At 43.1% G+C, this 60,706-nt stretch overlaps 5 protein-coding genes and 1 non-coding gene across 8 annotated transcripts; 3 read left to right on the forward strand and 3 right to left on the reverse strand.

Moving 5' to 3' along the window:
* Positions 1 to 6,769: 6,769 nt before the first annotated feature.
* On the reverse strand, positions 6,770 to 9,574 carry LOC123730432 (fatty acid binding protein 1-B.1-like). Of its 2 annotated transcripts, none has more exons than XM_045707128.2 (4): positions 9,418 to 9,574; positions 8,073 to 8,239; positions 7,593 to 7,685; positions 6,770 to 6,866 (listed from the first exon to the last, which is right to left on the reverse strand). In XM_045707128.2, exons 1-4 carry the CDS (start codon positions 9,482 to 9,484, stop codon positions 6,816 to 6,818), a joined length of 378 nt encoding a protein of 125 aa, XP_045563084.1. In that variant the 5' UTR covers positions 9,485 to 9,574; the 3' UTR covers positions 6,770 to 6,815. The 2 variants fall into 2 exon arrangements, with proteins under 2 accessions (XP_045563084.1, XP_045563083.1); XM_045707127.1 differs by having other exon boundaries at positions 8,067 to 8,239; positions 9,418 to 9,573.
* An 8,521-nt stretch (positions 9,575 to 18,095) lies between these two features.
* On the reverse strand, positions 18,096 to 20,890 carry LOC123730433 (fatty acid binding protein 1-B.1-like). 2 transcript variants are annotated; one of them, XM_045707134.2, is made up of 4 exons: positions 20,734 to 20,890; positions 19,389 to 19,555; positions 18,909 to 19,001; positions 18,096 to 18,192 (listed from the first exon to the last, which is right to left on the reverse strand). In XM_045707134.2, the coding sequence occupies exons 1-4, from the start codon at positions 20,798 to 20,800 to the stop codon at positions 18,142 to 18,144; spliced, it is 378 nt and encodes a 125-aa protein (XP_045563090.1). In that variant the 5' UTR covers positions 20,801 to 20,890; the 3' UTR covers positions 18,096 to 18,141. The 2 variants fall into 2 exon arrangements, with proteins under 2 accessions (XP_045563090.1, XP_045563089.1); XM_045707133.1 differs by having other exon boundaries at positions 19,383 to 19,555; positions 20,734 to 20,889.
* A 4,262-nt stretch (positions 20,891 to 25,152) lies between these two features.
* On the reverse strand, positions 25,153 to 26,717 carry LOC106584961 (isotocin-neurophysin IT 2). Its single transcript, XM_014170645.3, has 4 exons — positions 26,604 to 26,717; positions 26,254 to 26,378; positions 25,795 to 25,999; positions 25,153 to 25,656 (listed from the first exon to the last, which is right to left on the reverse strand). The coding sequence occupies exons 2-4, from the start codon at positions 26,371 to 26,373 to the stop codon at positions 25,511 to 25,513; spliced, it is 471 nt and encodes a 156-aa protein (XP_014026120.1). The 5' UTR covers positions 26,374 to 26,378; positions 26,604 to 26,717; the 3' UTR covers positions 25,153 to 25,510.
* A 3,290-nt stretch (positions 26,718 to 30,007) lies between these two features.
* On the forward strand, positions 30,008 to 43,465 carry LOC106585180 (uncharacterized). Its single transcript, XM_014171102.3, has 7 exons — positions 30,008 to 30,210; positions 34,119 to 35,162; positions 35,595 to 35,762; positions 36,737 to 36,887; positions 37,384 to 37,575; positions 40,951 to 41,125; positions 41,261 to 43,465. The coding sequence occupies exons 2-7, from the start codon at positions 34,123 to 34,125 to the stop codon at positions 42,130 to 42,132; spliced, it is 2,598 nt and encodes an 865-aa protein (XP_014026577.1). The 5' UTR covers positions 30,008 to 30,210; positions 34,119 to 34,122; the 3' UTR covers positions 42,133 to 43,465.
* Positions 43,466 to 45,609: 2,144 nt separating this feature from the next.
* On the forward strand, positions 45,610 to 45,691 carry trnas-acu (transfer RNA serine (anticodon ACU)). Its single transcript has one exon. It is a non-coding gene; the product is annotated as a tRNA-Ser (tRNA).
* Positions 45,692 to 51,684: 5,993 nt separating this feature from the next.
* LOC106585179 (small ribosomal subunit protein mS27) lies at positions 51,685 to 58,388 on the forward strand. The gene is made up of 11 exons (XM_014171101.3): positions 51,685 to 51,806; positions 52,145 to 52,222; positions 52,645 to 52,715; positions 52,931 to 52,989; positions 53,340 to 53,454; positions 54,216 to 54,294; positions 54,464 to 54,579; positions 55,055 to 55,157; positions 55,565 to 55,707; positions 57,053 to 57,220; positions 57,816 to 58,388. The coding sequence occupies exons 1-11, from the start codon at positions 51,731 to 51,733 to the stop codon at positions 58,062 to 58,064; spliced, it is 1,257 nt and encodes a 418-aa protein (XP_014026576.1). The 5' UTR covers positions 51,685 to 51,730; the 3' UTR covers positions 58,065 to 58,388.
* The last annotated feature ends 2,318 nt before the right edge of the window (positions 58,389 to 60,706 follow it).

The following is a 60,706-nucleotide window of genomic DNA, read 5'->3' on the forward strand; positions in this document are numbered from 1 at the left end:
TTGCACATTTAACATGCTTCTGGGAATGAGGTAAAACAGACTTAAGTTTCCATGCATTAAAGTCCCCGGCCACTAGGAGTGCCGCCTCTGGATGAGCGTTTTCCTGTTTGCTTATGGCAGTATACAGCTCATTGAGTGCTGTCTTAGTGCCAGCATTGGTTTGTGGTGGTAAATAGACAGCTATGAAGAATATAGACTAAAACTCTCTTGGTAAATAGTGTGGTCTCCAGTTTACCATGAGATTACCTCAGGCAAGCAAAAACTTGTGACTTCCTTAGATTTCGTGCACCAGCTGTTGTTTACAAACATACATAGACCGCCACCCCTTGTCTTACCAGAGGCGCCTGTTCTATCCTGCCGAAAAAGCGTAAAACCTGCCAGCTGTATGTTATTCATGTCATCATTCAGCCACGACTCAGTGAAACATAAGATATTATCGTTTTTAATGTCCCGTTTGCAGGATATACTGTACGTGCTCGTTGCTCGTCTATTTTATCATCCAATGATTGTACTTTGGCTAATAGGACCGATGGTAAAGGCAGATTACTAAACATGGCGGTGTTCGCCTTAGCAATCTCACTGGAGTAAAGACTTCCTCCATCCTTGTCATTATTGAAAGAGATTGTGATATCTCACATCGCAAAATAGGGCTACTTAATATTAAATCCCTCACTTGCAAGGCAGTCATAGTCAATGAACTAAACACTGATCGTAATGTTGATGTGATTGGCCTGACTGAAACATGGTTCAAGCTTGATGGATTTACTGTCTTAAATGAGGCCACTCCTCCTGGTTACACTAGTGACCATATCCCCCACATAGGTGGAAGTGTTTCTAATATTTACGACAGCAAAATTTTTATTGACATTAAAGAAGACTACATTTTCGTCTTTGAGCTTTTAGTCATGAAATCTATGCAGCCTACTCAATCACTTTTTAGTGGGTTTTGTCCAACATGTCTCCGGACCTACTCATTGCCACAGTCATACCCTGGATCTAGTTTTGTCCCGTGGAATAAATATTGTGGGTCTAAATGTTGTTCCTCATAATCCTGGACTATCGGACCACCATCTTATTACGTTTGCAATTGCAACAAATAATCTGCTCTGACCCAAACCAAGGATCATCAAAAGCCATGCTATAAATTCTCGGACAACCCAACAATTCCTAGATGCCCTTCCAGACTTCCTCCACCTACCCAAGGACTTCGGAGTACAAAAATCGGTTAACCACCTAACTGAGGATCTACATTTAACCAAGCATAATACCCTAGATGCAGTCGCACCCCAAAAAACAAAAGACATTTGTCACAAGAAATTAGCTCCCTGCTATACAGAAAATATCAGAGCCCTGAAGCAAGCTTACAGAAAATTGGAACGGAAATGGCGCTCCACCAAACTGGAAGTCTTGGAAAAGACAGTACTGTGCAATATCGAAGAGCCCTCACTGCTGCTCGATCATCCTATTTTTCCAACCTAATTGAGGAGAATAAGAACAATCCTAAATGTATTTTTGATACTGTCGCAAAGCTAACTAAAAAGCAACATTCCCCAAGAGAGGATGTATTTCACTTCAGCAGTGATGAATTCCTGAACTTCTACGACGAAAAGATCATGATCATTAGGAAGCAAAATACGCACTCCTCTTTGAATCCAAAGCTCCAAAGCTCAGTTGTCCTGAGTCTGCACAGAACTGCCAGGACTTAGGATCAATGGAGACACTCAAGTTTTCTAATCCTGTATCTCTTGACATATGAAAATAGTCATGGCCTCTAAACCTTCAAGCTGCATACTGGCCCCTATTCCAACTCAGTAGTATAAAGAGCTACTTCCTGTGCTTGGCCCTCCTATGTTGAACATAATGGATGGCTCCCTATCCTCCGGATATGTACCAAACTCCCTAAAAGTGGCAGTAATAAAGCCTCTCTTGAAAAATCAAAACATTGACCCGGCCGATATCGAATATCCTATTCCTCTGAAAAAATAATAACAATAATATTTCCCAGCATCTCTCTGCCTTCCTGAAGACAAATAATGTATATGAAACGCTTCAGTCTGGTTTAAGACCCCATCATAGCACTGAGACTGCACTCATGAAGGTGGTAAATTACCTTTTAATGGCGTCAGACCAAGGCTCTGCATCTGTCCTTGTGCTCCCTGACCTTAGTGCTGACATTGACACTACCGATCAACACCATTTTTTGGAGAGATAGGAAACCCTAATTGGTCTATACGGACAAGTTCTTGCCTGGTTTAGATCTTATCTGTCGGAAAGATATCAGTTCATCTCTGTGAAAGGTTTGTCCTCTGACAAATCAATTGTAAGTTTTGGTGTGCCTCAAGGTTCCGTTTTAGGGCCACTATTGTTTTCACTATATATTCTACCTCTTTCACTGCTATGCGGACGACACACATTACGATGAAACATGGTGAAACATGGTGAAGCCCCAAAAATGTCCTACCCTGGAAGCCTGTGTTTCAGACATAAGGAAGTGGATGGCGGCAAATGTTTTACTTTTGAACTCGGACAAAACAGAGATGCTAGTTCTAGGTCCCAAGAAACAAAGAGATCTTCTGTTGGATCTGACAATTCATCTTGATGGTTGTACAGTCGTCTCAAATAAAACTGTGTAGGACCTTGGCGTTACTCTGGACCCGGATCTCTCTTTTGACAAACATATCAAGAATATTTCAAGGACAGCTTTTTTCCATCTTTGTAACATTGCAAACATCAGTAACCTTTTGTCCAAAAATGATGTAGAAAAGCTAATCCGAGCTTTTGTTAGATTAGACTACTGCAATGCTCTACTCTCCAGCTACCTGGATAAAGCACTAATTCAACTTCAGTTAGTGCCAAACACGGCTGCTAGAATCTTGACTAGAACCCCAAATTTGTATCAAATTACTCCAGTGCTAGCCTCTCTATACTGGCTAGGGCTGATATCAAGGTTTTACTGCTAACCTACAAAGCATTACCTAGGCTTGCTCCTACCCATCTCTCCGATTTGGTCCTGCCGTACACACCTACACGTACGCTACGGTCACAAGACGCAGGTCTCCTTATTGTCCCTAGAATTTCTAAGCAAACAGCTGGAGGCAGGGCGTTCTCCAATAGAGCTCCACTTTTATGGAAAGGTCTGCCTATCGATGTGAGAGACGCAGACTCGGCCTTGACCGTTAAGTCTTTACTTTAGACTCATCTCTTCAGTAGGTCCTATGATTGAGTGTAGTCTGGCCCAGGGGTGCGAAGGTGAACGGCAAGGCACTGGAGCGTCAAACCGCCCTTGCTCTCTCTGCCTGGCCGGCTCCCCTCTCTCCACTGGGATTCTCTGCTTCTGACCCTATTACGGGGGCTGAGTCACTGGCTTACTAGTGCTCTTCATGCCTTTCCTAGGAGGGGTGCGTCACTTGAGTGGGTTGAGTCACTAACATGATCTTCCTGTTCGGTTTTGCGCCCCTTCTGGCTCGTGCAGTGGAGGAGATCTTTGTGGGCTATACTCAGCCTTGTTGCCTCCCGCCCCCACAACACTAGGTGTTCGATTCTCTCATTTGATTTTATTTGAGTGCTCAGAGTCCCATCTAGCTAAGAATTTAACTCCAATATTTGACATACATGAAATGTCAAAGAGTGAAATTCTGAGCTAGTTCCCTTCCAGTGATGTTGCCTATATACTGAAGAAGGAGGTCAGTAAATGGGTGGGTGAAATAGGTGGGCTGTACAAGGAACTACAAATAGGTAACTTTGAACTACAAATCCTATCAACCAATCTCTCAAGTGACCCCCATGGAACCCTAGCATCACTTGCAGCTCATTGGTGGACTCGATAAGGAAGGCTGTGGTCAGCTAAGTCCAGGAGCCTGAGGATAATGTCACCAGAGTTGCTGCCCTCTGATTGGCTGATTTGATTGTCAGCTTCCACCTCGGCCTTCCAAGATTGGTCCACACTGCAGCCCTCTGAGATACAAAATAAAGGATGGAGCAGGACACACAAGTCAACTCCCTCCCTGAATTGCGCCTTCACTTTTCTAACCACCGAGTGCATGATACTCCACCTGTCCCTTACATACCACGTTTGCATTCCCGAAGCCCCCTAGCATAAAACCTAAAAAGCCCTGACATGGGGAAAGAGTCTAGTCATTATAGACTAGATAGCCGATTTTAGTTCATAGGAGTGGTCAATAGCGATAAAGAGGCAAATAACTATATTTAACAAAAGTATAAAATTAACATGCAACAATTTAACTGAGTTACAGTTCATATAAGGAATTCAGTCAATTGAAATCAATTAATTAGGCCCTAATCTATGGATTTAACATGACTGGGCATACGCGCAGCCAAGGGTGGGCCTGGTAGGGCATAGGCCCACCCACTTGGGAGCCAGTCCTACCCACTCGGGAGCCAGGCCCAGCCAATCAGAATGAGTCATTCCCCACAAAGAGCTTTGTTACAGACATAAACACTCCTGTTTAATCAGCTGTCCAGGTGGCTGGTCTCAGACGATCCTGCAGGTGAAGAAGCCGGATGTCGAGGTCCTAGGCTGGTGTGGTTACACGTGGTCTGCGGTTGTGAGGCTTGTTGGACGTACTGCCAAATTCTCTAAAATGACATTGGAGGGGGCTTATGGTAGAGAAATGAGCATTTTTATCTCTGGCAACAGCTCTGGTGGACAGTCCTGCAGTCAGCATGCCAATTGCACTCCCTCAACTTGAGATGTGGCATTGTGACAAAACTGCACATTTTAGTGGCCTTTTGTCATGATAAGCCACACCTGTCAGGTGGATTGATTAGCTTATTAAAATTAGAAATTTTAACAAGGATGTATACAAATTTGTGCACTTTGAGAACCTTTCTGGGGTCTTTTATTTCAGCACATGAAAAGACTTGACATAATACGTTTATATTTGTGCAGTATAAATGGCTCAATATTACTTTGACAGTCAACTATACCATCCTAACACCGCTCTGGGGATGGTAACAATGAAGGCAGGGGTGCCCCACTGGCAGGCAGGGAAGATAGGTGGGACACTGCATGATGTGTAAGGCCTATGCCATCTTGCAGAGAACCCACACAAAGACCTTGAGGTAAGACATGAAACTCACAGGATGATCTACAAGATTCAAATGCATTTTTATGACATGATCCCGCCTAGGTTATGAAGACAGTGGAGTAAAGGAAGTTTAAGTAGAATGAGTGTCATTTTCCACACAGGAGGAGGCGCTGAAGAACTAGCCAATAAGCATGAACGAACCTATGGCGCCAGGTGTAAAGAAACATGTCAGACAAATCAACCCTTCAATTCCTAAGTCCATGACACATCAAATCAAACTTTGTCACATGCGCCAAATACAACAAGTGTACACCTTACCGTGAAATGCTAACTTTCAAGCCCTTAAATCAACAGCGCAGTTCAAGATTAAATATTCACCAAATATAGTTACAAAAAATTAAAGTAGGAATAACGAGGCTATCGGTACCTAGTCAATGTGCGGGGGTACAGGTTAGTTGAGGTAATTTGTACATATGTGAAGTGACTGCATAGATAAACAGCAAGTAGCAGCAGTGTACAACAGAGGGGGTGGGGGTGAAGGTGTTGCGCCCTCTTCACAACTGTCTTTGTGTGTTAGAACCATGATAGTTGGTTGGTAATGTGGACGCCAAGGAACTTGAAACTCGAACCGCTCTGTCAATGGGGGCTTGTTTAGCTCGCCTTTTCCTGTAGTCCACGATCAGCTCCTTTGTCTTGCTCACATTGAGGGAGAGGTTGTCCTGGCACCACACTGCCAGGTCGTCTACAAAGAGGTCAGGTCTCATTGTCGGTGATCAGGCCTACCACTGGTGTTGTGGTGCACCTAAAACTTGGTTTTGGAGTCATGTTATACCACGCAGTCGTGGGTGAACGGGGAGTACAGACCCGAGGGGCCCCAGTGTTGAAGATCAGTGTGTCAGACCTGTTTGCCTACCCTTACTACCTGGGGGCAGCCCGTCAGGAGGTGCAGGATCCAGTTGCAGACGGAGGTGTCTAGTCCCAGGGTCCTTAGCTTTTCCAACCAGCTGGGAAACAAGTCACCCTTAAATGGTGCACCTTTAGCCCCTTGTCAGTGACACTGGGGTGGAACTAATGAAAGCAATGTCCAAAAAACAGACACTAGATTGCCTGAAACTTGATTTGCAAAAATACCTGGAAATTGAGCAATCTGCTTTTAAACTGATGCACCAACTGTGGTAGGATTCTTACCCATATTGTGACAGACTAGACGGAACTACTGTCTAGTCCTGACCATAGTAAGATGTTATTTTCTATGGTAGAGTAGGTCAGGGCGTGTTTTTCTATGTTCAAGTTTTGTTTGGGATGATCTCCAATTAGAGGCAGCTGGTCCTTGTTGTCTCTAATTGGAGATCATATTTAAGTAGGGTTTTTTCCAGCTGGTGTGGTGGGATCTTGTTTTTGTATTGCTCTGTGAAGCCTGCAGAACGTGACCTTTAGGTTTCTTTATATAGTGTTCTGAATATAATAAATATTTATCTTTAGCCCTCAACACACTACCAAAGCCTTATTTTCTACACTGCTGGGTTCACATTTTAATGTGACTGATTTGCAGCAAATGTAGAAAACCCACTTTGGACATTGTGTACTGTTTACCGAACTAAGCTATTCTAATGAATCCCACTGAGGTCTTCACATTCAGCCAACTCAAACCTTGCCTCATTACAAACCTCAATTTTCCCCTGAAGTTCTACCCATTGATATGAAATGCTGAGACCAGACCATTCCATGCCCTTCACATTTTATTAATCCAAAGACTGCAATAGATCTTCACATTCGTTTGCTGGTCTTCTTGTATGAGATGCCAGGCAGAGTCAAGGTCTGAAAAGAGAAAGCATCTGTAATCATTATTCAATAAATCCATGCCAGTACACTATGCTTACCAAACCGGACGCACTCGTTCGCACATTGATTTTGTTCACCCACACTAGAAGCGATCAGGACATGCAGGTTGAAATATCAAAACAAGCTCAGAAACATTTATATTAATTTGGGGCAGAAATAATTCAACATTTATGGCAATTTAGCTAGCCAATTTGTCCTGGTATATAAACATTGGGTTGTTATTTTACATGAAATGCACAAGGTCCTCTACCCTGACAATTCACAGAAAACGGAGTTTGTTTCTCTTCATCTCGCCTCCTTCCTTATATGGAGGTTGACAACATTACAACTGACCAGAGTGTGCCCCTCAAAGTTCATCTTCCAATCACCCACATGGGTATATGCACCTAAGAACCAATGAGATGGGAGAGGCCAGACTTGCAGCATGTTGAGCATCACAAATAGATCTAACTTCCATTTTAGCACCTGGCCACGCAGACGCTTGCTGAGGCGCGCGAGCAGTGTGGTTGCCATGATTGAATAAACGGTAGATTTATTTTGCGACGCGAGCGGTGGGGTCAGCATGTAATTAGGACATTGGTGGCAGCAAACTGTTGAATTGCATTCACGGCACTGTCAAAGACTACCCATTTTGTTAATGGTATAAATTAACCCTGAAATAGTGTCGCTTCGTGAACCCCCAGCCATATGCCCCGGACTCACGTTGACGAGGGTGTTTGCGTCTGTAAGTTCTGTGACATATTCGATCCCATTCAAGAAGGCCATCAGCTTGTTACCTTCCCTCGTCACCACAGACTGAAACAGGAGAGGTCAATGGTTAGCTCTGAAAGCAGTGGTCACCAACTACAGTCAACTAGCACCAATTTAACAGGCCCAAGTTGGATGGCCATATATGAAGAAAAAAAAGTGTGACAGTGTGCATCAGGTGTGTGAGTTGCTTTTGAGACGTAAACTGCTATAATAGTGCAACTGTGAGCCTAGTGCCCGGAGAGCAGAGGAGATTCTGCCAAAGAAAGTCAGTCCTCCCACAACATCACTGGGACCTGAACTAACTAACCATAGTGACCCCACATCAGCTGAACGTTTAGTTAGATACTGGCTGTATATGTAGGGAGATGGATAAATCCAGGCTACATGTATGAAACTCATGGTTGGGTTGTGACATGCGCCACCCACATTGACCTTCTCCCCGGTCGGCGACTCGAGCTCCGTCTCCTGGCCAATGGTGAAGGAGTTGGTGAGGATCTTTGTTCCCGTGGTGACAGTCACCTTGAAGTGGTCTCCAGTCTCCTCAATCTCAGAGATGCTCTTGATGTCTTTGCCCTCCTGGATAAGCTCATCAGGGAGACCTACATGTTTGCAGCAACGAGTGAGTCATATACTGTGCTTTTTAGTACTACAAAAGTTAATGAAGTGGGACATGAAAACTGAATTATTACTACTGAAGTAAAGTTCTGATGCACTATAATATGGCAACAATGAACTGAATGCAAACATTGAATGCATTCCCAGCTAACACAACATTCTGAGGATCATACGTTTTAGGGCGTGGTTATTTTGCATACCAAATTCTGGCAATGGTGCAGGACAGTCGCTTGGCTTTGGAACATTCCCATTAAGGAATTTGACAAAATGTTATTTTCTTGGCATTTCATGGGATCAGAATATTTCCTGAAAGTTCAAACATTTAATTTAACGTGAAGTACTAGGAACATTAGTCATTTTACATTGGGAATGTTCTCAAGTTGTTCAGCTGACTTTAAATATACTCGTGTGGGAATTTCAGTACTTCAACATAATGTTCTGTAGGTTCTCAAAGTCATGTTCTCAAAACACTAAGAACTTCTCATACAAAAACAACGAACATTAAACAAAATTACTAAACACACATTCCTTTCTCAGCTTCAACAAAAGCCAAGTGTACACCACAGTAGTTGGCCACACCTGATCTTACTGAGTGCTTGTTCCTGTTGAAATAGTATGTGAACAGACTACATTTATCCACTTTCAATGAGTTACAAAACTAATGCATGACAACTCCATCCTGGAAGCACAGTGGATTAATTCCATGGATAGAGGACAGAAGAGCATAGGTTTGAATCTCACTGACACAATGAATGATTAATGCCTAAGCAAATCATTTTCAAACAAACCCATCTGTGCTGGAAGTTCAAAATAGTTAACCCAAACTAAACTAGCGGTGTTAAGTCTTAAACATTCAGTGAAAGTTAATAAAATAAAAAACAGGAAATAACCTATAATTTGTTGTTAAAACTAACACCTCCCAGGAGAACATAGTAAGATGTTCTCAGAACCTCCCTGGAACCTATAAAAACATTTTTTTTAAAGCCTACGTCTCACTTCCATTCTCAGAACATCCAAGGAAACTAGTGTGCTACCTGGGTTTGCTACTCAGAAGTAACCATTGCATTCGCAATCACCATCGAACATCATTACTGAAAGGACTACAACTTCTGAAATTAACACCAAGTCTAATCAAATGTACAAACCCAACAGCAAGACTTACCAATAGCCTCCATGAAAGACTCAAAGTTCTCATGTGTCTCCATCTGGTATTTCCCTGAGAAAGACATGGTGACTATAAGACAGTGACCGTAGAGATAGCCACAGCTCCCTGCTTGTCTTTATACCCTCATCTATCCAGCCCTGCAATCATTAACTAACTAAAGGTGTCTACAATTGAGAACGCCTCCCCCTCATATCTTCCCTCCTACTTGCCTGTAGGCACAGATCTAGGATCAGCTTCCCAGCCAAGGGCAACTAATCTACATAGCAATGGTCAACTTTATTGTACTCTCCCTTCTCATCCTCTCTTCTTCTACTTTGGCGGTGTGAGTGATCATTGATCTGTTTTGATAAACAAGGCCTCCTCGACTCCTTAGAAAAATGATAAGCAGTCTCATCATTGTAATACAAATGTATGGATCAATCAACACATTTCATATTCAACTTGACTTTATATACACCTGTGTTGAAAATAAACTAGGCTACATTGCACTTTGAGTTGATTGATTTGAGAGGTGTATTTTGTCTCCCTGCACTATAAAAAAACTTAGAATCAATATACAATTGTAAGGCAGCAGACTGCAATAGGATTGTGAGTTTGCAAAAATGTTTGGCATATAGCTGAACCAGCATACATTCTCAAGTTGAATTTTAATGTTCACTCAACTTTTCATTTTACGTAGAGTGAACATACAATTCAACTTGAAAAATTGGAATCCAGCCAGAGAACGTTAATCACTGACAATGACTGCCAGGAAATACTTCTATTTGATTTAGGTAGTCTCAATAATAACTGGAACAGCCATCTCAGTAACAGATGCAAAAAGTCCAACTATTAACAGATTGGATTACTTTAGAAAAATGTACGTTACTTATGTTGGTGTAGCATAAGATAATCAACCAATGAATGTACATGCAAAAACACAGGTCTTAAAAAAAAACAATTCAACGTTCAATTGTAAGGCAACCAGCAACCAACAAACGTTCACCCATTAGCTACATTTACTTTCCTTTTGAAGTCCAACAAACTCAGAGAATAACACTGATTAATCAATTGGTTAAGTGAAGACACTTGCCAGTTGGTCAGAGCATGCTCGGAGTACACGTCCTGGTAATCCCTCTAGCCCTGCGGCCTTGTGAATGTTGACCTGTTTAAAGGTCTTACTCACATCTGCTACGGAGAGCGTGATCACACACTCGTCCGGAACAGCTGATGCTCTCATGCATGTTTCAGTGTTACTTGCCTCGAAGCGAGCATAGAAATAATTTAGCTCGACTGGTACGCTTGTGTCACTGGGCAGTGCTTCAGTGCTCTCTGGGCAGTGCTCTCGGCTGTGCTTCCCTTTGTTGTCTGTAATAGTTTGTAAGCCCTGCCACATCTGACGAGCTTTAGAGCCGGTGTAGTACAATTCGATCTTAGTCCTGTATTGACGTTTTGCCTGTTTGATGGTTCGTCGGAGGGCATAGCGAGATTTCTTGTAAGCTTCCGGGTTAGAGTCCCGCTCCTTGAAAGCGGCAGCTCTACCCTTTAGCTCAGTGCGGATGTTGCCTGTAATCCATTGCTTCAGGTTGGGGTATGTACGTACAGTCACTGTGGAAATGAGGTCGTTGATACATTTATTGATGAAGCCAGGGACTGATGTGGTGTACTCCTCAATGCCATCGGAAGAATCCCAGAATATATTCCAGTCTGTGTTAGCAAAACAGTGCTGTAGCTTAGCATCTGCTTCATCTGACCACTTTTTGATTGACCGAGTCACTGGTGCTTCCTGCTTTAGTTTTCACTTGTAAGCGGAATCAGGAGGATAGAATTATGGCCAGATTTGCCAAATGGAGTGCGAGGGAGAGCTTTGTACTTGTCTCTGTGTGTGAAGTAAAGGTGGTCTAGAGTTTTTGTCCCCTCTGGTTGCACATTTAACATGCTTCTGGGAATGAGGTAAAACAGACTTAAGTTTCCATGCATTAAAGTCCCCGGCCACTAGGAGTGCCGCCTCTGGATGAGCGTTTTCCTGTTTGCTTATGGCAGTATACAGCTCATTGAGTGCTGTCTTAGTGCCAGCATTGGTTTGTGGTGGTAAATAGACAGCTATGAAGAATATAGACTAAAACTCTCTTGGTAAATAGTGTGGTCTCCAGTTTACCATGAGATTACCTCAGGCAAGCAAAAACTTGTGACTTCCTTAGATTTCGTGCACCAGCTGTTGTTTACAAACATACATAGACCGCCACCCCTTGTCTTACCAGAGGCGCCTGTTCTATCCTGCCGAAAAAGCGTAAAACCTGCCAGCTGTATGTTATTCATGTCATCATTCAGCCACGACTCAGTGAAACATAAGATATTATCGTTTTTAATGTCCCGTTTGCAGGATATACTGTACGTGCTCGTTGCTCGTCTATTTTATCATCCAATGATTGTACTTTGGCTAATAGGACCGATGGTAAAGGCAGATTACTAAACATGGCGGTGTTCGCCTTAGCAATCTCACTGGAGTAAAGACTTCCTCCATCCTTGTCATTATTGAAAGAGATTGTGATATCTCACATCGCAAAATAGGGCTACTTAATATTAAATCCCTCACTTGCAAGGCAGTCATAGTCAATGAACTAAACACTGATCGTAATGTTGATGTGATTGGCCTGACTGAAACATGGTTCAAGCTTGATGGATTTACTGTCTTAAATGAGGCCACTCCTCCTGGTTACACTAGTGACCATATCCCCCACATAGGTGGAAGTGTTTCTAATATTTACGACAGCAAAATTTTTATTGACATTAAAGAAGACTACATTTTCGTCTTTGAGCTTTTAGTCATGAAATCTATGCAGCCTACTCAATCACTTTTTAGTGGGTTTTGTCCAACATGTCTCCGGACCTACTCATTGCCACAGTCATACCCTGGATCTAGTTTTGTCCCGTGGAATAAATATTGTGGGTCTAAATGTTGTTCCTCATAATCCTGGACTATCGGACCACCATCTTATTACGTTTGCAATTGCAACAAATAATCTGCTCTGACCCAAACCAAGGATCATCAAAAGCCATGCTATAAATTCTCGGACAACCCAACAATTCCTAGATGCCCTTCCAGACTTCCTCCACCTACCCAAGGACTTCGGAGTACAAAAATCGGTTAACCACCTAACTGAGGATCTACATTTAACCAAGCATAATACCCTAGATGCAGTCGCACCCCAAAAAACAAAAGACATTTGTCACAAGAAATTAGCTCCCTGCTATACAGAAAATATCAGAGCCCTGAAGCAAGCTTACAGAAAATTGGAACGGAAATGGCGCTCCACCAAACTGGAAGTCTTGGAAAAGACAGTACTGTGCAATATCGAAGAGCCCTCACTGCTGCTCGATCATCCTATTTTTCCAACCTAATTGAGGAGAATAAGAACAATCCTAAATGTATTTTTGATACTGTCGCAAAGCTAACTAAAAAGCAACATTCCCCAAGAGAGGATGTATTTCACTTCAGCAGTGATGAATTCCTGAACTTCTACGACGAAAAGATCATGATCATTAGGAAGCAAAATACGCACTCCTCTTTGAATCCAAAGCTCCAAAGCTCAGTTGTCCTGAGTCTGCACAGAACTGCCAGGACTTAGGATCAATGGAGACACTCAAGTTTTCTAATCCTGTATCTCTTGACATATGAAAATAGTCATGGCCTCTAAACCTTCAAGCTGCATACTGGCCCCTATTCCAACTCAGTAGTATAAAGAGCTACTTCCTGTGCTTGGCCCTCCTATGTTGAACATAATGGATGGCTCCCTATCCTCCGGATATGTACCAAACTCCCTAAAAGTGGCAGTAATAAAGCCTCTCTTGAAAAATCAAAACATTGACCCGGCCGATATCGAATATCCTATTCCTCTGAAAAAATAATAACAATAATATTTCCCAGCATCTCTCTGCCTTCCTGAAGACAAATAATGTATATGAAACGCTTCAGTCTGGTTTAAGACCCCATCATAGCACTGAGACTGCACTCATGAAGGTGGTAAATTACCTTTTAATGGCGTCAGACCAAGGCTCTGCATCTGTCCTTGTGCTCCCTGACCTTAGTGCTGACATTGACACTACCGATCAACACCATTTTTTGGAGAGATAGGAAACCCTAATTGGTCTATACGGACAAGTTCTTGCCTGGTTTAGATCTTATCTGTCGGAAAGATATCAGTTCATCTCTGTGAAAGGTTTGTCCTCTGACAAATCAATTGTAAGTTTTGGTGTGCCTCAAGGTTCCGTTTTAGGGCCACTATTGTTTTCACTATATATTCTACCTCTTTCACTGCTATGCGGACGACACACATTACGATGAAACATGGTGAAACATGGTGAAGCCCCAAAAATGTCCTACCCTGGAAGCCTGTGTTTCAGACATAAGGAAGTGGATGGCGGCAAATGTTTTACTTTTGAACTCGGACAAAACAGAGATGCTAGTTCTAGGTCCCAAGAAACAAAGAGATCTTCTGTTGGATCTGACAATTCATCTTGATGGTTGTACAGTCGTCTCAAATAAAACTGTGAAGGACCTCGGCATTACTCTGGACCCTGATCTCTCTTTTGACAAACATATCAAGAATATTTCAAGGACAGCTTTTTTCCATCTTTGTAACATTGCAAACATCAGTAACCTTTTGTCCAAAAATGATGTAGAAAAGCTAATCCGAGCTTTTGTTAGATTAGACTACTGCAATGCTCTACTCTCCAGCTACCTGGATAAAGCACTAATTCAACTTCAGTTAGTGCCAAACACGGCTGCTAGAATCTTGACTAGAACCCCAAATTTGTATCAAATTACTCCAGTGCTAGCCTCTCTATACTGGCTAGGGCTGATATCAAGGTTTTACTGCTAACCTACAAAGCATTACCTAGGCTTGCTCCTACCCATCTCTCCGATTTGGTCCTGCCGTACACACCTACACGTACGCTACGGTCACAAGACGCAGGTCTCCTTATTGTCCCTAGAATTTCTAAGCAAACAGCTGGAGGCAGGGCGTTCTCCAATAGAGCTCCACTTTTATGGAAAGGTCTGCCTATCGATGTGAGAGACGCAGACTCGGCCTTGACCGTTAAGTCTTTACTTTAGACTCATCTCTTCAGTAGGTCCTATGATTGAGTGTAGTCTGGCCCAGGGGTGCGAAGGTGAACGGCAAGGCACTGGAGCGTCAAACCGCCCTTGCTCTCTCTGCCTGGCCGGCTCCCCTCTCTCCACTGGGATTCTCTGCTTCTGACCCTATTACGGGGGCTGAGTCACTGGCTTACTAGTGCTCTTCATGCCTTTCCTAGGAGGGGTGCGTCACTTGAGTGGGTTGAGTCACTAACATGATCTTCCTGTTCGGTTTTGCGCCCCTTCTGGCTCGTGCAGTGGAGGAGATCTTTGTGGGCTATACTCAGCCTTGTTGCCCCCCGCCCCCACAACACTAGGTGTTCGATTCTCTCATTTGATTTTATTTGAGTGCTCAGAGTCCCATCTAGCTAAGAATTTAACTCCAATATTTGACATACATGAAATGTCAAAGAGTGAAATTCTGAGCTAGTTCCCTTCCAGTGATGTTGCCTATATACTGAAGAAGGAGGTCAGTAAATGGGTGGGTGAAATAGGTGGGCTGTACAAGGAACTACAAATAGGTAACTTTGAACTACAAATCCTATCAACCAATCTCTCAAGTGACCCCCATGGAACCCTAGCATCACTTGCAGCTCATTGGTGGACTCGATAAGGAAGGCTGTGGTCAGCTAAGTCCAGGAGCCTGAGGATAATGTCACCAGAGTTGCTGCCCTCTGATTGGCTGATTTGATTGTCAGCTTCCACCTCGGCCTTCCAAGATTGGTCCACACTGCAGCCCTCTGAGATACAAAATAAAGGATGGAGCAGGACACACAAGTCAACTCCCTCCCTGAATTGCGCCTTCACTTTTCTAACCACCGAGTGCATGATACTCCACCTGTCCCTTACATACCACGTTTGCATTCCCGAAGCCCCCTAGCATAAAACCTAAAAAGCCCTGACATGGGGAAAGAGTCTAGTCATTATAGACTAGATAGCCGATTTTAGTTCATAGGAGTGGTCAATAGCGATAAAGAGGCAAATAACTATATTTAACAAAAGTATAAAATTAACATGCAACAATTTAACTGAGTTACAGTTCATATAAGGAATTCAGTCAATTGAAATCAATTAATTAGGCCCTAATCTATGGATTTAACATGACTGGGCATGCGCGCAGCCAAGGGTGGGCCTGGTAGGGCATAGGCCCACCCACTTGGGAGCCAGTCCTACCCACTCGGGAGCCAGGCCCAGCCAATCAGAATGAGTCATTCCCCACAAAGAGCTTTGTTACAGACATAAACACTCCTGTTTAATCAGCTGTCCAGGTGGCTGGTCTCAGACGATCCTGCAGGTGAAGAAGCCGGATGTCGAGGTCCTAGGCTGGTGTGGTTACACGTGGTCTGCGGTTGTGAGGCTTGTTGGACGTACTGCCAAATTCTCTAAAATGACATTGGAGGGGGCTTATGGTAGAGAAATGAGCATTTTTATCTCTGGCAACAGCTCTGGTGGACAGTCCTGCAGTCAGCATGCCAATTGCACTCCCTCAACTTGAGATGTGGCATTGTGACAAAACTGCACATTTTAGTGGCCTTTTGTCATGATAAGCCACACCTGTCAGGTGGATTGATTAGCTTATTAAAATTAGAAATGCTCACTAACAAGGATGTATACAAATTTGTGCACTTTGAGAACCTTTCTGGGGTCTTTTATTTCAGCACATGAAAAGACTTGACATAATACGTTTATATTTGTGCAGTATAAATGGCTCAATATTACTTTGACAGTCAACTATACCATCCTAACACCGCTCTGGGGATGGTAACAATGAAGGCAGGGGTGCCCCACTGGCAGGCAGGGAAGATAGGTGGGACACTGCATGATGTGTAAGGCCTATGCCATCTTGCAGAGAACCCACACAAAGACCTTGAGGTAAGACATGAAACTCACAGGATGATCTACAAGATTCAAATGCATTTTTATGACATGATCCCGCCTAGGTTATGAAGACAGTGGAGTAAAGGAAGTTTAAGTAGAATGAGTGTCATTTTCCACACAGGAGGAGGCGCTGAAGAACTAGCCAATAAGCATGAACGAACCTATGGCGCCAGGTGTAAAGAAACATGTCAGACAAATCAACCCTTCAATTCCTAAGTCCATGACACATCAAATCAAACTTTGTCACATGCGCCAAATACAACAAGTGTACACCTTACCGTGAAATGCTAACTTTCAAGCCCTTAAATCAACAGCGCAGTTCAAGATTAAATATTCACCAAATATAGTTACAAAAAATTAAAGTAGGAATAACGAGGCTATCGGTACCTAGTCAATGTGCGGGGGTACAGGTTAGTTGAGGTAATTTGTACATATGTGAAGTGACTGCATAGATAAACAGCAAGTAGCAGCAGTGTACAACAGAGGGGGTGGGGGTGAAGGTGTTGCGCCCTCTTCACAACTGTCTTTGTGTGTTAGAACCATGATAGTTGGTTGGTAATGTGGACGCCAAGGAACTTGAAACTCGAACCGCTCTGTCAATGGGGGCTTGTTTAGCTCGCCTTTTCCTGTAGTCCACGATCAGCTCCTTTGTCTTGCTCACATTGAGGGAGAGGTTGTCCTGGCACCACACTGCCAGGTCGTCTACAAAGAGGTCAGGTCTCATTGTCGGTGATCAGGCCTACCACTGGTGTTGTGGTGCACCTAAAACTTGGTTTTGGAGTCATGTTATACCACGCAGTCGTGGGTGAACGGGGAGTACAGACCCGAGGGGCCCCAGTGTTGAAGATCAGTGTGTCAGACCTGTTTGCCTACCCTTACTACCTGGGGGCAGCCCGTCAGGAGGTGCAGGATCCAGTTGCAGACGGAGGTGTCTAGTCCCAGGGTCCTTAGCTTTTCCAACCAGCTGGGAAACAAGTCACCCTTAAATGGTGCACCTTTAGCCCCTTGTCAGTGACACTGGGGTGGAACTAATGAAAGCAATGTCCAAAAAACAGACACTAGATTGCCTGAAACTTGATTTGCAAAAATACCTGGAAATTGAGCAATCTGCTTTTAAACTGATGCACCAACTGTGGTAGGATTCTTACCCATATTGTGACAGACTAGACGGAACTACTGTCTAGTCCTGACCATAGTAAGATGTTATTTTCTATGGTAGAGTAGGTCAGGGCGTGTTTTTCTATGTTCAAGTTTTGTTTGGGATGATCTCCAATTAGAGGCAGCTGGTCCTTGTTGTCTCTAATTGGAGATCATATTTAAGTAGGGTTTTTTCCAGCTGGTGTGGTGGGATCTTGTTTTTGTATTGCTCTGTGAAGCCTGCAGAACGTGACCTTTAGGTTTCTTTATATAGTGTTCTGAATATAATAAATATTTATCTTTAGCCCTCAACACACTACCAAAGCCTTATTTTCTACACTGCTGGGTTCACATTTTAATGTGACTGATTTGCAGCAAATGTAGAAAACCCACTTTGGACATTGTGTACTGTTTACCGAACTAAGCTATTCTAATGAATCCCACTGAGGTCTTCACATTCAGCCAACTCAAACCTTGCCTCATTACAAACCTCAATTTTCCCCTGAAGTTCTACCCATTGATATGAAATGCTGAGACCAGACCATTCCATGCCCTTCACATTTTATTAATCCAAAGACTGCAATAGATCTTCACATTCGTTTGCTGGTCTTCTTGTATGAGATGCCAGGCAGAGTCAAGGTCTGAAAAGAGAAAGCATCTGTAATCATTATTCAATAAATCCATGCCAGTACACTATGCTTACCAAACCGGACGCACATTGATTTTGTTCACCCACACTAGAAGCGATCAGGACATGCAGGTTGAAATATCAAAACAAGCTCAGAAACATTTATATTAATTTGGGGCAGAAATAATTCAACATTTATGGCAATTTAGCTAGCCAATTTGTCCTGGTATATAAACATTGGGTTGTTATTTTACATGAAATGCACAAGGTCCTCTACCCTGACAATTCACAGAAAACGGAGTTTGTTTCTCTTCATCTCGCCTCCTTCCTTATATGGAGGTTGACAACATTACAACTGACCAGAGTGTGCCCCTCAAAGTTCATCTTCCAATCACCCACATGGGTATATGCACCTAAGAACCAATGAGATGGGAGAGGCCAGACTTGCAGCATGTTGAGCATCACAAATAGATCTAACTTCCATTTTAGCACCTGGCCACGCAGACGCTTGCTGAGGCGCGCGAGCAGTGTGGTTGCCATGATTGAATAAACGGTAGATTTATTTTGCGACGCGAGCGGTGGGGTCAGCATGTAATTAGGACATTGGTGGCAGCAAACTGTTGAATTGCATTCACGGCACTGTCAAAGACTACCCATTTTGTTAATGGTATAAATTAACCCTGAAATAGTGTCGCTTCGTGAACCCCCAGCCATATGCCCCGGACTCACGTTGACGAGGGTGTTTGCGTCTGTAAGTTCTGTGACATATTCGATCCCATTCAAGAAGGCCATCAGCTTGTTACCTTCCCTCGTCACCACAGACTGAAACAGGAGAGGTCAATGGTTAGCTCTGAAAGCAGTGGTCACCAACTACAGTCAACTAGCACCAATTTAACAGGCCCAAGTTGGATGGCCATATATGAAGAAAAAAAAGTGTGACAGTGTGCATCAGGTGTGTGAGTTGCTTTTGAGACGTAAACTGCTATAATAGTGCAACTGTGAGCCTAGTGCCCGGAGAGCAGAGGAGATTCTGCCAAAGAAAGTCAGTCCTCCCACAACATCACTGGGACCTGAACTAACTAACCATAGTGACCCCACATCAGCTGAACGTTTAGTTAGATACTGGCTGTATATGTAGGGAGATGGATAAATCCAGGCTACATGTATGAAACTCATGGTTGGGTTGTGACATGCGCCACCCACATTGACCTTCTCCCCGGTCGGCGACTCGAGCTCCGTCTCCTGGCCAATGGTGAAGGAGTTGGTGAGGATCTTTGTTCCCGTGGTGACAGTCACCTTGAAGTGGTCTCCAGTCTCCTCAATCTCAGAGATGCTCTTGATGTCTTTGCCCTCCTGGATAAGCTCATCAGGGAGACCTACATGTTTGCAGCAACGAGTGAGTCATATACTGTGCTTTTTAGTACTACAAAAGTTAATGAAGTGGGACATGAAAACTGAATTATTACTACTGAAGTAAAGTTCTGATGCACTATAATATGGCAACAATGAACTGAATGCAAACATTGAATGCATTCCCAGCTAACACAACATTCTGAGGATCATACGTTTTAGGGCGTGGTTATTTTGCATACCAAATTCTGGCAATGGTGCAGGACAGTCGCTTGGCTTTGGAACATTCCCATTAAGGAATTTGACAAAATGTTATTTTCTTGGCATTTCATGGGATCAGAATATTTCCTGAAAGTTCAAACATTTAATTTAACGTGAAGTACTAGGAACATTAGTCATTTTACATTGGGAATGTTCTCAAGTTGTTCAGCTGACTTTAAATATACTCGTGTGGGAATTTCAGTACTTCAACATAATGTTCTGTAGGTTCTCAAAGTCATGTTCTCAAAACACTAAGAACTTCTCATACAAAAACAACGAACATTAAACAAAATTACTAAACACACATTCCTTTCTCAGCTTCAACAAAAGCCAAGTGTACACCACAGTAGTTGGCCACACCTGATCTTACTGAGTGCTTGTTCCTGTTGAAATAGTATGTGAACAGACTACATTTATCCACTTTCAATGAGTTACAAAACTAATGCATGACAACTCCATCCTGGAAGCACAGTGGATTAATTCCATGGATAGAGGACAGAAGAGCATAGGTTTGAATCTCACTGACACAATGAATGATTAATGCCTAAGCAAATCATTTTCAAACAAACCCATCTGTGCTGGAAGTTCAAAATAGTTAACCCAAACTAAACTAGCGGTGTTAAGTCTTAAACATTCAGTGAAAGTTAATAAAATAAAAAACAGGAAATAACCTATAATTTGTTGTTAAAACTAACACCTCCCAGGAGAACATAGTAAGATGTTCTCAGAACCTCCCTGGAACCTATAAAAACATTTTTTTTAAAGCCTACGTCTCACTTCCATTCTCAGAACATCCAAGGAAACTAGTGTGCTACCTGGGTTTGCTACTCAGAAGTAACCATTGCATTCGCAATCACCATCGAACATCATTACTGAAAGGACTACAACTTCTGAAATTAACACCAAGTCTAATCAAATGTACAAACCCAACAGCAAGACTTACCAATAGCCTCCATGAAAGACTCAAAGTTCTCATGTGTCTCCATCTGGTATTTCCCTGAGAAAGACATGGTGACTATAAGACAGTGACCGTAGAGATAGCCACAGCTCCCTGCTTGTCTTTATACCCTCATCTATCCAGCCCTGCAATCATTAACTAACTAAAGGTGTCTACAATTGAGAACGCCTCCCCCTCATATCTTCCCTCCTACTTGCCTGTAGGCACAGATCTAGGATCAGCTTCCCAGCCAAGGGCAACTAATCTACATAGCAATGGTCAACTTTATTGTACTCTCCCTTCTCATCCTCTCTTCTTCTACTTTGGCGGTGTGAGTGATCATTGATCTGTTTTGATAAACAAGGCCTCCTCGACTCCTTAGAAAAATGATAAGCAGTCTCATCATTGTAATACAAGTGTATGGATCAATCAACACGTTTCAAATTCAACTTGACTTTATCTCGCTATACACCTGTGTTGAAATTAAACCAGGCTACATTGCACTTTGAGTTGATTGAGTTGAGAGGTGTATTTTGTCTCCCTGCACTATAAAAAAAACTTTGAATCAATATACAATTGTAAGGCAGCAGACTGCAATAGGATTGTGAGTTTGCAAAAATGTTTGGCATATAGCTGAACCAACATACATTCTCAAGTTGAATTTCAATGTTCACTCAACTTTTCATTTGATGTTGAGTTATATTTGATTTAGGTAGTCTCAATAATAACTGGAACAGCCACTTCAGTAACAGGTGCAAAAGGTCCAACTAATAACAGATTGGATTACTTTAGAAAAATGTATGTTACTTATGTTGGTGTAGCATAAGATTAATCAACCAATCAATGTACATGCAAAAACACAGGTCTTAAAAAAAAACAATTCAACGTACAATTGTCAGGCAACCAGCTGCAATAGGGTTGTGAGTTTGCTCCACATCTGGGAATATAGCTGAACCAGCATACAGTGTTGATTTCCAAAAACAAATATTAAATTGTAATTAGACTCAACAAGTTTCTATACATTCAGCTCACTGTGAGCAAAGTTTGTTGAGTGAACAAACATTCACCCATTAGCTACATTTACTTTCCTTCTGAAGTCCAACAAACTCAGAGAATAACACTGATTAATCAATTGGTTAAGTTGGCTTTTTTTACAGTGTGCACCATTTGTATTGCCCTTGCTTATGTCTGTCTTTATGTCAGTGTGTGCATCATGTACTTTCTTTAAATTATACAACGGGTGGGTGTAATCCTGAATGCTGATTGGTGAAAACCACATTACAGCCGGTGTCTATGGCTAAATCTATGATGTTAAAATGCTTATTTACTCTGTTTCATCTGATTGCGCAGTCTACTGTCTCATCAGCCCAGCCAGGCAATTTGTGAACTTGATCTCCACTATAAAAAGCATCTACACATTATCTTACATTTCTTTTAGACTAAAGTTTAGTTTTCAACAGCGGAGATTTGTATAAACTTTGCTGTCTGTCTCTGCGACATTTGCAACATTGTTTCAATATTCAAATTCGATCTCCAGCTGTCCCATAGTAATGAACGTGTTGGGAGTCGGGACGAGACAGACAGGCAGTCAGCTTTTTTCATCCAGTCGAAATAATGAATGAGCTGGCTTCATTTTATGTATATATACAAAGAAATGTCAATTGAAAAAAGGTCAAATGAAACAAAGTGCAGCTAGTTTGCAGTCTTTCCAGCTTCAGTTTGAAGTGATTCTTTTAGCTGTGTTCTTGGCTAGTTCCTCTGACTGGCAGTGTCCTGACGAGAAAGCACATTTTCTATACAAGGCGAAATCGCACCTCATTAGCTCATTGTTATGGATGCATCCAAATAAATGTCACAAGAAAACTGCTTAAACAAATGCAAATGCAGCTACTGTTGTTATTCTGGTTGCACTGTTTGACGTGAATGTACGTTAAACAGCGTAGTTGGCTAGCTAGCAAAGCATGGGATAAGAACGTTGCCAGCCAGTATGGCAATGGAACATTTAGAACGAACGAACGACTGGGTCACATCCATAGATACAGAACAAAAAGACATGAAAGACTGGGAACCGAACCGATACCGTCTCTGGAAACCGAACCAATAGCATGAATGACCAGCCAGCTTGGGTAGCAACCCTAGATTTGTGTCGGGACTATATCTTGTGGAAGGATGAAATAGTATGAATTAATTCATAAAAATAACGTTTTTCATGAGAATTTGTCAGTCATTATATGAATATGTTGGTAACCCATTGTATAAAATTGATACTGCCCTTGAAGTCGGTGTTTGGAGGATATATTGGCACGGTTTGCCCTCCCTCGACTTCGTCTCGGGCCTAACAACCCCCGTGCCAATATAACCTCCAAACACCGGCTTCTCGGGCATTATCAATTAAATAGGGTAGATGTCTCTGTGTGTTCTCTGATCTGCAGTATCTCATTTTGATCTGTGTGCTGAGACTGAACCAATAAGAGTTCCTGTAGTCATGAGAACATGGAAACTGCCTCTCTATGAAAAACACAAAGCAGAATGGACATGGTTGAACCTTCTTGAGGTTATTCAGAGAGAATTGACTACTGCATGGAATAATTAACATTAAGCCATGAGTAGACAGAATATATTAATTCTGAAGTCTATAGGTCTATTTATGATGTATTTTGGCGTGTATGTGTCACGTCCCTTTGGCTTTTTGGCTGGTATACGTTACATGAATGTCTTGACACGCTCTAGATAAGAGCATTTGCTAAATTACTTAAATGTAAATTTGTAAACATATGTTATATAAATTCTATTTCTATGATTCGGACCAAGTTACATCAAGATTACATAAATATTAAATATCTACACCAATGTAGTAATGATAAAAGGTAGTAGTAATCATAAAAAGGTTTTATCTAAAACTAAAGGTCACTATCCAAGGTTTACTGCTACTCCATTGTAGACAGAGAGAGATTCAGCTGGTGGACCAGACTTAAGGACACTTTAAACCAGTTGCAGGATGTAGTGCAGAATGTAAAGAAAACCTCAAATAAACAAACAAATAATATTTAAAGCTGATTCACAAACATTAAAGCATATCAGTATATCACTGCATCTAAATTATGCTGCTTTTTCAAAAAATGTTGTGGAACATTTGAATATATTCCCTGATTAGATGTTATACTCTATACCTCGCTATAGAATTACATAATTACTAACTATGTAACATGATGTCTATGGTAACTATGTAACATGATGTCTATGGTAACTATGTAACATGATGTCTATGGTTACTATGTAACATGATGTCTATGGTTACTATGTAACATGATGTCTATGGTTACTATGTAACATGATGTCTATGGTAACTATGTAGCATGATGTCTATGGTTACTATGTAGCATGATGTCTATGGTAACTATGTAACATGATGTCTATGGTTACTATGTAACATGATGTCTATGGTTACTATGTAACATGATGTCTATGGTTACTATGTAACATGATGTCTATGGTTACTGTGTAACATGTTTAAGGTTACTATGTAGCATGATGGGTGCATTCGTAAATTTGCTCTGGCTATCTACTCCGATTTCAGGGCACTCTCGTCTGACTGTGCCAGAGTGCAGAATTAATTTGCGAATGCTCAACACTCGCTGAACATGACCGATGCCGGTAAACGTCTGAAAAAAATGTCAATAAATTGTTGCCAGCAGCACATTTGCAGTCACTAATGCTATGCATAACATGAAAACAGCCTAAACAGCTCTGCTAGGGTGAGTAAAATGGTAAGAGTGGTGTTTTCTCATTTGTGTTTGGAAGTAGCTAGCAAGCTAGCCAACTTTAGCCAGTTAGCTTGGGTGCTTGACTGCTGTTATGAGGTCAGAATGCTCATATCAACCCTACTTCTTTGCCAGAGCGTCCACTGTGCACTCTAAACGCCCCCCCCCCCCCCCCCCCCGAGAGCGAAACGCTCTGAATTTATGGACAGACAATCTGACAACGCTCTGACTTTACAAACGACCCAGAGCGCACCCTGAGACACTGGAGGCAATTTACGAACGCAACCGATGCCTATGGTTACAACCTATTTTGGATATCAAATCAAAATCAGCATTTACATTTTATGTTTATGGTTGGATCATCATTGGACATTAAAAACTCGAAATGACCTACTGGAGATTCGCTCAAAGGTTTGTGCGATTTGAGACCAAAACAATGAAAGCCAGTAAGGGAGAGTAAAGTCCACTGAATTAGAACTATTAGAACAGGCACACTGCTTTAAAAAGCACAGGCCAAAACACTAAGCCTAGTGTTACAGAAAACTATACGACGCACAGCACTCATTTCATGTTTCAGATGTTGGATGTTGTTGTGCACTGGACAAATAGTAATTGTTTGAGTCAGCTGAGAGAGAAACATACATACACCACGCATACTCGCACAAGCTTTATTAACATACACATTTGGACGTGTAAGAATTATTACAGCTATTTCTGTTCATACAGTATATAGCTACAATATTTAAGCATGCAATATAAAGGCAATCTACAGGGGAGTGCTCAGGGTCCTAGCTAAGAATTTAACTCCAGTGTTTTGATATACATTAAATGTCAAACACAGAGTTAAATTCTTAGCTAGGTCCCATCCAGTGAGGTTGCCTATATACTGAAGAAGGAGGTCAGTAAATGGGTGGGTGAAATAGGTGGGTGAACTATGAACTACATCTAGGTAACTTTGAACTACAAATCCTATCAACCAATCTCTCAAGTGACCCCCATGGAACCCTGGCGTCACTTGCAGCTCATTGGTGGACTCTATGAGGAGGCGTGTGGTCAGCCAAGTGCAGGAGCCTGAGGATGACGTCTGCGGAGTCGCTGCCCTCTGATTGGCTGATTTGATTGTCGCCTTCCTCCTCAGTGAGACAAGATTGGTCCACACTGCAGCCCTCTGAGATACAAAATAAAGGATGAAGGAGGACACACAAGTCAGAAAGCACATAATTGTATCCACCACAATATTAGAACCCTTTCAGTGGTATATAACCACAATGATCATCACAGAAATATTGGATTGATGTGCCCTCACCTGAGTCACAGCAGACTCCCGGTGCGGCGCAGCGTGCTGTATCAGATCCACAGGGTCTCCCTCCCGCCTGGCAGGGGGTGGGCAGGTAGTTCTCCTCCATGCAGTGTGCCGTCTCCCGAGAGCCCATCCAGCAGCCCACATCCTCCCCACAGCATATACTGGGGCCAAAGCAGCGGCCCTGCTCCCCTGGCCCACAAGACATACACTGCAAGGGGAGAGAAGGGACAGTCGAGTATGAGGTTGTTCCATCATTCCAAAAAAAATAGATTCTTATCGACATTCTTGCTCCCTTTTACAGGAGGAAGACAACGGTTCATTGTCAATTCTCTGAATTCAGTCCTTTTACAGAGCCTCACTTTGCTCCTACTCGTCTTGATGCCCCTCTAAGACAAATCATACCTGTTATCTACACATTATATTTAAATAGTTTAGATATAGACGGATTCAGTTGCAGCTCACCTTGCGCTGTGGAGCGTCCATTATGGACCTCTTGCCCCCGATGGGACAGTTGGAGATGTAGCAGGCTGAACAGACAGACAGGACGTACAGTAGACACACGGACACGGCGGCTCCAGTCATCTCTACTGAGAGAATGATAGATGAGGAATACAAAGAGCGAAAGGGATAAGAGGGCTACAGACATGGACAGAGAGGAGTCTGAATATTCCGTCTAACATTCCCATTACACTGTCAACTGGAAATATCATACAAATCTGAAACACTGAAATCCAAACCAACTTAACAAGGCATACAACCAGAGACAGACCGACACACAACACCTATACACACATCCACAGAGACAAGCTCACTTGCTGATCTCCCGGTGTACAGCACAAGGCGAATGAGTTTGTTCGTTCCGGAGTGACTCCCAGGTGAATGTTGAAGTTCTGTATCTTCAGTGGCACCCAGACCTCTTATACACCCTCTCCGGGAGTGACACGGACCCCTGACAACCACTTAAGGTGTGTATTAATGAGCCTGTCTTACTCCCCCTTCCCCCTGATAGTGCTGGGCTGGGCAGAGGCCTGGCCAGTGGTACAGCCATACAATGGCCTGGAGTGGTCTAAGCCATAGAGACAGTCATTAGTGGAGGGCCTGTGTCCGTGACCATGCATGTGAGAGAGGAGAGGGGTTAAGAATGAGACAGAGCAGAGGTGTTTAGTATGTAGATGGAGATGGGGAGGAGTGTTCAACCTAGACCTTTGGCCTATTATTATAAAGACGAGGAGAGCAGTGAGCAATGTTTTTCAGTGAGCAGTGTTTTTCATTGTTATCTGACAGACTGGCAGACCACATCCTATATGTGTTCCAGATCAAGGACTGGGAAGCAGTATCATAAAGTGGTTGGATAAGATCTATCTGGACATATTTGTACCCCTTACTGAGACTAGGGGTTCTCTTATCAATGCACTTCATGATCTTATTGGCTAAGGTCTACAAGAAGCATCACATCATCTTCAAATCAAATTCAGCTTTGTTTGGTTTGCTAATTAAAAAGCAACAATATGCAGCTAGCGTAGTCCATAATTACATAAATATGATTACACAATCATGGTCAAATGTATACACACACACACGCGCACACGCACACATGCACGCACACACACACACACACACACTCCTGATATAACTGATATGTCACCTTTAATAAACTTGCTAATACCTAAAAGGATTTAGTACACATTGTCTAGGTCTTAGGTTAATTGATTAAATGAGCCCATTAACACAGACAATGCTAATCAGCTTCCAATTAAAGGCTTTTCACTCTTCCAATGAGATGAGCTCAATTAGTGCCTTCCGGATTAGTAATCCGGTTATTGATGGAGAAAGGCAGGGTCAAGATTTATGCGAATTTAGTTTACGTCAGACGATTGGTACATACACGTGTCATAAGATGACATCATAGTTTTCAACCTTTCAGAGACAGCAAACACTCCTCTTGTATGATGAGTCACTGTGAGGTAAGACAAGAAAAGGCTGGGTGTTGCTGCCAGAAACCTGTCTATATGCTTGTGTATAGGCCTGACTGAGAGACTGATGATGGCCCAGTTCAAATATTTTTTATACGCATCCTTCCTCACTTTTAAAGTTGATTTGAAGAGGCTCATTTTAAGTGATAATGCAGAGAAGCTGGTGTTTGGAGGATATATTGGCACGGTGTTGTTACAAAGTATCGATTTAGCCAGTCAGCTGAAACAAAGTTGTGCATGTTGCTATGACAACCAGCTCAATTTGCTGTCTGTCTCCTTTGGACACATTCACATTATATGGGACGTCTAGGACAAAAAAGGCTTCTCAACAGTTTTTACCCCCAAGACATAAGACTCTTGAACAGGTAATGAAATGGCTACCCGGATTATTTGCATTGTGTGCCCCCTCCAACCCCCCACCCGCCAACCCCTCTTTTACGCTACTGCTACTCTCTGTTCATCATATATGCATAGTCACTTTAACCATATCTACATGTACATACTACCTCAATCAGCCTGACTAACCGGTGTCTGTATGTAGCCTCGCTACTTTTATAGCCTCTCTACTGTATATAGCCTGTCTTTTTACTGTTGTTTTATTTCTTTACCTACCTATTGTTCACCTAATACCTTTTTTTGCACTATTGGTTAGAGCCTGTAAGTAAGCATTTCACTGTAAGGTCTACTACACCAGTTGTATTCGGCGCACGTGACAAATAAACTTTGATTTGATTTGGAGATCACAATTCAATATTGAAACACAATAACTTCAAACTGAAGCTGGAAAGACTGCAAACTAGCTGCACTTCGTTTCGTTTGACCTTTTTTCAATGACATTTCTTTGTATATATCCATAAAAATGATGCCAGCTGATTCATGATTTCGACTGGCTGAGAAACGCTGCCTGCCTGTCTGTCTCGTCCCGACTCCCGACCCCGACACGTTCATTACTATGGGTCAGCTGGAGATCGATTTTGAATATTGAAACAATGTTGCAAATGTCGGAAAGACAGACAGCAAGGTTCATACAAATCTAAAACTAAAAGTTAGTCTAAAATAAATGTGAGAATGTCTAGTTGCTTTTTATAGTGGATATCAAGTTTGTATCTGCAATGCCTGGCTTGATGAGACAGTGGATTGCGCAATCAGATGGAACAGAGTAAATAGGAATTTTAACGTCATAGATTTAGCCGCTGGTAACTTATGGAATAGACACTGGCTGGAATGCGCTTTTAACCAATCAGGGTTCAGGATTAGACCTACCCGTTGTATAATACCTGGTAGACTACCAGTCAGACATATTGCTCAACAACTGAGCTCTTCTCCCATGGTTCAGTGAGGTTCTCCAATGCCATGTGGCTGTATTGACTCACTACATGTTACACTGTCCTAATATGATTAAACTCAACCCTTCTGTTTATGCTGCAGAACACCTCCCCATCACCCAAGTGGGTAAAGCAGGTGAACAAAGGAATACCTTGAAATACTCTAATATTCCCAGTCATTACATTGATACCCTAATATAAAATATCTCAAAACAGACAGAGCTTCACTTTGATTTAGTTTTGTGTCTATACAACTTGAAATCCTGAAGTCATGTCATCATGGCACTGAAACGTTCTAAATAGAAATGATAACCTAACCAAGAGCATTCATCAGCTTCACAAATCTAAATATGATTCCTAATTCAATTAAATCATATAAGCATAAATTGTCTTTCCAGCGTTCATTTTTTCCACATTTCCTGAAGCCATTATTTACTCTGTTCCATCTGATTGCGCAATCCACTGTCTCATCAAGCCAGGCATTGCCGTTACAAACGTGATATTCACTATAAAAAGCATCTAGACATTCTCACATTTATTTTAGACTAACATTTCGTTTTAGATTCATAGCTACGTACAGTGGTATTATGTTCCACCCTGCAGGATGGGAAAAGCAGAAATGTGAAAGTGACTCCCAGAACTGTTGGTGTTGACAGTCTAAAACTCCTCTCCTAGACTTGCACGCCTTTTAATGAATGCACAATATTTATACAACGTTGTACTACTATTGAATTGTTAAAATCAAGCCTCATCCAGTCACCCCCAAAGCTGTGTAAATCCTTATTTTGTAGAGAAATGAAGATGTCTATCTAGGGTTTCCTTATTTTTCTGCAGGAAGGCACTAGGCTTGTTGACTTCCTCTCCCCTCCCTTCCTTCCTTCTCTCCGAAGGTACTCATCTGAAAAATGAGAACAAAGTGATTGTTCCTGTTCACTTTCTTAAGTCACTTCAAATGCTGTCCGTGGACGGGTAGCTCATTGTCAGGACAGCAGCAGGGCGAGAGTGGAGCAGAGTGGCCAGAGAGATAGGTACAGGAGCTGGTACCTCAGCCTAATACACAGCTACTGCACTACTGCAACAGTACAGAGGAGAGGACAGACAGGCAGAGCTACACTGAGCTGGTGAGTCCCTCAGATCCAACAGGGTAGGGTAGGTTAGGGGGATGAGGAGGGGCTTTTATTTTAATGTGTGAATTGTGTTATATTCACTGGGGATGCAAATTAGCATGGCAGACAGACGGAGAGCGACAGAGGGGTCTTTCCATATTGTACCATGTTCTGTGTATAGTATTGTAATATTGTATACTTCACATCATGATATTCTTTTCACACCTTGAACGCAATAACAAATTGAAGCTTAGAATAGACTATTTGTTGTGTCTTTCTATGAACAAGAATTGATTTGTGATCTAATCTTTATCCTTTATGATGACCATCACCATCCCATTCCCTATCCCTATCAACATTGGAAGATCTCACTGGTTTTGCTCTGTAGAACACAGGCGGTTGGTGAAACCTTAATTGGGGAGGACTGGCTCGTGGTAAAGGCTGGAGCGGAATAGGTGAAATAGTATCAAATTAGTGGTGTAAAGTACTTAAGTAAAAATACTTTAAGTACTACTTAAGTCGTTTTTTGGGGTATCTGTATTTTACTTTACTATTTATATTTTTGATTACTTTTACTTTTACTTACTACATTCCTAAAGAAAATAATGTACTTTTTACTCCATACATTTTCCCTGACAACCAAAAGTATATTTTGAATGCTTAGTAGGACAGGAATATGATCTAATTCTACACTTACAGTGAGGGAAAAAAGTATTTGATCCCCTGCTGATTTTGTACGTTTGCCCACTGACAAAGAAATGATCAGTCTATAATTTTAATGGTAGGAGACAGAATAACAACAAAAAAATCCAGAAAAACACATGTTAAAAATGATATAAATTGATTTGCATTTTAATGAGGGAAATAAGTATTTGACCCCCTCTCAATCAGAAAGATTTCTGGCTCCCAGGTGTCTTTTATACAGGTAACGAGCTGAGATTAGGAGCACACTCTTAAAGGGAGTAAAGGGGTTATTCGTTATTGTAGAGGGGTTATTCGTTATTGTAGTTTGGTCAGGACGTGGCAGGGGGGTATTTGTTTTATGTGGTTCGGGATTTGTTAGTATATGTGTTTATGTAGAGGGGTGTTTGGTTAGAGTATTCCGGGGGTTTTGGGTTATGTTCTTTATTTCGTATTTCTATGTTCTGTCTATGTTGTGTATTTCTTTGTTGGCCTGGTATGGCTCTCAATCAGGAACAGCTGTACATCGTTGTTGCTGATTGAGAGTCATACTTAGGTAGCCTGTTTTCACCTGTCCCTTTGTGGGAAGTTGTTGTTTGCATAGCTGTGTGTGTAGCCTGAAATCATGTTCGTTCGATCGTTTTATTTAATTTTGTGTTCAATAAAAGTCACTATGAGCACTCGACCCGCTGCGCCTTGGTCCACTATGTACGACGACTGTTACAATCAGATTCCAAACTCTCCACCATGGCCAAGACCAAAGAGCTCTCCAAGGATGTCAGGGACAAGATTGTAGACCTACACAAGGCTGGAATGGGCTACAAGACCATCGCCAAGCAGCTTGGTGAGAATGTGACAACAGTTGGCGCGATTATTCGCAAATGGAAGAAACACAAAAGAACTGTCACTCTCCCTCGGCCTAGGGCTCCATGCAAGATCTCACCTCGTGGAGTTGCAATGATCATGAGAACGGTGAGGAATCAGCCCAGAACTACACGGGAGGATCTTGTCAATGATCTCAAGGCAGCTGGAACCACAGTCACCAAGAAAACAATTGGTAACACACTATGCCATGAAGGACTGAAATCCTGCAGAGCCCGCAAGGTCCCCCTGCTCAAGAAAGCACATATACATGCCCGTCTGAAGTTTGCCAATGAACATCTGAATGATTCAGAGGCGAACTGGGTGAAAGTGTTGTGGTCAGATGAGACCAAAGTTGATGCCAAAGAGCTCCATTTAACTCGCTGTGTTTGGAGGAGGAGGAATGCTGCCTATGACCCCAAGAACACCATACCCACCGTCAAACATGGAGGTGGAAACATTATGCTTTGGGGGTGTTTTTCTGCTAAGGGGACAGGACAACTTCACCGCATCAAAGGGACGATGGACGGGGCCATGTACTGTCAAATCTTGGGTGAGAACCTCCTTCCCTAAGCCAGGGCATTGAAAATGGGTCGTGGATGGGTGTTCCATGACAATGACCCAAAACACACGGCCAAGGCAACAAAGGAGTGGCTCAAGAAGAAGCACATTAAGGTCCTGGAGTGGCCTAGCCAGTCTCCAGACCTTAATCCCATAGAAAATCTGTGGAGGGAGCTGAAGGTTCGAGTTGCCAAACGTCAGCCTCGAAACCTTAATGACTTGGAGAAGATCTGCAAAGAGGAGTGGGACAAAATCCCTCCTGAGATATGTGCAAACCTGGTGGCCAACTACAAGAAACGTCTGACCTCTGTGATTGCCAACAAGGGTTTTCCCACCAAGTACAAATACTTATTTCCCTCATTAAAATGCAAATCATTTTATAACATTTTTGACATGTGTTTTTCTGGATTTTTTGTTGTTGTTATTCTGTCTCTCACTGTTCAAATAAACCTACCATTAAAATTATTGACTGATAATTTCTTTGTCAGTGGGCAAACGTACAAAATCAGCAGCGGATCAAATACTTTTTTCCCTCACTGTATCCAGATAACATCCTTGGTTATCCCTACTGGCTTGATCTGGCGGACTCACCAAACACGTGCTTCGTTTGTAAACTATGTCTGAGTGTTGGAGCGTGCCTCTGGCTATCCGTAAATAAAAACATGAAAATGGTGCCATCTGGTTTTCTTATTATAAGGAATAAAAAATTATTTATACTTTTACTTTTTCTTTTGATACTTAAGTATATTTTAGCAATTACATTTACTTTTGATACTTAAGTAAATTTAAATCCAAATACTTTTACTCATGTTGTATTTTACTGGGTGACTTTACTTTTACTCAAGTATGACAATTGGGTACTTTTTCCACCACTGTATCATGTGTTTGATGCCATTCCATTCGCTCTGTTCCATCCATTATTACGAGCCGTCCTCCTCTCAGCAGCCCCCACTGCTGTAAAATGATAACAGTTCACAGAAACATCCCTCACACTGTAATTACATAAATAGCCTTATTATTAACAGTATTGTCTCATCCTCTTTTAGCTGATCTGCAGAAGTTGAACAGTTCCCCGTCACATTGTCTGATTCACTCTATCACAGCTAATCTCATTTGTCCGTCTTCAGTTCATAACCACAAAAACTCCAACATTAGTCTGATCATACACAGGCTACTCTTTAGTGTATGTTGTTGATTGGTTCTTCAGAGAGAATACAGGGTATGCAGACCTACAAATTGTCCATTTGTTTGGAACATGTGGATCTCTAAAGCACAGTAAGATATCATATATAGAGCACTAGCGGAGGACAAAAGGAGAAGTAAACTTCCCCCCATCCGTGCAAAAATATGAACAGAGCAGATAGAGAAGGAGAAGTGTAAAGTGTGCAGGAGGGAGAGGTAAAAGTTAGTTCCCAATTCCAGAGGGGCAGCAGGTAGCCTAGTGGTTAGAGTGTTGGGTCAGTAACTGGAAGGTTGCTAGATCAAATCGCAGAGCTGCCAATGTACAAATCTATCGTTCTGCCCCTGAACAAGGAAGTTAACCCACTGTTCCTAGGCTGTCATTGTAAATTATAAGTTGTTCTTAACTGACTTGCCTGGTTAAATAAAAAAGGATGGATGAAAGAAGTGACAGATTAAAGAGGTATAACAGAGGACAGTAATTTGTGTTGTCACTACTACCTGTGCAGATGGTGTGTCACTATAACTCTTAATTAAGTGCTGTTTCCTATTCTTCAGGTCTCGAAGAAGCATTCTTATGATAAATATATTGTAATAGTTTAAATAAGTAACTGGTTTCCTCTCTGTATTTCCCCATGCAGGTAAATGATGGACACAGACATCCAAGGTTTCAGACCAGACAGGAGGAGTCCTCTTAGGGAAGACCTGAGACCTGTCTCTCATCCCAGTCTTTACCTGAGCCAATCTCCACTCTGCCTGAACCCCCCCAAACGCTCCCTCTCCCCGACCAGAGAGGCCTACAGCACCACATTCAGCCCTCTGACTCACCATCGCCCTATGGGCTCTGAGGGTTTTCATTACACCCAGAGGGAAGGCTCCCAAAAACGCAAAAGAACTCCACTCAAAATGGAGGGTTCCGAATCCCCCACTCCTGGAGACATGGAGGAGGTGGAGCGTCGAGGCAACACCAGGACTGTTGATCTCTCCCACCTGCCGTTCTCCCTCCCTTCTCATCCGCGTCTCTCTCCCTCTCCCATGCCCATCCCAGGTATGATCGACCTGACCCGGCTCCAGCTGCACAGCAGGGCTCGGTCCAGGTATGATCCACCTATGGGCCTCGCAGTGCAGGTGAAACAGGAACCAATCAGCCCCTCACCTCTGTGGCCTCCCTCTCCTCTCCTCCTGCACCACCCTCCTCCCCCATTCTTTCCCCCTCTCCACCCCAGCCTCCTCCCCTTCCCCTTTTTCATGCCTGGGCCTGTCATGCACCTCCCTCCTGGAGCCTTCTACCCCAGAGAGGCCCTCAGACCTAGTCGGTGTGGCCTAGACGGAGGCCCCCGAGGTGGGATGACCAGCGCTGAGAAGCTAGGACTCAACATCCACATTGACGACAGCTACTTCGTAGATGTAGGGAGAGACCAGAAGCGTTGGAAGTGCCGTATGTGTGAGAAGTCATACACCTCCAAGTATAACCTGGTCACACACATCCTGGGCCACAGCGGGATCAAGCCTCACGGCTGCCACCTGTGTGGGAAGCTGTTCAAGCAGCTAAGCCACCTGCACACCCACCTTCTTACCCACCAGGGCACAAGGCCACACAAGTGCCAGGTGTGCCACAAAGCCTTCACCCAGACCAGCCACCTGAAGAGACACATGATGCAGCATAGTGATGTGAAGCCATACAGGTCAGTACTGGGATGAGCTTTGTCTAGACTGTCTGTTCCGTTTCACACATCCAGGAGATACTGTTTTGTTAGTCGAGTTGATAACTTAAAAAAATATTTCATTAACAAGGACCTTACATTACATGCCTTCAGTCTTTGACTCAAACTTACAGGAAAACTCCACCCTTATGTTGCAAAATGCATCATGCCGGCAGTATTTATGAAAATGTGATCGCAGACATGCAAAATGTGTTGGGACTGTATCAACAATTGACAAATGAAACAAATACCAAAATATAGCTTTTGGGTGGAATTTTCCTTTAAGAAGATAAACTAAAGTTCAGGAATAGTTATAAATATGACTATTCATTACTCTTGATTAGTTAGTGTCTACTTTCTGCTAGACAAACAATCAATTGGGACAGTAACATGCTATTCATCTTTGCTCTCCAGTTGTGGGGTGTGTGGGAGGGGCTTTGCCTATCCTAGTGAGCTGCGGGCCCATGAGCTGAAGCATGAGAAGGGCCAGGAGAACGTATGTGTAGAGTGTGGTCTAGACTTCCCCACTCTGGCCCAGCTCAAGAGACACCTGACGGCCCACAGAGGACCCACCCTCTACAGGTACGTATACCCAGAAACACCAGCTGGGTTTTAAACCAGAAAGTGTAAAAAAACACATTAACTCATACGTCTGTTACCCATATTTCTGGTTGTGGGTTCGGCAGCAAAAAATGTAATGCGGATTATAACAGGAAATTATTACTTGTTGTCTCCAGACCAAGACAACCAAGCAGCCAGGGACATCTATTTCTGCCGACACGTGCAGGCGCAGGTGCCTCTGGGTATAATGTCGCTTTCAAAGTAAAAGTCCCAAAAGACTCAAAAGACTTACCACACCTAACACTAAAATAAAAGTCCTTATAAAACTAAGGCTACACGTCTACTACTGTATACATCTAATACAGTATGATTATAAAGTTATACAGTCTCTGGTATAAGCAAACGCTCTGATGAAGGCTTCAATGCCGAAATGGGTAAGCTTTTAATAAATAAGAAGTACAGTTATGACTGGACCTCCATTTTCATCAAGTGGCTGAATATCTCTTTCACATTCAGTTTGAACTTGAATTTAAACATGTTATTTAATGCATGCAACTTTCTGTTGACTCCCAAGGTAGTGGAAGGATTTAGCTTTTTTGGATAAATCCAGGCCACTTTAGTGTCTGTTTAGACTTAGTGAATATTTGTTTTCTGACCAGGTGTAGTGAATGTCTGTTTTCTGACCAGGTGTAGTGAATGTCTGTTTTCTGACCAGGTGTAGTGAATGTCTGTTTTCTGACCAGGTGTAGTGAATGTCTGTTTTCTGACCAGTTGTAGTGAATGTCTGTTTTCTGACCAGGTGTAGTGAATGTCTGTTTTCTGACCAGGTGTATTGAATGTCTGTTTTCTGACCAGTTGTAGTGAATGTCTGTTTTCTGACCAGGTGTAGTGAGTGTTTGTTTTCTGTATAGGTGTAGTGAATGTCTGTTTTCTGTATAGGTGTAGTGAATGTCTGTTTTCTGTATAGGTGTAGTGAATGTCTGTTTTCTGTATAGGTGTAGTGAGTGCCAGAAGAGCTTCCAGTACCCCAGTCAGCTGCAGAACCACATGATGAAGCACAAAGACATCCGGCCATACATCTGCAGCGAGTGTGGCATGGAGTTCATACAGTCCCATCACCTCAAACAGCACACACTCACACATAAAGTAAGGCTGGGTGGGGTCTTCATACCGTGGGTGTTAAGGTAGACTATGCCTGTTGACAGTATCAGCTGATTGGTGACAGGACACTTTGTCTACATCAGGAGCCTTTCCATTTGGCGACTTGAAATGGTTTTGGTTGTTATTGTTTTTCATTTGCTATAGGATATTCATGACAGTATGATGACTTTTACTCCACTGGGCATCATTGCACATCATTGTTTCTGCTTCAAACAGTATTTTAGTACCACATGGTGAAGCCAGGACAAAGAGCAGCTATCCTCAAAAACAGACAAATGAGGCTTAAGAGAGAGATGTGAGTGCTTGTTACAGTAACAGTAGCTGCATGTTCAGGCATTGTTTTAATGATACAAGGCATCCACTCTCTTGGTGTCATGCTAACATCTTGCTGCGATGTCTTGGTTGTCCCTGACGGACTTGCTTGTCAAGACGTAAGAAAAGGTTCCACGATGATGGTTATTTCTCTCTCTCTATATATCAGGGGGTGAAGGAGCACAAGTGTCGTATCTGTGGTCGTGAGTTCACCCTTCTGGCCAACATGAAGCGTCACATCCTGATCCATACTAACATCCGGGCCTACCAGTGCCACCTCTGCTTCAAGAGCTTTGTCCAGAAACAGACCCTCAAGGCCCACATGATCGTCCACTCTGACATCAAACCCTACAAATGCAAGGTGAGTGTTCTGATGGGGAATGTTCTTATGACATTTTAATTGCCACATGTAACAACTCCTTTTAAAGCCAGGGTATCTGAAGATAATACCATCTTGTAGATGCATGTCAGTAGTACCACAATTGGCTATCTGCCGTGCATGTCTTTTTACATCTCTGACCAAATTAACCTGCTTGGTTACTTGAACACAGATGGTTGAACATGTGTTTTGGCAGGGGTTCCCAAAGTTTTTCACGTGTGGCCCCCCTTCCACGATTAGGGAACACCCCCCCCCCCAAACTGTTCACACCACTCTTGTTGGTGGAGAGAATTTAGCAGGTATAAAACTAATTTAATGCAAAACTACACACTTTGTCATGGGGTGTAAAGAACATTTAGCCGTTTTAAAGCTAATTTTCTTGCAATTCTATACATTTTGCCATGTCTAATTTTTTTAGATAAGATAAAGCAAAGCAGTGTGACACAGACAACAACACAGAGTTACACATGGAATAAACAATAAACAAGTCAATGACACAGTAGAAAAAAAAGAAAGTCTATATACAGTGTGTGCAAAAGGCATGAGGAGGTAGGCAATAAATAGGCCATAGGAGCGAATAATTACAATTTAGCAGATTAACACTGGAGTGATAAATGAGCATATGATGATGTGCAAGTAGAAATACTGGTGTGCAAAAGAGCAGAAAAGTAAATAAAATAAAAACAGTATGGGGATGAGGTAGGTAGATTGGGAGGGCAATTTACAGATGGACTATGTACAGCTGCAGCGATCGGTTAGCAGCACAGGTAGCTGATGTTTAAAGTTGGTGAGGGAAATAAAAGTCTCCAAATTCAGCGATTTTTGCAATTCATTCCAGTCACTGGCAGCAGAGAACTGGAAGGAAAGGCGGCCAAATGTGGTGTTGGCTTTGGGGATGATCAGTGCGATATACTTGCTGGAACGTGTGCTACGGGTGGGTGTTGTTATCGTGACCATTGAACTGAGATAAGGCGGAGCTTTACCTAGCATAGACTTATAGATGACCTGGAGCCAGTGGGTGTGGCGACGAATATGTAGCGAGGGCCATCCGACTAGAGCATACAGGTCGCAGTGGTGGGTGGTATAAGGTGATTTGGTAACAAAACAGATGGCACTGTGATAGACTGCATCCAGTTTGCTGAGTAGAGTAATGGAAGCTATTTTGTAGATGACATCGCCAAAGTCGAGGATCGGTAGGATGGTCAGTTTTACGAGGGTAAGTTTGGCGGCGTGAGTGAAGGAGGCTTTGTTGCGAAATAGAAAGCCAATTCTAGATCTGATTTTGGATTGGAGATGTTTAATATGAGTCTGGAAGGAGAGTTTACAGTCTAACCAGACACCTAGGTATTTATAGTTGTCCACATATTCTAGGTCGGAACCGTCCAGGGTGGTGATGCTAGACGGGCAGGGCAGGTGCGGGCAGCGAATGGTTGAAAAGCATGCATTTGGTTTTACTAGCGTTTAAGAGCTGTTGGAGGCCACGGAAGGAGTGTTGTATGGCATTGAAGCTTGTTTGGAGGTTAGTTAACACAGTGTCCAAGGAAGGGCCAGAAGTATACAGAATGGTGTCGTCTGCGTAGAGGTGGATCAGGGAATCACCCGCAGCAAGAGCGACCTCATTGATATATACAGAGAAAAGAGTCGACCCGAGAATTGAACCCTGTGGCATCCCCATAGAGACTGCCAGAGGTCCGGAAGACATGCCCTCCGATTTGACACACTGAACTCTGTCTGCAAAGTAGTTGGTGAACCAGGCGAGGCAGTCATTAGAAAAACCAAGGCTATTGAGTGTGACAATAAGAATACGGTGATTGACAGAGTCGAAAGCCTTGGCCAGATCGATGAAGACGGCTGCACAGTACTGTCTTTTATTGATGGCAGTTATGATATCATTTAGTACCTTGAGCATGGCTGAGGTGCACCCGTGACCGGCTCGGAAACCGGATTGCACAGCGGAGAAGGTACGGTGGGATTCAAAATGCTCAGTGATCTGTTTATTAACTTGGCCTCAGGGCTGTAATGTGTATTCATGTGATATTTGACAAAAAAATTACTACAAAATCTATGGGCTAAAAAACCTAAATAAAAAAGCGTTAGCTGACATGGGCTAGTTGATCTGGACATTTCTGACAAGTTATAAATAGCTCTCTATGGTATGCAATGATTGACATAACAAGAGGAACTGATGATGCACTACCCAATTTCGAAGTTGCAAGAGTAGGTTTAAAGCCGGACTGAGTTCCTTTAAAAAATGTTATAATACCCTAATGAGGGTTAGGGTATAGTAGGGTTATTACTATAATATAAAGTCTCTGTTGTGTTAAGTGGGACCACGTTTAAAGTAATGAAGCCAACTGACACTCTGAAGCAACTCCACACTCTGTGACCTTGTTCTCCAGTAGGAGGGTTGAGACGATGAGCAAATAGCAGATAGAGAGGGGATTTGGCAGTGAGGTCCATCCTCGTCCATAGGAAGGATATCGCTGCACAAACTGCCTCTCTAACAATGGCCCCCAGCCTCCCGGGAGAATGGGCCACACAAATAGATTTCATCTCGCTTTCTCTGTTGCTGGAGGGAACGCTTCCTGTTTTCTCACGGTCCTCTTGGACAGTTTACAGTCCCTCTCTCCTCCTGAAGGAAAGGACCACCCTAATAAAAAAGAATGCAGAGGAAGGACAGCGCAGGAGTTGCCCTTCCCAGCCCTACTCCTCTGGCCCTGTCTCGCTTCAGCTTCCTCTCTGTGAGTGTGTGTGTGTGTGTGTGTGTGTGTGTGTGTGTGTGTGTGTGTGTGTGTGTGTGTGTGTGTGTGTGTGTGTGTGTGTGTGTGTGTGTGTGTGTGTGTGTGTGTGTGTGTGTGTGTGTGTGTGTGTGTGTGTGAGCGCACATTCATTCATGAGTACGTCCAGCTCCGGTTACAGCTCTGAGGGCAGAGAGGATTAGTCATCTAACACATTAGTCGTTTGATAAAAACGAAAGTTTGATCAATGGGCACAGTTGTAGACTACATGGCGTGCAGTTTTGCCCTTGAATGGTGTTTACTACACCATGAATTGCCACGGATGTGGTTCGGGGAATAATGGAATTCACAAATTGTAATCAAGGAATGTGTACACAAACTATTTCAATAGTTGCTATTTAATTATTTATTTGAGGAAAAATTACAGCACATCTTGGTTTTGGTTTATCAACGTATCTGTCTGCTGCTTTCAAGCACGTACAATTCTTTCCTAGGACCCTGACGAAGTCTTTTTAGGCCGAAAATAAATCTGTTCCATATTCGGTTTGTTCTTTAATACTTATTGGTTCGTCCGTGAGCACACATTTGACTGCTTTCTTTTGTTTTTCCTTGTTTTCAGCTGTGTGGGAAAGAGTTCAACAGAATGCATAACCTGATGGGCCATATGCACCTGCACTCTGACAGTAGGCCCTTTAAGTGCCTCTACTGCTCCAGCAAGTTCACTCTGAAGGGAAATCTCACCCGCCACATGAAAGTCAAACATGGGATCATGGATAGGGGCCTGGATGCAAGAGGTAATTACTAAAGGCTATGGAGGAATTCATGATATGGTTCCTCCCTTCCTGCATTGAGACTTCCTACAACATTCCTACCCTGAAGTCAAATCAGAATCAGCCAGTCAGTTTGTAACATGAGTCTCTGTCCCTCAGTGTCCAGGCGGCAGGGGCGCTTCTGCCTGTCGGCCCCTCTGGGCCTCCTGACCCGTTACAGCCAGGAAGAGCCCTTTGACCTCTCCCAGAAGCCCAGGCGGCCGCGGCCCTGCCTGCACCTCTCCCAGTCGGACGGGGAGAGCGTCCCGGGGAGCTCCTGTCAGGACGAGGATGAGGAGGAGAGCCTGTACAGGAGGAGCCAGTACAGCCCTGATGTCTACCAACACCACACTGGGGGACAGGTGTATAGGTCTGAGACAACTAAACAGATGTATAGACAGGACATGGAGACTAGTGGACAGGTGTACCCGCCTGGGGCAGGTGGCGAGGTTTATCCGCCTGTTTCAGAGCCAGGTGATGCAGATAAGCAGTTGTACCAGTGTGTGACAGGTAGACAGGTGTATGACTCTGACTCAGAGCTAGGTGACCAGCTGTACCAACCTAACCTGGAATTAGGTGACCAGATGTATGAAACGGAGTCAGAGGCAGGTGAACACCACATAGGTGGCAAGCTGTGTTACCCACAGTCAGGTAATACAGGTGAACATACGTACCACTCAGATTCCGAGGTAGGTAGCCAGTCGTATCAGTCTGACCCAGACCAGCTAGAGATAGGTGACCAGGTGTACCATTCTGATCCAGGCGAGGAGATGATGGACACACCTGAACCATGTGAAAAAGACTACCACTCAGACCCTGGTGTCTTAACAAAAACCATAGGGACTGATGAGGAGGAAGAGGAGGATTTGGTGAGAGCTGGGAGCAGGGTAGAGGGAGAACAGAGAAAGCAATTTAGACGTTATCTTAGCAGGGAAGAATACAGACGTGTAAGGAGTTATAAAGATAGTAAGAGTTCCTCTTCTACAGAGTAGTGACAAGAGGAGTAAGAGTAGTGAATAGGCTACTGTGCTGAAGAGAAGAGGGTTGAGAGCTGTTGTAAAAGAGTGGGGAGAGAATTGAGTAGTAACTCGAACCAGCCACTGCTTTATAAGTGTTTTAAATCTAGAAAAACATGCCAAATTGCTAACGAAACTAACCCTGTAGCATTTAATATTGCTATAAAACCAAACAAAAATAAGTTTGGAATTTGTATGACATATTTGATTAATCAAATGTTAGAATTAAACAATGAAGGCCTTTAAACACTTGTTGGACAATAATTGTAAAAATGAAATGCCTTTTATGGTGTCTGACGGAGTTGAATCCAGTTAGTTGCATTTTACATCTTTCAAGAATCAAGCTCGAAAATAGCAACATTTTCTCACAGGCCAATTGGCAACATGTGTAAAATAGAATGCGATTAACTATAAAACTGCACATTTTTCTCTTCCTCTGACCTTCCCGGGGGCTCCCGCAAAACTGCGCTACGCCACTCGAATAAGCTGTGAAGTGTTATGTATTTCAGGCTGGTAGAACGGACAATACATGTGCATGTGAAAAGACGTGTCTTAAAGAAAAGCTTATTTGAAATCAGGGTGAAATTGTGCTGTAAATAAAATTCAATTGTTTTGAAAATATATTTTTTCTAAATTGTTACTTTTTAACTAGTACTTGTCAATCTATAATTAGTTAGCATGGGATTACAATGTGATAACAATTATTTCTATTTTTTAATGCTAGTTTCAAATGCTCTTCTACTGGAAGCTTTAATAGGTCTGTAAATTATGTTGTTTGTTGTGTGAGATAATGAGCGAACAAAAGTAATCTCATCTAATGAGAGATTTTGAAATTAATAAAAGTGCTGTAAGAATTAAGAATTTTTGGGGGGAGATTATAGACGTCTATGCTTGGTTCAGATTTGATCTGGTCCGGACCAACCTTAATTTGGCTCAAACATAGACATCTATGATTGGTTCAGATTAGGTCCGGTACTGAACCAATCATGCTCTACTGTACTGAACTGTGCCGTACTGTACTGTGCTGTTCAAACTTGTGAAACATATTCTAAATGTCTATGATTCGTTCAGAATTCGACCAGCCTTGATTCGTTCAGATTTTTACTTGTTTGGGGGCGGAGCTCATGAGAATAATACCCAGCATGCTCTGCGAGATTGTGTGTATTGTGTGTATTGTTGTGAAATTGTTAGATATTACTTGTTAGATATTACTGCACTGTTGGAGCCAGAAACACAAGCATTTAGCTATACCCGCAATAACATCTGCTAACCATTTGTATGTGACCAATAAAATTTGATTTGATTTGAAGTGTTTGTTTTTTACATTTACATTTTGGTCATTCAGCAGACACAGGGCAAAATGTCCAGAGGGGGTGGAGGGACCTCCGGCACCTCACCTTCCTGCAGGGGACCAGCCACCACCGGCCTGAGGCGAGACACATGAAATGAGGGGTTAATACGGTAGTAAAAAGGAAGTTGTAACCGGTAACACACCTCGTTTATCCTCCTCAGGACTTTAAACGGCCCTACATACTGCGGCCCCAGCTTCCGGCAGGGCTGGCTGAGGGGCAGGTTTTGGGCCGAGAGCCAGACCCGGTCCCCTGGTGCAAACACAGGGGCCTCACTGCGGTGCTGGTCAGCGCTCTTCTTCTGCCGTCCACTCGCTTTCGTTAATGATTCCTGGATGGCTCTCCACGTGTCCTTCAAGCGCTGTACCCACTCCTCCACCACAGGAGCCTCGGTCTGGCTCTGGTGCCATGGAGCCAGGACCGGCTGGTAGCCCAACACGCACTGGAACGGTGATATGTTAGTAGATGAGTGACGGAGGGAGTTTTGGGCTACCTCTGCCCCTGGGACGGTCCTCCGCAATATGACCGCAGAAACCTACCCACATCTTGGTTCACTCTCTCCACCTGCCCATTACTCTCGGGGTAGAAACCCGAGGTCAGGCTGACCGAGACCCCCAACCGTTCCATGAACGCCCTCCAAACTCTGGACGTGAAGTGGGGACCCCAATCAGAAATGATGTCCTCGGGCACCCCGTAGTGCCGGAAGACATGGGTAAACAGGGCCTCCGCAGTCTGTAGAGCCGTAGGGAGACCCGGCAATGGGATGAGACAGCAGGACTTCGAAAACCGATCCACACCAACCAGGATCGTGGTGTTCCCCTGAGATGTGGGAAGGTCGGTGAGAAAGTCCACAGACAAGTGCGACCACGGCCGCTGTGGAACGGGGAGGGGCTGTAATTTCCCTCTAGGCAGGTGTCGAGGAGCCTTGCTCTGAGCGCACACCGAGCAGGAGGAGACATAAAACCTCACGTCCTTAGCCAATGTGGGCCACCAGTACTTTCCCCTAAGACTCCGCACTGTCCTCTCGATCCCAGGGTGACCCGAAGAGGGAAGATTATGGGCCCATCGAATCAATCGATCACGAACACCAAGCGGCACGTACTGAGCACCTGCTGGACACTGAGATGGTGCAGGTTCCAACCGTAACGTCCGCTCGATCTCCGCGTCCACCTCCCACACCACCGGTGCTACCAAGCATGACGCTGGGAGGATGGGAGTTGGATCGATGGCCCGCTCCTCGGTGTCATATAGGCGGGACAGCGCGTCGGCCTTCGTGTTTAGGGAGCCTGGCCGATAGGAGATCGTGAAACGAAATCGGGTAAAGAACATGGCCCACCTGGCCTGACGCGGATTCAGTCTCCTAGCTGCCCTGATGTACTCGAGATTACGGTGGTCAGTCCAGATGAGGAAAGGGTGCTTAGCCCCCTCAAGCCAGTGTCTCCACACTTTCAGAGCTTTGACTACAGCTAACAACTCCCGGTCCCGAGCTTCCTAGAAAAGAAAGAGCAAGGGCGGAGTTTTGGTAGCGTGCCCGAGCGCTGTGATAGCACGGCCCCCACCCCAGTCTCGGACACGTTCACCACGCCAAAGAGGGGTCCGGATGAGCCAGCACGGGAGCGTCGGTAAACAGCTCCTTCAGACGACTGAAAGCTCTGTTCGCCTCTGCTGACCAGCGCAAGCGCGCCGGCCCCCCCTTCAGCAGTGAGGTAATGGGAGCAGCCACCTGACCAAAGCCCCGGATAAACCTCCGGTAGTAATTGGCAAACCCTAAGAACCGCTGCACCTCCTTTACCGTGGTCGGAGTCGGCCAATTACGCACGGCCTTAACGCGGTCACACTCCATCACTACCCCCGAGGTGGAAATGCGATAACCCAGGAAGGAAACGGCTCGTTTGGAAAACACACATTTCTCAGCCGTAACGTACAGGTCATGCTCCAGTAGTCGCCCAAGCACCTTGCGCCCCAGGGATACATGCGCGGCGCGTGTGGCGGAGTAGATCAGGATGTCATCAATATACACCACCACACCTTGCCCGTGCAGGTCCCTGAGAATCTCGTCTACAAAGGATTGAAAAACGGCTGGAGCATTCTTTAACCCGTACAGGATGAGGTGGCCGAGTGGTTAAGGCGATGGATTACTAATACATTGTGCTCTGCACGCATGGGTTCAAATCCTATCCTCGTTGAGCAACCCAAAAAAAGGTCCAGAGAGAGAAATAAGGCGTCAGCCAGCACATCCAAAATAACACGACAGCGAAATAATCCCGCACAAACCTGGGCGGGCTAAACAGGCTTAAATAAACACAAATCAAGAAACACAACAGGGAACAGGTGCAAACAATAAGACCATACAAACCAAAAAGGGATCAGCGGTGGCTAGTAGGCCGGCGACGACGACCGCCGAGCGCCGCCCGAACAGGCAGGGGAGCCACCTTCGGTGGGATTCGTGACACAGACGCTCTTATCCAGAGCAACTTACAGTCAGTGCACTCAATTAAGGTAGATTAACAACAACATATCGCAGTCATAGCAACAACAAAAACTATTTCTGTAACCATTGCTGAGAAAGTTATTGTAGTTGAAGTGGCCTGCTGGTTTATTCTGTAAATTGTATTACTTAGAAAATTATCGTTGCTGGTTTTAATGCTTTTGAGAAAGCTATCATAAGTGCATGTCACAGATGAGGACAATAATAAATAGTATATATTGCAATCTCAGTTGGCTCCTCTTTCCTATATTAAATGGATAACAAATATTATTATTATACAATGCTTACTTCAGTAGGAATGTATGTGCAGTAGAAAATGTAACCACAATATCAATGACAAACAAAATACATATTTTCAATGTCTGTTAGTGATTAATCTGATTTCAACGTCCGGAGAATATGTATTTTCAATGCCTGGAAAATACTTCATTTTGCTTACTGGGAGGGTATGAAGCCTAATGAGTTGAGTATAGTAGTCTGACCGTAGTCCATTCCTGTCTTGTCAACTCCATCTCTTTGTATGACTCTGCTAAAGCATTGCGTATATGGCTGAACGGCCTGATGATGACTGCCTTTGATCTACTGTGTACATCCAAATGTGCCTTCTATAGCAACTACTGTATGCCTGATGATAAGAGAGAAACATGACTTAACACTAGGATAATGAAAAGTGAATTTTAGGTCTCGCATTGGGTACTAGTCTGTCTCAGCTTTGGCCAATTTACAGTTGTCTTTATTGGCCAGGCAATGATGTACCATTGTTGACTGCAGAACCAGTGAGACACCCATACTAGGAGGTCTGCTTAAGAGACTAATAACAACGTATAAGAGTGTAAGACTCAGATCTCCTGTTCCCCCAGGGACTCAGCAACATCCAACTGCCACGTTTCCTCCTCTCTAAAACCACACAGTACAGAACCAGAGATGATCACAATGACTTGCGAACGAGTTGACTTTCTTCTTGGAGAACAGAGATCTCTCGCTTCTCTCACAAAGGAGAGGAAGCGGAAGAGAAAACATCTCTCCCCATACCTCTTTTACGTCCCGATCAAACGGTCGTTCACGAGACTCTGTCGGTGTCCCAGACAACACGCCTCCTGAACACTCACATGTGATTCAGAATAATGCATTTTATTGTTGATTGTAGGAGTGTGTGCGTTGTCCTTGTAGGTTTGATCTAAAGTGTTATTTTTGCGATTAAAGAGCAATTTGTCATCCACTGTGCTATTTGACTTGAAGGTCAAGGCCAGCTATTGATCACTGACATGTTGATAATTTGACATTTGCATCAGCCAACCCACCATTTATGTCATCTCAGGTAAAGTGGTAGACATTACTTTTAAAATGAGAATACAAAGTAGCAATGCTTCCCTATTCTATTAAGAGAGACCACCAAATCCCAGGTATGAAACTGCAAACGTCAAGAGGAACTTCTCACATCCTCCTCTTCTTCTCTTCTCTCCACACCTAAATGTTTCAATTCAAACCATCGGCTAAATGGCACAGAAGGAAGCACAGAGAAGGAAGAAGTTACCCCTACTAGGCACAGATCTACGATCAGCTCAACTTCACCCTATCCGAACCTTAGTCATGAGAGGGAAAATGAAAAACTGACTATAGATCAGCAGTTAAGGGCAACGTCTACTTGCTCCTGATAGAGCACAGAGAGAAGACCTCTCAATGAGGTAGTGGTGTTCACTCTCACACAGGTTCTGCTGAAGTGAAACCATTGGGGGAGTCAGGAATAAGGGACTCTGGTAAATTAGTCATTCACTCTGATGGGAAAATGTGTCCTGTGGCTGAAAAAAAGGTTGATGTGGCTGTTAGTGATTGGTCTGAAAAGGTTGTGCTTTTACAAATCAGGCAGTATGGTGTTAATCTAATGATGAACCAGGATCAATCACCATAACAAAGCTGTATTCGATTTCAAAGCCAGATATATTTTGGTAAATGTATTGAACAACAACAGCTAGAGCTGCAGGCAGTTACTACAGAGCACCATTTTGTGTCCCTCTACCTAATGTGTTATGGTTAGGATGTTATCTAAAATGGTTGATACAACCTCTTCTCTTTTCAAAAACAGACTCTTCCTCTTGCTTATTCAATGTAAATTTTTCAGTTCCTTTCTTCTCCCTTGGCCAGGTCTGTCTGTTCTCATGGGGATGTTACTGTCCTTGCACCTCAGTTTTAACTGTCATTAGAGCCCCAAACTGGGTGTTGCAGACTATAAATTGGGTTTTGTAGTCTTTATATTGTTGAACCAATCACAGACATCTATGTTTCACAAGTTTGAACATCACAGTACAGCACAGTAGAGTATAGTACAGTAGAGCACAGCAGAGTACAGTACAGTAAAGAAATGTAAACTATAGTTCAGTAGAGTAGAGTACAGTGCACTACATTAGAGCACAGTAGAGTACAGACCTGTACAGTCTGTCTGTTCTAATAGGGATGTTTGTGTCCTTGCACCACGGGTTTAACTGTCATCAGAGTCCCAAACTGGGTTGTAGTCCAGCAGGCTCTAAACTAAACTCAGCAAAAAAAGAAACGTCCTCTCACTGTCAACTGCGTTTATTTTCAGCAAACTTAACATGTGTAAATATTTATATGAACATATCAAGATTCAACAACTGAGACATAAACTGAACAAGTTCCACAGACATGGGACTAACAGAAATTGAATAATGTGTCCCTGAACAAAGGGGGGGTCAAAATCAAAAGTACCACATGAGGGAGGAGGATGTCTTCCCTGTAACGCACAGAATTGAGATTGCCTGCAATGACAACAAGCTCAGTCCGATGATGCTGTGACACACCGCCCCAGACCATGACGGACCCTCCACCTCCAAATCGATCCCGCTCCAGAGTACAGGCCTCGGTGTAACGCTCATTCCTTCGACGATAAACGCGAATCCGCCCATCACCCCTGGTGAGACAAAACCGCGAGTTGTCGGTGAAGAGCACTTTTTGCCAGTCCTGTCTGGTCCAGCGACGCCCAAAGGCGACGTTGTTGCCGGTGATGTCTGGTGAGGACCTGCCTCATATCCTGAGTGTATGTCAGTGTGCAGTTTGACATTATGTATGTATAATCTGTGCGGCAGGTAGCTAGAGGTTAAGAGCTTTGGGCCAGTAACCGAAAGGTTGCTGGTTCAAATCCCAGAGCCGACTAAGTGAAAGATCTGTCAATGTTCCCTTGAGCAACACACTTAACCCAAATTGCTCATGTATGTCATCCAGAGCATCTACTAAAATATAGCAATAATGTATTAATCAGTAATCACCATGAATGGCTCAGTTGAACTGTACAAATTCAGCGGTGGTACATTTAGCAGACACTCTTATCCAGAGTGACTTACAGTAGCGAGTACATACATTTTCATACTTTTTACAGTACAGTGTACACACAAATCAGGCTAAATCTTTCTTAGAATAAAGAGGAACCGGTTTACGGGATGAAAGTTTTGGTACTGAAAAATACTACTTCTGGATTCTTTATCTCCACCTCACAGTCACTGAGATAAAACATTTTTAGACTTGGAGGGTAAATTCTCATAACCTGGTAGAATATCAAACTGCAAGGATAAATCGTATTGTGTCTACCTGAATCAATGCATAATGTGTAGAGATGGTGTTGTAGGGTCTTTATGTAAATGTTGTAAGACTAAGTGGGGTGTGTGGCCTCTCTACCTCTCTTCATTCACTATTGCCAGGAACACACAGCTGGAACTCAAAGCTCTCCCTGTAAAGTTTCACAGAGGCCATAATGTATGTCTCGGGATGAGGGACAGAGTTATGTCTGCAGCAACTGTGTTGCTAAAACGCTTCAATTCCTGTGTGTTCTCTTTGGCACGGTTCTCAGGTAGGGACTTCCTGTTTTGGTGGTCAGTGTACTAAAGGGTGCAGAAATTCTTCCCGCTTTTGTTTAATAACAGAGACCCACCCAGGACATGACCTGTCACCTGCCTAGACCTTGGGCCAAGAAGTTCACATAATCAGAGTCAAGGATCGTCCCCTAGTAAACAAATAGATTACACTATGTTTTGAATATAAAAACATTGGTTCAAGGTGAAGGACTATGATTTGACACGAATACATTAGAAGCTACTTTAGCAGCCATATGGTCTTTGGTTAGAAAGGCCTGGCCTATGCATTACCTTTGTATTGTTAAATTAAGTCATTTAAAGGATTAAGAGAAGATTAAGCCATTAAAGGGGCGTCATCTCTTACATTTGAGGTAGCTTATATTTGAGTGGTGGAGTCAGGGTGGGATGCATTTTTTTGTTATTAGTTACAGTAACTCTTATTGTGTCAATTGCAATACAGTTAGGGCAGTATATCCTACACTGGCTGTATGACTGGCACAGTGATTAGTCAAAATAATGATGCACTATACACAGCAAAACGCACTTCAGAATTTGTAGCCTAGTGGGCCTGATAAAAATCAAGAAGAAGATGTGTTTGTCTCCCTCTTCTGTTTGCTCTGGGTTTGTGGAGCGGTGGAAGGTGCACTGAAATAAGTTGGTGTTGATACCTGCACAACTACTTTTTGGCTCCTTTTTTTGCAGGGGAAGCAAAAGAGTCTTGCCAGGGCAGCTGAGATCTGTGGGAGGAGAACCTGCTGTTTCTTCAGCTCATCCGCAGCCACAGTACCTGAACAGGTGACAGAGAGCAGGGTATGACATCAGGGTTCTTTTCATTAAGGCACAACATAAAAAAAAAAAAACTGTTTTGATTTGGAAAATAATAATTTATTTAACCAGCAAATCAGTTAAGAACCCTCCCCTAACCTGGACGATGCTGGGGCAATTGTGCCCCGCCCTATGGGATTCCCGATCACGGACGGTTGTGATACAGCCCGGGATCGAACCACGGCCTGTAGTGACCCTTCTAGCACTGAAATGCAGTGCCTTAGACCGCTGCCCCACTGTACCTATTGGTGCCTAATGAATAAGATTCCCATAATCACCCATCCTAACATTACAATAGTGTGGAGTTTACAGTGTTTCCCATTCCCTTCGATTCAGTAGGGTTTTTATCAAATATGGTTTAGAAACTGTGGTTTTATCATAGAGAATGACTGAGGCCTGTAGTGGCCAAAAGGGCGTGTTAGCATGGGTAGCGCCATTCAGAGACTAAGCCATGCCTGAGTCATTTTAAAGTAGTCACCTGGGTGGGATTTCTATGGGTTGTAGCGCTCAATGGAGCAGCCCAGGCTGGCACAGACGATATAATAGCACAGATATAAAGATTAGCTATCTATCTATCTCTATTGGTTTTATGGATCAATGTTGCCCATTCCTGGAAGAACTGGAAGAGCCATAAATTAACTGGAGCGGAGCCATCATCAGTCTGAATGACTCTGCAGTCTGCACATAAAATCTAGACCTTTGAAACGACTTTTTGATATAATCAAATAAATAAAATCATTGATGGGTTTGATCAGACAGGCCTACCTATTACCAATGAATTTGCCACTGGGACAATTGACATTCACCATAACAGGCACTTGAGGCCGTACCAATAGATGTAAAGGGTTTCATTCTAATATTATGTTTGATATTTTTTATTAGACATACATAATTATAGCATTTATAAAAAAAATAACACAGTTTCTCTTTCAGTATTATATGTACTGTTTTTCATGGTGTTACGGTTCGCATTAAACATGTATTTGAGTAAGGCTCTCTCTCACTCGACAGTGTTGCTCCCCTCTGTCATATATTGGTATCGTCCCAAGATGGCAGCCTACACTTTGAAGCGTTGTTTAGGAGCTGTCAAAGTTATCCATAAATGTGGAAGTCACCGTTTTATAGGTACATTTTTTGAATACTAAAAAATAAGTATTTCAATCAGTAACGTTTTCTATCATTGATTGATTCACTGTTTGTCCGAACTATTTGTGTTTTGCCAGGCAAGTAGCTAGCAGGCTAGCCAGGTGGCTACCTAGCTAGCTACGTATAATGAACCCATTCTGACCTAGCCTAACTCCTAACTAGCTAAACTAAATAAGATGCATCTTATCCCGTTTGTTCAAAATTTTACTTAGTATTTGCTTGTACTGTAATCGCAATAAATTGCATTGTGCATGTTACCTTCAGAGTCCATTGTCTACTCTATGTAACGTGTGGTCATTCTTGTTTATGTCCTACAGCCAGAAGATGTCTACTTTCCACAGCATACACAGACACCAAATTATGGGACGCAAGAGAGAAAGATCATCAAAATCTGGGTAAGACAGCTACCCAAAGACACTCATTGCTAACAATTCTCTTTGTCCCTACCCAGCACAACAAATGAAAGGTGGGCCTCAACCATTTATGTCACACGTTTTAGCTGTCAAGTGGACATGACATCAGTTGCATTTTAGTTTTGGGAGACGCAGTGATCTACGTGTGAATATATTTGTTATTCTGTGCATAAGTAGTACTGAAGATGTAACTGTCAAGTCAGTGACAATGTCTGTGAATGTGTGCACTAAATTAACACAGGGGGGCAGTCTTAGCTACACATGGACAGATACTGTACTGTGTTATTAGTACTGTAAAGTCTTTTGAAGATTTAAGTCATATATTTAAATGGCAGAAAGTTTCAGCAAGTCTAGCTCTTGTGAAATGTGAAAGTAAAGCTGAATATGAACATGTCATCCTACAGCGTTGTTGGCCACCTTGATGGATAGGACGTATGACCGGAACTTCCCTGTCAGCTCCCTGTCAATATCACGTGTAAGAGCATGCTAGAGTACCGAGAGATTTCATCCTTGTAGCTTGTATGTCTGTCAAACAGTGTCTGCTGTAGCAAACTACTTCATTGTCATATCTGGTACACCAATGACATGTTGGGTAAGATATAAATAATATGACTAATATGATTTATGTTCGGATCAAACTGTAGTCAACGGGATGAAATAATAACCATATCTGTGTATTTTCTTTTTCAGTTTGTTGACAACATATCGTCAAGAGAAGAGGTTGATCAAGCAGAGTACTATCTGTATAAGTAAGCCTAATTTGCATGCCCTGTTATGTTATTTTCGTTGTTAGGGTGTTCACTTCCTGGCCACTGTCTTCTGACCTCTGTTTTCTTCCAAAGTTTTTTATGGTGTGTTTATGTTCAGTCACATGCATGTTTGTTCTGTGCTTCGATGCTGTCTTAAGAGCTTCCCTGTTCTCCCCTCCTCTGGAATCTGTTTCTTATGTGATTGCAAGCCTATGGGTTAAGCGGTTACGCTTGACTTGACTTATGCTGCATAAAAGCGTCAGAATAATGACATAACAGAAGTCATAAACGTTCATGTCTTGTTTGTTCTTGTTTTTTATGTCTGAACATCTCTCTTCTCTCTCCTGTAGATTTCGCCACAGCCCAAACTGTTGGTACCTCAGAGACTGGACTGTCCACAGCTGGGTCAGACAGTGTCTCAGATACGGGGCCAGAGACAAGGCCCTGCACACACTCAAGAACAAGGTAGGACTACATTATGCTAAGCAGAGCCATAGTCCCACTCGGTGTTAGATAGATAGAATGTAAATGGTGAAAACAACCTGTGGTTAGCTAGGTTACCCCATTGGCTCACTTCAAAAACTTGACATTTTCTTGTTGTCTGCTTGTTTTAGTCAATTACAAATTCAACTACATTTTAAGAAAAGTACAACATGTCAAAAGATTACTTTTCAACATTACCTGCTCCCGTGCGTTCTCAATACTAAAACACCTGATATTGTGGGGCTTCCCTCATGCCCTTTTCATGATGGTGCTAGCAGCCATGTGAGTTAGTGAGTGCTAGCTAGCTACCGACTGGAACATTAAGCTACCAAAGGCCGTGATTTTTTGATCTGGTTACTTGGACATGAACAATACAGCAGCATGTTTTTTTATTTCTGTATAACAAAAACTGACAACGAAGTTGGCTTTTTTTTTACACTGGGTATCAATGGTAAAGAATGTTTTACCCAATTTGTGGGGATGGTCGAGGGGAATTCCTTTTATGACGTGAATATCAACTCCGAGTATAGAAACACAGTGTCACAAACTGTCCTCCATGTTGGTACCCAATGTTCCATGACCATAACATTCTCATTAATGTTCTACCTAGAATGGTAATTGTCCAATACACAGTGCCTTTTGAAAATCTACATTCTAAAGAGTTTGACCACCTCAATTTCTGAGGTTGACTATGATATTGTGCTTTCGGAAAGATTTTAACCGTTCTCTGTTTCTGTATTTAGGTGCAATATGGAATGTTCCCAGATGATTTCACGTTCAACATTCTGATAGATTCCTTCATAAAAGATGAAGACTTCAAAGGTAAAGAGTCTCTGACTTCGGAAGCTGAAATATCTGTCAAACTGTAAAGTTATCCCAGACCCCCTTTGGAAAAACTCAGTTAAACAAAGCTAAGCCACAAAACTAAGCCATCACAGTCACACATATGACATGTAGCTTAAAACTTCACAAGGTTGTTCCTCTTCTGCAGGTGCCTGTTCTGTCGTGGAAGAGGTGATGCTTCAGGAGTCTTTTGATCTGCCCACCACACAGATCCTGTCCCTGTATGCACTTAGCAATTACCTAGCAACCAAACCAGAGCTCAGCGTAAGTAAAGTAGCATTCTCTGCTCTGTACTTTATGTGTACCAACATGTCTGGAGAAGTTATCGTGCCAAAGAAAATTTGGAGTGTCTGGATTCTGTAGAAAGTAATGATTGTTGGTAACGTAAGGAGGGCGTATGTGTGTAGAGAAGGTCACTATGATCCCAGGACAACATCATTCCCCTTGAAAAATATGGATATTTACATTTTTTATATTTTAGTCATTTAGCAGATGCTCTTATCCAGAGCGACTTACATTAGTGCGTTCATCTTAAGATTGCTAGGTGAGACAACTTATCACAGTCGCAGCAAGTAGATTTTCCCCTCACCAGTCAGTGCTAGTAGGAAAAGACAAGTGCAAAATGTATCAGTTTAAATTTAGCAGCCACAGTTACTGTATTTCTGTGGAAGTCGGTCATTATGCTATTTTCAAATGTTGTCTGAAGCATAAGTGTATGTTGTGTTGGTTGACTGTGCAGATGTCAGACGAGAGGGCTCTGGGAGCATCGCTGCTGATATCTGGTCTGAAGCAGGACGGCTCTATAGGCCTCAGCGCTCAACTGCTGGGCTGTGCTTTACTAGGTATGTATTCCCCCAGTCAGACCATACTTCTGGTCCTAAAACAAGCCATAGCCTTTCCTCATGTTCCTAACCATTTGTTGATAGCAGAAGGATGAGGATTTCTCAGGAAACCCTGCTTTATCCTCTTGTCAAACATTGAAATCAACCTCTCCAAAACCGCATGGTCTGGTTGTCATGTCGTGCTGATCACATCTCTGATAGTTTCCTCTTCCTGCTCCTCTCTCGTTCTCTCTCGTTCTCTCTCTCTCGTTCTCTCTCTCTCTCTGTCTGTCTGTCTGTCTGTCTGTCTGTCTGTCTGTCTGTCTGTCTGTCTGTCTGTCTGTCTGTGTATGTCTGTCTGTCTGTCTGTCTGTCTGTCTGTCTGTCTCTGTCTGTCTCTGTCTGTCTGTCTGTCTGTCTGTCTCTAGGTAAGGTGGAGATGGCGGCAGGGATCCATGCTGTGTTCAGGGGCATGCCTCTGATGTGGACCCCAGGGTATCTAGGCCGGGCCCTGGCCGTCATGGAGAGAGTAGCTGCCGCTCCTGGAGATGGCAAACTATCAAAGGATGCCGTATGTACTTACCAATACCTGTCTTAGTGCTGTACTTTTTACAATCACTAAATCAGTATCTAACAAGATCATTAGTAACACATTATACAAGTATAAGACTAACTCATGATAAAGCATTATCATGAATAAGAAGCCTGTACAGTTTAGCTGATTGTTTACAATCTCATTTTACTCATCAAATGCTGCAAATAACCCAATGAGCATATGACACCAACCTGGTGGCAGTAGAGAGCTGTTACTTTTCAGGTACAGGGTATGACACAGTCTGAGGGTTTATCTCCAGGGCTTAGTGTTGAGACTGTCATATCTGGGTTATTTATACCCAGACGCACGTCAACGCACCCTGGTGCAGTGCTCCTCTAGCCCTGTCGAGTTCAGCAGTTCAACTCTGAGCAGAGTAATGTGATTTAGTGGAGTCTGGAGACCAGGGGGAATCTGTGAGAATCTGTGAGACTTTGGGAACCAAACCAGGTTTGCCAGAAAAGCAGGACCGTGTCAGAACTGATGACTCTGTGTAGATCAGGACAGACAGGAAATATTAATTGTGTGTGTCATTGTCTGCGTGTGTTTGTTTTCGCGTCCGTCTTTTGTCCTGATGGACTCCTGTGAGGGGATGCTCATTGCTCCAGAGTTACCGTGTCGGTCTGTCAGTCTTTTGTCCTGATGGACTCCTGTGAGGGGATGCTCATTGCTCCAGAGTTACCGTGTCGGTCTGTCAGTCTTTTGTCCTGATGGACTCCTGTGAGGGGATGCTCATTGCTCCAGAGTTACCGTGTCGGTCTGTCAGTCTTTTGTCCTGATGGACTCCTGTGAGGGGATGCTCATTGCTCCAGAGTTACCGTGTCGGTCTGTCAGTCTTTTGTCCTGATGGACTCCTGTGAGGGGATGCTCATTGCTCCAGAGTTACCGTGTCGGTCTGTCAGTCTTTTGTCCTGATGGACTCCTGTGAGGGGATGCTCATTGCTCCAGAGTTACCGTGTCGGTCTGTCAGTCTTTTGTCCTGATGGACTCCTGTGAGGGGATGCTCATTGCTCCAGAGTTACCGTGTCGGTCTGTCAGTCTTTTGTCCTGATGGACTCCTGTGAGGGGATGCTCATTGCTCCAGAGTTACCGTGTCGGTCTGTCAGTCTTTTGTCCTGATGGACTCCTGTGAGGGGATGCTCATTGCTCCAGAGTTACCGTGTCGGTCTGTCAGTGCATGTCCGCCTGTCCCAGTTGCGTCTGTGTGTTTCCTTACACCTGTGGTGTGTGTGTGTGTGTGTGTGTGTGTGTGTGTGTGTGTGTGTGTGTGTGTGTGTGTGTGTGTGTGTGTGTGTGTGTGTGTGTGTTTGTTTGTTTCTCCTAGGTGGATTACCTGGAGGGTCTGTTGCAGGACCTGTCCTCTGCCTCAGACTCCTCCTCTGGAGAGGATGACGAGTCAGGAGGAGAGGAGGGGAAGAAAGAGGAGGAGGAGGTGGATGAGGACGACCAGGCAGAGAGAGATAAGCTACCCCTCTATGCCAGCAGGTTTAAGGTACTGGGCAAAGGGAAGATCAATCAAACAAGGGAAGAGCCTGTGTATGGACTGCATGTATGTTGTGTTACAGATTACTTGTTTTGATCAATTGAATAAATTGCTATTAAGCACTCATAATTTACAACAAACGACAGTTACACTTAGGGCTCGATTCAATTAGATTGGCGCCAGACGACACCCGCATAGCATGTGTTTTGACGGTGTCAGAGGTGGAACCGCGTTAGAGCTGTTAAATCCACAAGCGGCTTCCGGTATAACTATCGCGGACAATGCCTTTGGCTGCACGGAGTCTCATTAGTAGGAATCCCATGCAGCCGTGTTTACCAGTTCGAACACTGGAATGTGTGATGTAATCTAGGCCTACACCTTGATTAGGCTAAAATAAATCCTCATCGTGACAATCACAAGAGCAGCTGCTCACCGGTTTGATAGCTCCAACGCAATTACACCGTCCGACACCAGGCAAAACATCAGCTATGCGGGTGTCGGCTATCGCCGGGTTAACACTTGTACTGATTGAATCTAGGCCTTAATGCCTCCTTTTATAAATCACACCATCGCTCACCACCTCATCTTCTCTGGCCCTGTGTAGGATCTGAGTGGGCAGCTCCAGTCCAGGGGAAAGGTGGACCCTAGTCCCCTGCAGGTGCTGGTCTCCAGCCTGGTCCAGCAGAGCCTAGCCTCAGCAGAGGGCCCTGACATGGAGCAGTACCAGAGAAAGGTGGGGGAGTGGGAGGCAGAGAGGCAGCAGCTCATCAGAAGGGAGAAAGAGATGAGGGAGAGGGCTGAGGAGGAGAGACGGGCCCATCAGGCAGCTAAGGCAGCTGCAATGCAGGGCTGAACAAACGGCTGGATTGACCCCTTCCACTGGGGCTCACTCTACAACGAGGGTGCGTCCCCTGCAGTTTCTACCACCACAAAGCATCAATACATAGTACTGGTGCTTTTTCATAAATTGTTGGGTCCGTACAACGTCTTCAGTGAAACATACACAAGAAGCGTGGGTCATATTTGAAATAATAATATCATCTGTACGTGAAAAGCAAAAAATCAAGTATTTGTCTTTTGTACAAATTGCATTCGCAGTTTAGCAATATACTGTAAACAAGATCAAAACTCCCCATAATGGAAGTTTGTCTATTAAATTACTGTGATCTTCAAATAATGATTCTTTTCTTGATTATTTATACACAAATATAAACAAAGCAAAGACTTAGTTTGTAGTTATAACTTTTAAGTGGTTTTACACGTAATACTCATAACCTCTGTTTTGTCCTTAGCTTTGTTTTCTTGAGATTTGTTTTTACTTTTCTTGAAAGTATGTTGTATTTCCTGTTGTGGACATCAACATGATGTGATTGGTCTAGCTCCAGTCTAGTGATTGTTAAGCCTGATGGTCACTATGACCTCATGTAAGCCGAAAATAAGAAAAGCGGGGGAAATCCTCCCACTCCTTTTCCTCTCGTCTCTCAGAATGAGGTGTTTGTGAACGTACATGCAGGCCGTGTGCGCTGTTGTGTGCGCGTGCGTGTGTTTTCTCCCAGGGGAATGAATCCCATGTTATACAATCCTAGGGGAGCTGATGAATGATCTAGGGAAAACAAAATGTGTCCTTTACGCAGGCATGAATACAGTTGCATTTCTTAGCCTTATCTGTAGGCCACAACCACAAAGAAAAGCACACTATCGTAGATCCAGATCATAGGTGTATTGCTTGGCTCTGTTTTAGAAGTTGAGAGGTCTTTCTGTGACGTCTGGAAAATTGTATTGTGTATCAAAACAGTGGCATAACGGTAAAGTATGAATTATGTATTGAGACTTTAGTAAACTGCAACATAGCCTACTCAAATACCACAGGCGAAAACATTTCTGGGTAAGTTATCCCTGTTGTTTTTTTCATTTGGGGGGAGATAAGTCATCAATGGGGAAAAATAACTGTTGTGGCTCACATAATGTGTTCATTCCACATAATGCTACAACTATTGAGCATTCATGGCATGGGCTTGGGAAACTGCCTGTTATGTAGACTAAGCTGAATAGACAGTACAAATACTTTTAAGTCACAAACAAGAGTCATTGTTGTGTGGAGGCTCCATATTGACTCCCTGAGAGGTAGTCGGAACCTTTTATTTGCTAAAAATAGTTATATCCTACTAGATCTGCCATTTGCAAATTCCCATGGATTGGATCTGTTTTTATGTTATAAAACACACAACATTCCATCAGACAAGCAGTAACTGTATGTCATCTGATTGAAACACATTTTCCGATTATGACATCAAAGATTGTTGGCTACTTAAAAACTGTGAGAAAGTCTCTGACTTAAAGGTCCAATGCGGCCATTTTTATCTCCGTATCAAATCATTTCTGGGTAACAATAAAGTACCTTACTGTGATTATTTTGAATGAAAATGGTCAAAAAGAAACAAAAATAGCTTCTTAGCAAAGATACATTTCTTAAGCAAGATTTTTGCTTAAGCAAGAATAAAGTACCTTAAAACTGAAAACTAGCTGTTATTGGCAGAGAGGTTTGGAACTGTCTTATTTGTCTACTAATTTACCACCTGGTGATATCACCAGGCAAGCCAAAGCTCCATCCCACCAACACAGTCTTTTCAAACAGCTCTTACACTAAAAGGGCATTATCATTATGTTCACAATTTCATAGTATTATTCCAACCTCATTGTGTGTAGATGTATATAAAACACAGGAAATCACATTTTTGGCTGCGCTGGGCCTTTAAGAAGAGTGTTCCATCACCCCTGTGAAACGACCGTTGGGTCCTCACAAATGCTTGATCAACAAATACTCATGTTATTCTATTCCTCCCCTGTGCTGCATCTTTTCTGGGATTACAAGTTTAAGCTTTGGGAACTCTTCTCTGTCTCTCTCGATTTATAGATGTGATATACAGATGTAATGGGAAAGGGAACATTTTTTGCAGCTGGTGACATGACAACTTTTCCCAGTATGTTGCTGTGTCTAAATTCTTAAAAACAGATTATAGGATAAGATGCTGCTAGGGTGTTTTTCTTGGCTCAGCAACTGGCAGCACTGGTGTCTCGGGATACTGGGTTTATTAATCTTCAGTAATCCGTCAAAGAAAATGCTGCATATTTAACATTTTAAAGCCTGCTAAGAGATTAATGAAGGCAAATAAGATCAAACTGAGTTGTCATGAGGGCTTGAGGATGTGCATATTGCGGTGTGTTTTTACAGAATATTGCACTCAGTAGTACACACAAACTCTGCATTTACAAATGAGATTACTCTCATTGCTCTCATTTCTCTCCCTATTCCCCTTCTTCCAAAAACAGTAGTCTACATGCCCCTTGCAACAAGTGCTGTGTGTGAAAATAACATTTTGCTCTTTGCCAATAGTTTTAGCTGAGAAACATTATGCAAACCCAAAGGACAACTTGCTGTTATTGCATATTTTATTTCATACCAGGGAAAGAAGAAGGTGTGAGTGCAATGCTCAG

The sequence above is a fragment of the Salmo salar genome, chromosome 24 (genome assembly GCF_965601325.2).
Source record: "Salmo salar chromosome 24, fSalSal1, whole genome shotgun sequence".
Classification (NCBI taxonomy): domain Eukaryota; kingdom Metazoa; phylum Chordata; class Actinopteri; order Salmoniformes; family Salmonidae; genus Salmo; species Salmo salar.

Coding starts and splice junctions, on each gene's coding strand:
- LOC106584961 (XM_014170645.3), bottom strand. CDS start 26,373: ATGACTGGAGCCGCCGTGTCCGTGTGTCTACTGTACGTCCTGTCTGTC. Junction 26,000..26,253: donor TGGACGCTCCACAGCGCAAG/GTGAGCTGCAAC, acceptor CTCCCCTTGCAG/TGTATGTCTTGTGGGCCAGG. Junction 25,657..25,794: donor GGGAGTCTGCTGTGACTCAG/GTGAGGGCACAT, acceptor TTTGTATCTCAG/AGGGCTGCAGTGTGGACCAA.
- LOC123730432 (XM_045707127.1), bottom strand. CDS start 9,484: ATGTCTTTCTCAGGGAAATACCAGATGGAGACACATGAGAACTTTGAG. Junction 8,240..9,417: donor GTCTTTCATGGAGGCTATTG/GTAAGTCTTGCT, acceptor GCAAACATGTAG/GTCTCCCTGATGAGCTTATC. Junction 7,686..8,066: donor CGACCGGGGAGAAGGTCAAT/GTGGGTGGCGCA, acceptor CTCCTGTTTCAG/TCTGTGGTGACGAGGGAAGG.
- LOC106585179 (XM_014171101.3), top strand. CDS start 51,731: ATGGCAGCCTACACTTTGAAGCGTTGTTTAGGAGCTGTCAAAGTTATC. Junction 52,223..52,644: donor GAAAGATCATCAAAATCTGG/GTAAGACAGCTA, acceptor GTCATCCTACAG/CGTTGTTGGCCACCTTGATG. Junction 52,716..52,930: donor GCTCCCTGTCAATATCACGT/GTAAGAGCATGC, acceptor TTTCTTTTTCAG/TTTGTTGACAACATATCGTC.
- LOC106585180 (XM_014171102.3), top strand. CDS start 34,123: ATGATGGACACAGACATCCAAGGTTTCAGACCAGACAGGAGGAGTCCT. Junction 35,763..36,736: donor AGAGGACCCACCCTCTACAG/GTACGTATACCC, acceptor TTTTCTGTATAG/GTGTAGTGAGTGCCAGAAGA. Junction 41,126..41,260: donor TAGGGGCCTGGATGCAAGAG/GTAATTACTAAA, acceptor TCTGTCCCTCAG/TGTCCAGGCGGCAGGGGCGC.
- LOC123730433 (XM_045707133.1), bottom strand. CDS start 20,800: ATGTCTTTCTCAGGGAAATACCAGATGGAGACACATGAGAACTTTGAG. Junction 19,002..19,382: donor CGACCGGGGAGAAGGTCAAT/GTGGGTGGCGCA, acceptor CTCCTGTTTCAG/TCTGTGGTGACGAGGGAAGG. Junction 18,193..18,908: donor ACGCAAACACCCTCGTCAAC/GTGAGTCCGGGG, acceptor TTCTCTTTTCAG/ACCTTGACTCTGCCTGGCAT.